At 42.4% G+C, this 59,288-nt stretch overlaps 1 protein-coding gene across 1 annotated transcript; it reads left to right on the top strand.

The window, feature by feature from the left end:
• The first annotated feature begins 5,924 nt into the window (after window positions 1-5,924).
• lmx1bb (LIM homeobox transcription factor 1, beta b) lies at window positions 5,925-49,861 on the top strand. Its single transcript, XM_030060480.1, has 8 exons — window positions 5,925-6,063; window positions 6,628-6,814; window positions 43,590-43,822; window positions 45,982-46,157; window positions 46,734-46,811; window positions 47,205-47,271; window positions 48,350-48,511; window positions 49,617-49,861. Exons 1-8 carry the CDS (start codon window positions 5,925-5,927, stop codon window positions 49,772-49,774), a joined length of 1,200 nt encoding a protein of 399 aa, XP_029916340.1. The 3' UTR covers window positions 49,775-49,861.
• The last annotated feature ends 9,427 nt before the right edge of the window (window positions 49,862-59,288 follow it).

Genomic DNA, 59,288 nt, shown 5'->3' with positions numbered 1-59,288 from the left:
TCTGTCAAAAACTCAATAAATTTGACAGTGGGGGGAAAAAAAAGACAAATCCAATAAATCAAAACATAAACAAATCTTGCCGAAGTTGACAGTGCTGTGTTATACTTCTGCTTAATCCCCAGGGAGCTGGCGTTATCCTGCCGATTTTTTTTTCCCATACTTGCAGAGGTCTCAGTAAGATAAGGAGAAGCTCGGGCGGTGCAGGTAAAAATATGAGTAAAGGGGGTGTGACTTAAATAAAGGGAGAAAAAAACTGTTTATCTGTACTGCGAGTGGATTGAAATCTATGCAGGCAAGCGCATTGGTATGTAAAAAATGGAAAAATTGAAATCTGATCGTAATAACACCATCTAGAACTGGCTGGGTGACTTTAAAATTAATTTGAAATCATGATTGGAATATGATCGGCCGATTTTAATCAGGGGCCCTTAGACCTAACGGGGGCCCTATATACACTTAGTTATTATAACAGTGCACCGCGTCTTAGGCTGCATTGTTGTCACGCAATCAATTTTAGGCTTTATTGTTAAAAGAAATTATTATTAGGCTATTATTTGAAATCATTACAGCACCGTGCTTAGCAGACAGATTAAATGACAGATGATTGGCAGCAAATTGCCGACCTTCAATATTGCTCCTCTCGGCCAGCGGCTCCCTGGAACTGACGAGAGAAACCTTGAAAACAATAATGACTTTAAAATTAGAGACTCTGCGTGGGAATCATAAGCTCAAAGAGGCATTTTAGAATTAAAAAAAGATTTTTTTTCGATAATTCGTTGAGTATCTTTAAGATCTATAGGTTAAGGAGGGTGCTACACAATCTCAATCTGATTGTAGCTTATTAAGATTTTCAAGTGCAAACAAGAGTGCTTGTTTTTTTTTTTTTTTTTTCATTCTAGCTTTTAAAGAAGCATCGTGGAGAGCTTAAGCTTTTTAGAAACACTCATTAAAAGATCAAAGTGAGTTAACTATCAAAGTCCTCAACCCCGGCAGTTTAGACTGCCATTATGTCTTTGGTTTGTCGAGTTTCTCCTTTGAGGATCTGACGGTGTTCTTTCCATTTTTCAACAAGGTACTTTGTTTTAATATCCTCCCCAGGAATTATTAGTGCGTTTTGTTTCACGAATAATTAAAATAAGCTCACAGTCTTTTACAGTCGCAGAGCTTTTGTGGAAATTGATTGTGGCGAAGATGCAGGGCTCATTACACAGTCCATTTTAATTTATTCTTATTCTGTTCTTGTATCAAATACAACTGAGATTTTTTTTTTTTTTTTTTTTTTTTTCATTTACATTTTGCAACACATTCTGTGACTGCAGAAGCCCCCAGGTTTGCACTAGGCCTGTGCATATAGCCAAGAGTTCTGTGTTGGGCCAAATTAATGTAGCGTGGCATAGCATTAACGGCATGAAATCACTGTAATTAAAGCTGAACAATAGCCCATGTTTATGCTCATATTTTAGTTTGATAAAATGTATTTTTTATGAAAAGATGGCAATAAATTCAATTTAAATTGACTTAGCTTTTATTATGCAGGCCTATTTGTTGATCAGGTATAGATTTTATGGGATGACTTTATCTTTTCTGCATATACTTTTATGCATAAGGTGTGATAAATTCATCTAAATAAGCCAAATCAGCTATTTCACTTTAGCATAGTACATAGTTTGCATTACTTTCTATTCTAATGCCTTTACTTCTAAACTTTGTGCCTTAAGTAAACGAATATCTCTGCTGAATTTCACTTAGAGTGGCTCAAATTGCACGAATACGCGCTTCTTAACCTCTTGGAAACCCCCGTTTAATATTTAAAGGCAGACTATGCAGTTTGAAATGGGAGGGCACAGCACTTAGTTTACTAATGTTGAGGATGAGGCTGAGGAAGGACAAAGCCCTCAGGTTCATGCCAAGACTAATAAGTCATAAAATTAATGGAACACTTTGAATAGCTTGTCCTCTAATGTTTTGATGCCAAAAGTCCACAAAAAGCACAAACAGTGGAGTGAAATACTCATACATTTTTGGTTATGATGGGATAAAGGAGTTGCCCTTCACTCCTGAGGCGTTTCAAAGTTATATTCTTCTGAGAATCCTTTTACCACACTATAATCTAAATCAGTTAATTTACAAATATATATATATATATATATATATATATATATATATATATATATGCCAAGACTAATATATATATATATATATATATATATATATATATATATGCCAAGACTAATATATATATATATATATATATATATATATATATATATATATATATATATATATATATATATATATCCGCTACATTTAAACAGGGGAAAATTTAATCCTATTATTTCGTTAATATTCAGAGTAATTGCACTTAGAATAAAAAGTGAGATTAGTGTTGAAGCGAAAGCAGAGCAGACGGGGCTCCAGTACGCGTTATAATGGTCTCTTACCTTCTCGTTGGATGCAACAGGACTGGTTGCTGTAAAGTAAAGTGCTTAACTTTGGGAACTATTGGTTTCTGTACAGCACACCTGCTGCAGGACTTGTTGTTTTTTCCCCCTCGCTTTATAGAAGGCGAGGGAGGGCTTGTCATGTAGAGGCTCATTAAAAACACCGCAGGCTGAAGTTGGTGGATTGATTTATTGATTGATTTGTTGATGCCCCTATCCACACAAGTGTGCCGCCCGGCAATTGGCGAATGAATAGAGAGGAGAGTGTGTGTGTGTGTGTGTGTGTGTGTGTGTGTGTGTGTGTGTGTGTGTGTGTGTGTGTGTGTGTGTGCGCGCGCGCACATGTTTTAAGGTGCCATTGATTATGTTACATTGATGCTCAGCTCATAATGCTGCGTAGAGGCAGATAATCCACTGTAGTATGACACGGAGGAAATCAATGGAGGAATAACACAAAATAATACATACAGGCTTATATAGCCTATATTTATAAAACCAGAACGAAAATAATTGGCCTGGCAGGGTTTGTGGAGTGTATCTGACCACGACTTAAAGGTACATGGTGCTGACACTTTCACAGTGCATGTTTAAGTCTGTACACACAATTGCACCCTAACAAAAAATAAAAATGGTCACTATAATATTCCTATAATAAATCTACAGAGGGTTAAAGTATGTCTGTTGTGCTCAGTAGTGAGGTTATAGTGACATTACGTTCCCTTTTCTCCTCCTGTGGTGTTACTATCAGATGGTCTGTGGTATATTTAGCTTGCAAAGGGTGCATTTTATTTGGGAAGTTATGCCGTTATATTTGGGTAATGGGTTATATATCTAAAATCTAGCCAAAATTTGATGAGAGGATTACTATTAATTTCCTTTAAAAATACTTGGTGCCTGTCTGCGTTTTATTCCCTCCTTCTCTCCTGGATAAGTCCAGCTATTCGTCGACTGAACAGCAGAGGGCAACGCCAACAAAAACAGCCTGCAGTCTATTCTCTGTTTTCCAAACTGGGCTACAGGTCATCGCCTTTCTGCTCCACAAAAGGCATCAAAACAGCATGTTGTCAGGCCTGTGGATACAAGGTAAATGCCGCACAGAAATTTTACAGGATTGTATTTTTTTTTCTTCCTTTGGAGAACACATGTAGTGAGCTAAATCATGCACTCATTTAAGAATGGCCTATGTATTTTTTAATTCACAGAATTTGTAGCAAATGTAGACTGCGGCCTGTATTGTTTTTATCATTATTACTATTATTATTATTATTGCTAATATTATTGTTGTTGTTGTTAATAAAAATACTAATACCAATACTACTACTACGACTACTACTACTACTACTGCAATAATAATAATAATAATAATAATAATAATAATAATAACGTTATTGTTGGTTGTTGTGACTGCTGTTTTTTCTCTTTTTTTTTTTTCTTTTCTTTTTTTATGCAAATGCCGGAAGCTAAGACATTGATCTCAGCGTTACAGGCATGTCTTTGGTAATCCTCCTCATTGCAGAGCATGCATTTTTTGTCAAATTCGGAAAGCCTCCAGCAGCTTTGAGTCAAAGCGCTCATCTGAAGTCTGACATGCTGCAAAATTGCCCCACTTTCTCCTCAGAACTTATCTTGCATGGGCTCCGATATTTGTAATCAAATCGACTTGCAAACTCCTGGCCTGGGCCTTTAGCTTTTCAAACAGGTTGATACTGATAACAGCCATCTGACTCCCAGCGTGAAACGGGTGACATCGCAAAATCCCATTGGCACACCTGTGATTTCAGAGAGGCCTCTGTACAGCTACAATATTCCCCACCTTTGCAAACGTCAGACATGCGAAGCTCGGCTTTGGTGGAGGACAAAACACGCTGCTGATCAACTTGAGCTGGAATCGCGGTGCTTGTTGCCCCAGACCAAAGCTTACTGAACACAAATGTCTGAAACGCCCATATCTGTTTTAAAGAAGGCAGTTTGGGTGGTGGTTATTTTTTCAATTAGCCACTCTAAGTTGTCCACATTCCGCGCAAGGGCCCATCGCACAGTGAAAGCATGAATTCATAAATTGATGTATCGTCCATATCTGGGGCAGCTGGCCTATTTTCTTACAGCTGCAATGTCCCTACTAAATTAACCTAAATAATTCAAGAGCAAAATAGGCTAAATATAAGACAGGCCTCGGGTGCAGATCCTGTATGGGCCTATACCCCCCCCACCACCACCCACCCCCCTTTTTTTATTTTTATTTTATTTTTTATTTTTTTATTTTTATTTTTTTTCTGTCGTGCCTGAATGAGACGGAACCGCATGTTTGTGCGGCTCTTATTGGCCATCTCAGTGCCGGATAGCCCGCTGTTATCACCCCTGATCGCCAGGTGCATCAGTTGAAAGGGGTTAGCAGCTTCCACCGGTCACAATACACAAAAGACTATATCAAGTAAAGCGTGTGATGCTCCAGTAGACATATAGGACCTGCCTGTGTTTTTCTCCCTTCACAGGAAAATATTACAATTCACGATAAGAGAAAAAAAAAATTCTCGCCTCATTATTTGTTTTAACGTCAAAATTCACACTATAGGATAGGAAAAAAAATGCAGAAAGAAGTAAAATTATGATAGCAACAATAATATAATGTGTCAGATAATAATGGCCAAATAACAGTGTAATAACAAGGTAAAGTATTATTATTATTATTATTATTATTATTATTATTATTATTATTATTATTATACGGTTGCTTTTATGGCATGCCATACCCACTTAGGCTCAGAATAAATTTCTATAATTTTTCTACTGACTCTTCTTTACGGTTAGCTATCCATGTGTGTTGTTATTGGACTGTGTGGAGCGCACTGTACTCTGCACCAATAGCATCCCAATGGCAGTGAATAGGCTGAAAAAAGTGTGGCCATGCATACAGTCAGGAGTGGGAGGATCCAGTCGCTTCTGTCTCGATCTCAGACTTTTCCAGCGACAGGGGCACACGCAGCCCTCTCTATACTTCCAAGAGTTACTGTCGGGACATTTTTCACTCTCATATCTTTGGATTTGTTGTCATTTCCCCCCCTCTTCTTCTTGTTCTTCCTCTCGCTCTTCTTCCTCCTCTTGATAAAGCAGTTATTTCGTGAAGGAATCCAGCTTTCTCCCGTCGGCTCGCGGAAAAGAAGATTAAGCTTCCTCAGTCCTAATAATAACAGGTGACTGTTCAGAGAGTTTTCCACCTTTATTGTTGCTTTACTGTCTCTCCACGCTGCCCTGACATATCAGGGATTTAATTAGCCTGGCTAGGCTGATTTTACGTTGACAGTATTGTGAGCATCAAAGGCGTTTTTTGTACTTCTGTTAAGTTCAAGTTTTTTTCCCTCCCAGCTGCAGCCTGTTTGATACGAAACTCACATGGTTTCAACAGGTTTTGTGGTCACCAGTGGTCTCCTTCCACGCAGTACTGTGGCCACATAGGATTTTGTAGAGAAGTCTGACCGTATTCTTATGGATATTGCAACAGGTCTGGTGTCACTGGAGCGCCTCTCCACGGGAACACAGTCCAAGGCGTGCATCATGTTGGACGGCATAAAAATTGAAGATCATCCCCTGCGATCAGGACAAGCCACCCTCGGAGTCATGCTTGGTAAGTCTCACTATACAATGAAGCCCCAGACAATCACATATAACTTGAATCAAAGCTAAAATACTAGGCTATTTTTCCTGTCTGTCTGGATGCCATTACTAGGCTATGCGTGCATGCTCGCTGCCCCTTTCTCTTTCCGTGACACGTTTCTAGCCTCCAATCTTCCTGGCAACCAACATGCAAAACTGAGGAAAAGTGAAATTTATGCGTGGCAAACAAAAACAACAGGGAGAACCAATAATAAGAAATGTAGGTTTATTCCCCGGAAATTACCAAGCCTACGCATCCTCCGTGCATATGCAATGACCCTGATATCAAATGGCCAGGCGACTGATGCAAGCTGCAGCCTCTATAGGCCTTATTCGATAGGAAATATAAGGTTAATCTTTTCAAAGCTACTTTCTTGTCTTGGTCGAATAGCTATATTATTGAGCCACGATTATTTGCTATACTAGAAGCCAGCGTAGGCCTGTGCGTTTTTGGTGGGCTTTTCTGCTGCCTGTGATTTTGTAGGCCTTTGTTTCTGTTTTCTGACGGCCCTGTGCAATTCAAATTCCATTTCAGGGACTGAATGTCATCATCCATCCGTGTGTGAAGGATGCCAGCGTCCCATTTCCGACCGCTTCTTGATGAGAGTCAACGATTCTTCATGGCATGAGGAGTGTTTGCAGTGCACTGTGTGTCAACAGCCTCTCACCACCAGCTGTTACTTCAGAGAAAGGAAACTTTACTGCAAACACGACTACCAACAGTAAGCACGTTTTGCAGGATCCCCTCTCTCTCTCACTCTTTAGATGTCTTCAGGTGTTTTGTCTGGTGTGCAGTGATTCCTAAAAAAAAAGTCACTGCAGTGGCTTGGCTGCAGTTGGCCTATATAGGCCTGCTTTATATGTCTCACTCAGTGCAAAAATAACCAAGTAACTATAGGTCTTATTTTACTTCAAGAAGCAGAAACAAACTGCAAGTAATCTCAGTTTATTGTCAGATGCATTCACTGGTTAAAACTAAGGGTTTAGAATAATTATGAGAGTAAAAATTTGGCTTTTTTGCAGTGCACTCGCACTGGCTGGAGGGTGATGGCATGTGTGGCTGTATATTACATGTCATATTTATTGCTCTGTTATTGTCACACTGGCCCACGATATTTCCACATTTATTTCGAGTACATTCATAGCAACGCCATGTTCCTAACTAGGCCCGAGAATGTGCAGGCGGTTGTCTTTCGATTTTTATTTCGCTCTCTGCCATATTTCCTGATAGAGTTATGCGGCCTTTCCCCAAGAACAGTTTCACATAGTTTCAAAACAAGTAGGAATAAATAAATAAATAAATCTGCTTGTTTATTATGCATAGTCAACACAGCCGGAAAATCAGTCCACAGCGCAGATTAGATTTACTCTCTGATCATGTCGATTCTTAATTCACTATAGGCTAAATCCAGTGTCTTTTTTATTTCACTTTACATTAAGCTTTCAATTACAATTGATGTTATTATTTTATTTTATTTTATTTTATTTTATTTTATCCTACTCGATATTATTTACTTTTCCGTTCGGCATACACGGCACGGCAACAATTAGGAGGTTTAATGAAAAACAACCTGTCCTTTATTTTTTACAGAAGCGAGCATACACGCAAGGCTTTGCACTTTGAAACAGAGTTGATAAGAAAAAAAATTAAAACTTCTCATATTCACGCACGCGCGACACAAGCATGCACGTGTGTGTGTGTGTGTGTCTCTCTCACACACACACGCACACACACTCATACATATATACACACATACACACAGCGCAAATCGGCCATAAGCTCATAAATAATTTACTTTTAAATCTGGCCTATCTGATTATTGTCACACTTATTTTTCTCTTTCATGCCGAGTTTAATTACAGTAGGAGCTAATGTGATGCATTCAGATTAGATTTGTATTTAGATTATTATCTGCCTAACTTACATTAACAACTACAGCAATAATAAAAACAGTGTAGTACCAACAACAACAATCCTAATTATAAGAATAGTAATAATAGTATTGAAAATAACAACAGTAATAACAATGCAATAATGTTGTGCTGCCTTATTGTAATTATAAGAACAATATTTTCAAAAGCTTTTTTTAAATTCCAAAGTAGATGGCAGATAGCAATTTAAATTGAATTGCAATTGCAGAAATATGCCAGCAATAAAAAAAAAAGAGAAGAGGAAAAAAAAAAAACTTTTGCATGACACTGAGAAGTCAGGCAAATTGGTAAATTGAATTAGTAAATTATCACATAAAACCAGCAATGGCAGAGATAATCAAGAAAATATTGAGGCTAAGTAAGCGAGGGCTAAACACTGAGGATTGCCGTGCAGGCGGCGAGGACCCTGGGGTGCCCTGTGTTTCTCATTGCATGAGTGCTTTTCATGCTTGTCACTACATTTTCAGCTTTTTGTGTCTGGGCTTTTTAACAATTCTACTTCGATTACTAGGACATTATGGCTCTCTGCTAGATACCTTGCAACCAACAATGAGTTACATCTATTGCCATGCGTGCCATTCATCCAGCTTTGTGACAGGAGTGTAGTCAGTTGATAACAATGGGAAATTCATAGCAGTAACTATGGGATACCGGAGTCACGGCGTCACGGCTTAGAGGTGGCTGGAAGCTGAGACAGTCCAGCGAGGAGACGGATCTCTTTTTCATGCCTGTTTTACCACAGTGGACATACTTGTTTTTTTTTTTTTTTAAGGTGTTTATTTATGTAGGGAGAGAAAGTATGCAAGAAGCAGAGAGATGGATAGAGAAAGACAATCTATCTCCAATCCCCTTCCAAATAATATTTTTTTCCAGCGCAATTTATTGTTGATATGCATTTGTGGTACCATATTTATACATTTTGAACAGATAAACCTCTGGTAGTTTGAATGCTGTGAGCTTGTGTGGCAAGTCAGAACATCCACGCCAAACACAACAACCTGCTGGGCGCCGTCCTGTTCTCACACACTATTATTCATCACACGTTCCATCTTTTAATTCTTTCGCCCTCCCTCTCTCTCTCTGTCTTTTTGCCCCTCCATCCCTCCCAGGTTCAAAGCTAGCTGCAGGGTCCCCTCATCACCTAGACAAAAGTATCACTTTTTTGTTGTTTATTTCAACTGCATTGATGGGATACTTAAAGATGTAATTGGCACCTTTTTGACTTTTATGACACCCATTTAAGATGCATTTGTCAGCCCACAAACTGCTTTGGGCGGTGAAGAGAGCTCCTAGCCTTACAGAGGTCTACGTGCCTAATTACATTCCAACAGCAACTGATTCATGCCCCGTAATCAGCTCTAGCTAGCTACAATAAATCAAGGAATTGGCAAGCAGACTTTTTTCACACCTTTGGAATAGGTTTAAGTGCAGACAGGGGAAAACAATTGTGTACTGTGCTATTAAAGCCCCCACCAACACCGTTCAACACAACCTGCTCCATATAGTGCAATTATATAGTAACAAGATTGGATTTTACAAGCCTTTATCCCATAAGTTTTCCTCTTTTTATGCTATGCAGTTGACCTGTGGTTGTTTGTTTTGTTTGATTGTTTGTTTGTTTTTAACTGTATTTCTGCTGTGCAGATATTGAAATTTTGGTGATTTGTGTGGAAGATGTTTGGTAATGTTGAGCTACATTTTCCTTTAAGATTTAATGTTAGAAAAAAAAAAAAAAAAAGCTCATACGTGGTAATAAAAGTCAATTTTACAGAAAAGGGAAGTCCTGAATCTTGAAGCAGAAATTTCATCGTGGTAGAGCTGAAATACAGCTGTATTTGTGGCCGCCTGTTGAGAGAATATTTCAGAGTGAGTTTGATTGGTAAATAGGCAGAGGTGTCAGCTGGACGGGAGCCGCAGCCGAGTGAGAAAGAACAAGCTTGAACGAGACGGGCGGTATGTAAAAAGTCGAGTGGAATTACACCACCCCGAGAGAGTTTGTTGTGCCCTGGTGTTTGGAGGTCAATTATACATCATTAGAAAGAGGGAGATCTTTTCCCTGGAGGGACCTTTTCTCTAACCAAGCAGATGGTTTGAAAGGACCCATGTAATAAGGCTATCACTTGACCAAAGTGTCGGACAACACGCCTGTAATGGACTGCCTTGTTAGAAAATGCCATGTTCAAGCAATTGGACTCCATCTACAAGCATAACATTAAGTAACTATATTATACAGTGTGTACTTTTGGGTGCTGCTGATGCATAAAACCCTGCATTCCAGGGTGGGATTGTTTTTTGCTATATAAAGTTTTACTGTCTAGCAAAATGTTATTTTAGAATGTTTTATTTGTAACAGATCCAAATACATCAATGTGCTTTTTTCCTCTTTTTTTTTTTTTTTTTTTTTTTTTTTTTGCAATTCATGTGTTGAAAGCAAAATTAAATTCAAGTTACGGTAGTATGAATAGTAGAAAAACAGAGCAGTGATGAAGCCATAAAACTGGAGCTCCCAGAGCCTGTCTCACTTCCCTTGTAATTCTCAGTGTTGGACGATCCCCCGGTGTGCTGAGAGGTGCTTTTTAGAACTGTTAGGAGTGCCCTCCTGTGATATTGTTGTTTTTTAATTAGCTGTGCTTGGGACACTGCAGCAGTATGGTGGATAGATGCTGACGGCTGGATTTCTGTGTTAGCTCACCGTGTGTTTTACTCACCCTAGGACACTCCCGAGTGGCCTGGCACTTTGCGAGCTCTCATACACACAAAAACGGATGTGCTCTGTGTTGTCAACCTAGCCCCATAGTTTTATAGTTAACTAAAGACTCGCTTATGTCCTGCCAGAGTGTTTTAGGATAAACAACCAAACAGCTCTGTTGGTGATTCATAGGTGTACATGATGTTCTGTGGAAGATTTTCTAACTTTGAGCTACTTTGTTTTCTAATTCTACCTAAAAAGGATAAAAATGGGTCTATAGCCACTTCTCTTGGGTAAATAAAAGAGGACCTCTACAGAGAGACAAATCTAATGTTAGCAACACTAAGCTGGATAATATTGCTTCAGCTTGTCGGGATTTTTAGTGCTCGGCAAGGAGCTGGCTGGAGCTGGCCCCGTTCCTCTGTAAGGAAGTATTGGGTTTTATGTCAACATGGCTCGGCCTGTCCCAGCAGCATACTAGGATGCATCATCTGTCATCTCATGGCTTGCTAACCATTCCCCCCCAATACATTTTGACCCATTAAGGACCTGTTGGAGTGGTATTTATTTGCATCACTGAGTACATCTTGTATGCAATGTTTTAGCTCTTTCCGGTTCTTGCAAAAAAAAAAAAAAAAAAAAAAAAAAATAGGCAACTTGATGGATAGGACCTAAATATTTAATTAGGCAGATCATTTTACATGAGCACCTGTACATATGAAAAGTGTGCTGCTATAAATTTTACACAAGTTAGTACACGCATACATAAAACAGCTGAATAGCCTCTAGTGTAGTTATTTTTTGGTGGGTATTTTGCATAGCCATCTCTCTTCATCTTAAGTGAAATTGGCTATGTCATTGAATTATAGCTGATTTCATCAAGGTTTATTTTTGTAAAGGCATTTCCTATGTGTGTGTTTGTGTGTGTGTGTGTGTGTGTGTTTTGGTCATGATAGTTGGGTGTGGAGTTGTGGGAGGCGGGGGTGTAGGGTGAGCAGGGCTGCAAGCGTGCGAGTGTGTGTATGTGTGTGTGTGTGTGTGTGTGTGTGTGTGCAGCAGTTGGAACACAAAACACTTTGCAGGACGCTATGGGAAGCCACAGAGGCTCAGCCACGGTAATGCCCATCACCACTTTAGAGGCCAGACTGGTGGCTAGGGATGTGGAAAGAGGTCTCTGTGGCTTTGTGTGGGGGAGCTGTAGAGCCGGGGAGGAGAAGGATCTGCAGAGGGATCTGCCTGGTGTGCTCACATTACACTGGATGATAGCAGAGGGGTGCAGAGGAACTCAAGCATGCAATTTGTTGGTAGCCACAATTTAACCTCATCTCCTAAAGCCGGCTGTTAGGCAGCCAGTGGGACATGTCAGTCAATCGGGAATGCTAATCAGTGACGGTGGAGAGAAAAGGCTTGGGCTCGGCACCAGTGATTTTCATCATTGGCTCCGAGTCCTCAGGCCTTCAGGTTTATTTTCACAGCATGACAACTCTTCATAACAAAAAGCAAGGCAACCACAAACCATTAAATGCAATTTACAAATTAGATTTTGGCTAAATCTGTGAAATACTGTATTAAGTTCAGGGCTGTTAAAGTAGCCAGCCGAGAAATGTACGCACTCAGCAAATGTTTTCAATTTCATTTTGCCAGATTTTGTTGTTTAAATGAGGGGAAGCGCAAATTTAAACTCTTTGGTTTTTGCTGGGCTGAGCCAAGTGATAAAATTATTCATTTTTTAATGTCATTGATGATGTGTTAGTGAAATTGTATAAAAATGACAAAATCATTTTTTTTTTTTTTTTTTTTTTTTTTTTTTTTTGTGCCACATTCTTAGTATTTCCAATTACATTTCAGATCTGTTTGCCTGCTTTGCCTCTGTAAAACTGGATTAGTTTGGAAATAGTCCACACTCGCTCTCGAGGCAGCCTGGTCGAACGTGCATGAGAAATTGAGACATGGCCTCTGCTGCTGGCTCACAGTATCGCTGCTGGCCCCAACTGTGTATACGTGATCCCACTCTGGAATGTTTTTCCAACACGTAGGCTTTTCACAGATACACTAGAGAGGACTGGCATCATAGTGGCAAGTGCTGCATTCAGACTGTTGTGTGCCCAAGGCTTACTCTCACACTCACGTCACACATTCTAGCCCTACATGGGAATCTGGGCAGAACAGTGTATTTATCTACACGACACCCCAGGTTTTGTGAGGGTGTGGGCGCATGTGTGCGTGTGCACTTGCATGTGTGCATAGGCAATTTCCTCCCTCTCTCTTTGTCTCATTCTTTTTCGACGCAATTTCAGATTTGCTCTCTTTTTTTTTTTTATTAAAAAGGTAAATTTCAGCAAATCGCTTCCTGTGAGGCAACCTTAATTTCTGCATGTAAAAATTGATGGGGATGAATTTATTCAATATTTGTACAGATGCAACAAAACACACTTCTTTGTCTTTTTTTTTTTTTTTTTACCCTTTTTTAATCTTCATCAAACGAGATTAGCCCTCAAACACCGGTATTTCTGCTCAAAGTGACTGACAGAGATTTGCACTTTTATCATTAAGTGTGACACTAAGCTGGTCGGAGCTTTGTCTTGAATGGAGGGTCTGACGGAAACGGGGGCTCCTAATCCTTTTATTTGTGTCAGGCCCAGAAAGAGGGAAGAATGGGGCAGGGGTGGGATGGGGCTGCAGAATGCCACGGCCCCCAGTCCCCTCCAGACCCCGGCCTCCACAGCCAAGTGAGCATGAGACTCATCTTATGTGGTCTATGCACTCCAACGGATGCATACACACACCCCCTGTGCACACATACTCACACACACACACTCACACACACACACACACACACACACACATACAAACAAGCATGGATGTATGTTTGCATAGACTCAAGCACACAAACATATACCCAGACTTATGTACAAATGAACATTCGCTTTCTCATCACACACGTACAAAGTCATATTAAAGTGTGTACCTGCCCACACCAGAGCATGTCTGTGAGCACGCAGATTGCAATAGCAGGAGGGTTGGTCTAGGATGAGATTAATAAAGTTTGCCGGTTCCCTGGTCGAGGCCCAACACTGGCTTTTGTCTGCGGCTCACATCGGGTTGTGGGGCTTCAGTTCCTTTGTGTGTGCACCCTCGTGGTAATCCATCTCCAGCGGGAGTCCCCTGGGGCACTTTATTTACTCATTCAACTGTTTGGAAGTCTGTTAGACTGCAGATCAGATGCAGTGAGACCAATGTGATTACTTTAACCAGCACTGCAGATTCCTGCCCAGCGTCGCCCCTCACCCTGAGCTGATGTGCTCTGCAGGTGGGAGGGAAGGTCCACCAGCTCATCCTTCTCTGTCTGTCCTGTTTACTGGCCTGGTTTGAAGACCTGTCCAATATTCTAACTGGCTGTTATGAAAATTCAGCGTTAAGTATTGCTATCCCCTTTCCCTCCAAACACCACCCCTCGAGGAACTGACTTGTTTTTGTTATCCTCACTTTCCTGTGTTTATTATTTTCCCTTGCGTTTCAAATGATAGACAGTCTCAGATGCAGGGGCTGTAAGAGTTAATCTTTCTAGAACTGGAGGCTGGCTGAAGTTTTTTTTTTTCTCTCTCTCTCTCTCTCTCTTTGCATTGCTCAGCCCCCTTGCTCTGTAGATCATAATTCAGTACCAAATGCGATAGCAAGTGTGGTGTCACAGTGTAAAAACTAACATCTTTGTTTTATTGCAAACCATGAGATGGATTTGGTTTTCCATCTATCAACATAAACCCAGAGCTGTGTATTTGGGGCTAACCCCTGTGCCTAACCACTGCAGGCTGTCAGGCTCTCTGAATTTACTCTCCTTCTCTCCCCCTGGTGTGGCTGGGGAATATGGTTGAAATCAGCTGCCAGGACAGCATCTAGAGCGGCGCAAGCTCACTACACTCTCTGTTTAGAGCCGCTTGTTGATTGGTGATGGCTGTCTTGGCAAGAAAAATAACCCCATATGAAAACAGTGCAGATTGGGTTTCTATGCGTCTGACTCACTCCCATCCTCTCTGACCGGGCCCCCCCACGGCAAGCCAGCATGATTTGTGCACGAGGTCCCGTGACCCATGGAAGCTTCAAAAAGCAGTGAGGGGAAATATTTGGATGATCTTGATGGGGGAGAGGAGGCGTGGGAGGGGAGGCGAAGATGATGGGGGCTTGGTAAGAGCAGGGTTAACCAGTGTGAGGCAGGGCAGATGTGGAGGATCTGCAGTGCAGTGGTGATGACAGGAGGAGTGTGTGCAGACCACAGAGAAGATGACTGCCTGTCCTGCAAACCCCCCCCCCACCCACCCTCCCCTCGTCTTGGACAGCTACGACGTAAGACGCCATCTTCTGCGCACAGCGGTGACACACAGCGAGGAGAATAGCGCGTCGGGGGATGGAAAGAGTTGCAATATAAGAGGCATTTCATCATCAGATAACCTACCATGATACTGATAGTCTGTACCCCCACCACCACCCTCCGCCCCCACCCACCCAATCCCCTCTCTTCTCCCTTTACCTTACCTCTGCCTGCTGGATATTAATATTTCCCAGAAAGCCGTAACAATATGTCTTCCTGGGAAATTCCACGACTCTTGAACGCTGCAAAATGATCCGGTGTCTTTGAAAGGGATGGATAAGGGGATAAAACAGAGAAATTTTTCAAAATAATTTTGTGTGTGTGTGCGTGCGTGTCTGTGTGTCTGTGTGTCTCTGTGACTTTGCCTTATTGATGGAGATATTTATTCGGATTTGTTTTTAAGAAAAATGTCTTGCTGCAGGTGAAAGCTGAGATGTTTTCCCCTATTCATCCATATTTTCTCCTTTTGCTTATGATATTGTTTGATTCAACCTCGTGGCCTTGTAGCAAATTATTTATGCGCAGAACTTGCTTCTGGGGGCTGGTTAAATGGAAAACCCCATTGAACACAAATAGCTGTAGTAAGCTGTGGTTGGATGCAAATCCAAACTCAGCAGTTATAAAAGCAAACCTGCGGTCTGAGGCAGTCCAATCAGTCTTTGGCCCCTGTGCTTGTCGCTGCCTCCTCCTGAGAGCGGGTGGGTGAATGGGCCCTCCAACCCCCTGGGTGTCTGTCTGCCTCATGTTGGCTCTGCAGGCCAAGCCATACAGGGGAGAGCCATCCCAGCCCCAGGCCAGCCTTGTGCTCTGAAACCCAAGCTCCAGCGATGTGTTGTGATCCCAGCTGGAGAGACAGCTCTGGCTCTTAGCGGAGCCCTCTCGCAGCGTGGAGCTGGGGTCACCAGTGGCCTCTTACCCTCCATCACTCCACTGTGCTTCTGCACAGCTCTGACTGCGACTGCATTACTTATTACCCTAAAACAAAACAGCGGTCCTAAAGCTCTGCCTGGCAGCAAATCTCAGGGAAGTGAAGTTTTGATGTGTTCACATGATCAGTTGCAAGTAGCTTGAAAGGTTAAGATTCCCCAAACTTTCACCAAAGTGGGAATATGCCGTGTCAGTAAAAATACTGTGAGACCAATGGTTCTCATGTCATTGTTTGATATTTTTCCTCAAATGTTAAAAGCCTACAAAGCAGCAGGAACAGTATGGGCATAGCATGACTGCAATCTGAGGGTTTGTGGTGCAAATGTGTTTTCATGTTTGTTAACACAGTGGTTTTCAAAGTGGGGTCTAGGACACCCAGGGGTCCTGAGGAGGCTTCCAGAGGGTCTTCAGCAAAATGTGGAATAGTTTAATTTTGCTAGCTCACCAGAAGTTGTAAACAAAGCATCTTTTTTCATATCAGTCCCTCGGACAAAATCAATTTAAATGGGGGTCCATGACTTCATGAGAGGCAACATGAAGGTCCGGAACATGAAAAAGTTTGGAAACACTTTGTGTGCATTTTTTCATGCAAGTGTGTTTCTGCATTCTGGAGTGTGTGTGATTTCATGCGCATGGTCGTGTGTGTGCGCGTGCATACCCACATGTGTTTGTGTGTGTGCCTGCTCGCATGGGTGTGTAGTGGGTCTGTCACTCCGCCAAGCATTGGACATGCTGTTGGCAGGCGACACAGTCTGTGGATTCTCCTCTTGGTTGTGCTGCTCTCGAGGCAGAAAGCGGTGCGTGCCACCCAAACCACCGGCACCCCCTTCTATCATCAACCGAGCGGCCCGCTCCCTGCTCTCCTTGCTCTCCCTTCCTGGGCCCCAGAGCCTGGGCTGTGGCCTGTGGATGAGTGCTACATCCTGGCTGTCAGCGCAGGGGTTAGCTGGGGATTGGCCTGTGGTGGAAGTGCAGTATCAGGGCCTGTCTGTCAGCTCCTCGTTCCCCTTCCTCTCACCCCGCGGTACAGGCTGCAGTCAGTGGCACAACATACGCAGCCCTGCTGGAACACAGAGCTGTGACTGACTCAGATCTCTGGGTTGAAAATGAAAGGATCACCCTCAGAATAGGCATATTCATGGCCATGCCAATGAAAAGGGGCTGTTTAAAACCCTTAAGTGCTCTGGTGTTGTGTTTTCAAACAGACCGAGAAGGCTTTGACAGATGGTTTACTATTTCGCCCAGTTTTTCATTTCAGGCACTTTTAGCTGTCGCTCTCTGACTTCCGAAGAACAACCAGTCACCCACAGCCTGTATTTGCATACAGTTACAGCTCCCTTGCAACCTCTTTTGCTGGATGAGCCCGTGCCCATTTATGGAATTGGCTCATGGTAAATGTACGGAGAATGTCACTCAAGGTAATTTAGTCTTTATAGGTAGTTTAGTCTCAGCCAAGACATAAGATTTATGAATGAGTGTATGCATAAGTAGCCATTTCTCCCTCTTTCACCTCTATCTGTCTTTCTATCTATCTATCTATCTATCTATCTATCTGTCATTCTGTCTGTCTGTCTGTCTGTCTGTCTATGTGTTTACATATCTACCTATCTTCATCTGATATACACACGTTCACACACACACACACACACACAAGCCTGGACACACATCTGTACCGCACATGGTCACAGACAGGCCTACACATGTTGGAGGATTTGCGACTCTAATCAGATTAATTGGTCCATCTTTCCTTGGAAACATAACATATACACATGAAGGCCTCTGGTAGCTTTCAGCTGCATGCTGCTTACACTAACCAGAAGCCAGGCAGCAGGCGCAAGGTCAGCAGGGTCACAGCATGCTCTCTGGCATAAGCATCTCTTATGGCTTACATGTTAGAGAAATTATCACAGCACGTACTGACTCATTCTGTCGGCCAGAGAAGGAATTTGTTTCTGCGCCTCTAGAAAAAAAATGCAGATTTTTGAAAGCCGCACTTTCCCTTCGTTTATATTTGACACCGAGAAAACCTCGTTCAGGCTTTTTTAAAGCGTAGCATGAAAGTTAGTGTTGCTTGGCAGGACCCCTGTCCTCTTCAAAGACAGTGGTGAAAACATGCTTGGCCTTGCGAAGAATATTATTAGTACATTAATCCTTATTAACATTCTCCAAACTCATGCGTGAAGGTTCAGTGCACTAGTACGCGGTGTATGTTTTTCTTACCGGCCACAAGTATGTCTTCGTGAGGGGCTATGTACACACATGCTGCCATTCATGATTTTATTGTAGGTTTTAGCCTCACCACAACTTATACATAGGAATGACTACTGCTCTCACTCTCTGTCTTGCTCTCACTCACTCACTTTCTCTGCCTGTATTATGTAGATTCTTTTCCCTTGTCAATTTGTCTAATTGTCTCACGCTAATTATCTATATTCATGTTTGCTGATGTGTTAAAGGGCAACTGCCACATCTTTGTTCTACTGGGTTAGAAATATGATCCTATATTTGCTTTATATGGGCAGGAAAAGTAACTTCTTCCTAGACATGGATCAAATGGCACTTGCAAGTGATTGCATGCATTTGTTTGAGTGACATTTACTATATCCAGGTTGGAATACCAGCGGGATGTGGTTTACCAGATCAGGAGAATTCAGATAGCATCAGGTAAGCTGTCAATTAAAACAACAACAAAAAAATACTAAATTGACTTTCAAATACTTCCTCACGATTGTCAAAACCTTCTGGCTGTCTGCATTGCCTATTGCGGTAAACCCCACACTGCTGGTGCTTAAAAAGAGCGAAACAACCCATAAAAAAGTATTTGCAAATACTATTTCACCCAGGTCTGGTTTATTCACACATTCTGGCACTAATAACCTCTGACACACCCTAAACACCCACCCTCTTAAAGAGTACATCTAGTGTGGAGCGGTGGTTTGGTGTCTAGGGGAAGCCTGTGGTTCTGGAGCCAGAGAAGGAGTCGTGCCCTGCCGTCCCACAGAGATGACAGGAAGATAAGAGAGAGAGGTGGCCTCTCCACACAAAAACATCCCACCAGGAACTAACCTAACCTGGGGGAGAGACACAGGGCTTCGGCCCTCACTGTCAAAATCTATCCCCACTGAAAAAAACAACCCAAAATCATGTATTTCCTCACTGTCCAAAATACGGACTTCATGGAGAATGTTGAGTATGCGTGCATGGAACGCTGCTAATGTGGATTTCATCAGAATCCATTGTATCCAAGTCATCAGAGATGTTCATGCGGTATCAGAGGTTTATACTATAACAGCATGCCTCTGTATGTCACAACTTTGGCTTTGTGGCATGGCTTCTCTTACCAGCAGCCACAGAAATAGGAAAAAAAACACTGAGTGCAAAGCGACAGACTCTTGGCAGAGACAGCTGCTGCAGTTATAACTTAGAAAACCGCTTATAGTTTGCAATATTTGAGAAGGCGAAGTGAAAAAGTAGCCATTTCTCCTAGACGATGCTTAATGAGGGAACCGTAGGGAAGGAGAAACAGTGAGCGGTTTCTGGAAGCGGCACTAACGCAGGGATCAGCAGCATTAAAAGAGATTTACACCCCCAGCTCTTAAACAGTTTTCGTTTGCTCAATGGTTCCTCTTTTACAGATATTTCAAGGAAGTAATAAACTGCACTGACAAGCGTTTGAGTGGCTTTGAAACATCCCTCATGGGCAGCAGAGCTCCATCACTTCTGCCACAGCGCCTCAGCTCCACAGCACTATTTCTACAGCAGTCAGTCGGTTTCTCTATCTTAACAGCATCTGGCTTCGCCTGGATAGTAGAATGAGTTTGTTGTTGTTTACATCAAAGAAATGTTGCTAAATGTTGCGCCTTACCATAAAATATCAGGCGTTACACTTCTCCAAAGGGCAACTCAGTTCAACATTTATCTCGTTGTGAGTGCTGCTTTAGCTCTGTGGTTTAGGCCTACAGACTGTTTTTCTTGATGGTTAAGTTCTTTTGAAGCTGTCTGCATGGTCCAGAATGGGGCCCTGCACAGTGTAAGATGTCATACTCCCACTGTGCTGACCAACATGCTCTGTGGGCCTTGATGTGCCCATAACATTTAATGGTACTTTGGCAAATGCTAATGGAAACTCTTACTTTGCCTAGCAATCGCATTTTGTTCCCTTCTCTCTGGTTGCATTGCTTTCTTTCTTTCCCCTTTTTTTTACCATAATTATTCATTCACGTCTTTGATATACGCAAGTATGAACTCATGGCTGAGAGGGGAAAGAATATGCATTATCTGCTAATTATTAAGATTACGGATGGGATAAATAAACCAAAACGAAAGGGAACATTTGTCTTGAGTAAGGCACGGTTTCTAGCTCGCTGTGCCCCACGGCGTGGATGTTTGTAGTCTCACCAGGATAAAGGAACATCACAGAGCGTCCCTTTGGATGTGGAGATGGGACCAGGGGTTGGCAGGGTACTGAGGAGCAGGAGGAGGAGGTGGAGGAGGAGGAGAGGGACAGGTCGTGCCGTGGCACGCTTCTCAGTGTGGGATGAGGAAACATCTTGACCTCGGACAGGTTCAAGAAAAAACAGCCTGCTTCTGATTAGTCACTCTGATCCTCAGTGATAAACAATTCCTGTGGTCTCCTGCTCATAGAAAAAATCGCCGAGGACAATTGATGTGTGTTGTATCGTGTAACATTATGTTCTAGGGTGGTTTGTGTATTTGTTTGTGTGTGTGCGTGGCTATTCACAGTATGTGTGTTCATTATTTATATAAAATCCATGAATAAAATATTTGTAGTCAGTAACCATCAAAAATATAATCTCTTAATTCTATATAAGTTGAGCTTTGTGCTTCAGAAATATTTTAACCATATTTTAGTGAGACATTCTTATGTTTGAATAGTGCAACAGATAGCAAGGCCATACAAAAATCTACAGTCTGCAGCAGTATGAGAGAATGACAGAATGGTATAAAATGTTTCACCGGGGGAGCGTGTTGTCCTCTTTGCCCTCAGTGGTGACTGGTGAGTTTATCTGTTGCTGCACTTCCGTGCAGATGCCTGGCATCAAACCTCAGGGTGATAAAAGTGTCTGTAGAAGGTAAGTGTTTATGGTGAGGATCCATAAGGTTAGCAGGATCAAAGCTCTGTTGAGAGGACATTAAGCAAAGAAACAGGAAAAATAAACAAAATGGCCTTATGTTTGCCAGTTAGTCATAGAGTCAGAATTATGACTTTGAGAAACCATGTCAGGGAGAGGCAAATTTCTGTCATGCTATTCTTTATTGCCCCTTCCCCCCAAAAAAAAGAAAAGAAAGAAAGGGAAAACAGGCCACTTATGCAAAAAGAACAATAGCAGTTAAAAAGGACGGGAGGAAAACAGTTGAAATTTCACACCACGGATATATAATCGAGGGTTTTTGGGGCACTTTTTATTGCCCTTGTAAGACTTTCTCTTCTCTTTCTAGGATTGAAATAAGATGCTGATTGGACGAAAATCATGTTTGACTTTTTCATCCTCAATGAATTTCTGGGTTTGTGGGGAAACGCGGAGCAGCCCTCTGTGTGACTAAAGCATTTTGGTGTGAGACAAGAGCCTTGTGTATGACTCAGTTCTGTTGCTCAGCTTGCTTTCTGTCTGCTGCCGCTCAACTGGGAAAGGCTGATTGAGTTGACGGCTTTAGCTCACAAATGATTTTTTTTTTTTTTTTCTTTTCTCACCCGAATCACACAAAGGGTAAAGGTAATAAATTACCCATAACTGTCGTTTCCCCTTCACACCTTAGAGAGATAGTTTGTGCATAATTTTTTTTTAAGACTGCTTTTGTGTTCATATTCAAATCAGATTTTAGGAGTTTCTGTGGTTTTTTGCACACTTGCCGCAGTGGTCAAACGTGTTTCAGCTGTGGGATTTCATCCAGTAGTTAGTAAAGCCAGTGATAGGAGTGGTTTACCACCTAGGCCTGCAATTCCTGTCCTTTCCAGTCCTCTGCTCGGGGCTACAGCTTTAAGTGGGAATTATTACTTGTGAGATAAGTATGGAGATAAGCTGGTCCTAGCCTGCAAGATATATGAGGTGTCTGGACTCTGCAAGAGGTGCACCTGACCTGGAAATGAATGGTGTGAAGATACAAGTGCAGCCCCTGAACCTCCTTTTTCACCCGTCCTCTGTTTTGTAATCATGACACCCAAGATCCTTAAACTGATAGGAGAAGGTGTAGATAATTATATATTTGTGACATTGGAATTAAAAGATTTCATCTGACATTTAGGTCAAGAAATTAGTTCTACATGTGTTGTAGTTCTAAAAAAAAAAAAAAAAGTAAGCTATTTAGATATTTGAAAATACTTTGGTGAAAAAATGTAAATGTTAGTTCTTCTATGTTAAATGTTAAGAATAAAACATTTAGTACATTTCCTCCTCCCTGACAGCAGATGGAATTCTAATCCCACATATTCTGCTTTATTTTATTGAATTGGGTTATGAACAAGTACACAGTTTGGGGATTTTTTTTTTTTTTTTTTTTTTGAAAGAGGAGTGATTAGGTTGCTCCTACTTTAGTAAGGTGTGTGGGAGAGACATTCCTGTTGCCTGGTATGTTAATTCACGGCTCCAGGGCCTGTACCAGCCTTCATCCTTTGAAGTTTCTCTTCACGTTGCCTCTCTCCCATCAGGTGAACCTCTGCCCTCTTACCATTTTTATTTATTAGACAATCCCTCACCTGTAAAAGATGATAAAGTTGACATCTTACAACTCTACAGGCAGTTGCTGCTTTTGCACATAGATTAATGAGGAGACGAGTGCTTTGTTAAGCACCTCAACAAATTTGAGCTTTAAATTTGATGACACTTACATGCCAAAGGTGTTTGCTCGTTGGACAGCTGCCAAGACATATTAAAAGAAGCCAGACCAGATCACTGTCATTTTACAAACATTGACAGTCAAGCAGTGTATATGCGCAGGGCAATTGCATGTTTACATATCCCCCATTACGTGATCAAGTTGCATTCCTGTTCCAATCTATTTGATTCATATTTTAGAGTTTGATTTATTATGCGTGCAACACATTTCTCCTTGTAAGCTACGTCGAACATTTCCTCTAATGTGCCAATATTGCCTTTTCTTCCTTTTTTTGAAGCTCTCTAATAAGAATCATTGTCAGGCAGCCAGATAATGTCCAAAAAGGTCACCCGCTGTTATGATTGAAGTGAGCACTGGTGGTTTGACTCACCACACAAAGAGTTATAGGTGGCAGGTCAGCTTGTCAGTCAGGTTGGGTGGTTTTTTAATCATTTCATCTTTGCTGGGGGGCTCTCCTGAGACCCCTGCAACGTTTAGCAGTCTGCAGCTCAGGACCCCGGGGCTCGTCTAAGCCCTGCCTGTATCCGAGCTGCCATTATTAGCTCTGCTCTCCAGAGCACGCCGCTCATCTCTCCCCTGAGAGGGCGGCTGAGAAATGAAGCGCGCTGACTGGGCGCGGCAGCGGAGGGCCAATAGCCCGACATGGAACAGTAATTACTCCATTGATATTCCTCGCACAATAATACTGTCATCTCTCATTTGCATAACCTCGCTCTGTTCGCCACAGCAGATGAATGCATATGATCTTGTCATGGGGCTACAGGAGTTTAGATAGCATATCACTGTATGTTTTTTTTTTTTCCCCCAGCTCTTTCTAGGTGTCAGTTTTGGTTAAAGCACACAGGATACACTGTTTGATTGTGATTATATTAGAACAGAGACTAGCTTCTACTGTTTTGAACAATTCAGCTGGCTAAACTGTCTTTGTGGTATTGGAATATAAACAATAGGAAAGGAGAAATGGGACTATGGTGGCTCAGGGTGGTAACGGTGTATATATGTGTGTGTTCATGTGCGAGTCTGGCTGAGCGAATGAGAGTGTGGTGAGGGGGTGGGGTGGGGTGCCAGTGGATGTCATAGGGCCCTGCCTCAGCCCTTGGTTAATGGCCATTGGTCATAGGCTGTCTCCCCTTTATTTCTTTTGCTCTCCTGCTCTATCCTCCCAGGTCTCCCACTGGAGCAGCGCCCTCAGGCACCGCATCATTTATTGCTGTCAGGAGTCGCGGGGGAGAGAGGGGGAGAGATGGGGAAGAGAGGGGGGACGCTGAAGAGGAGAGGGGGAGCTGAGGAGGAGGGGAGCCGGGGGAAGATGTGCTGCAGAGAGAAGCCAATGGAGGCGATGGGGAGAGGCAGGCATGCTAGACTGTCAAATCTCAGCCGTTGAATATTTAATGGAGCCTGGAGTGTTTATTTAGTTAGCCTGTCGATTTTTACCGCTCTGTCAATAGCAGCTCCCGTGTAGCCTGCTGATGATCTTTAGTGTCTCTTCCCCCAGGAGAGGCCAGGCACTAAATGCAATTATGGATTTTCCTCCACCGCAATGTGTTTGATATTTTTACTGATCTAATTTGCAATCTGGTAGTTTATTGTTTGGCATTTTAGTGGCGCTCAAGTGGCGAGGCAAATTTGATTTCCCCTCATAATTCTTTATAACTTCATTAATGCTGTTAGCATATTGGCACAGATCTTAAATAAAGCTAGAGAATCATCCCATGGATGAATGCATTCCTCTTTTTATTGTCTCTATGCCCCATTCTTTTTACTGATTCTGGTTCTAATTAAAAATCATCCTAGTGGTGTACTGTCTTTGTGAAATATGAAATCATAATCGGATTTGAATGGCTCCCTTCATAGAGTCGTGGATATTCAACCGAACATACGCCTAGATTCGTTGTGGGTGGAATGGAACGGAATCAAAACAACTTTCTTTCAATGGCATTCAGCCTTATGGGAGACAAATGAAAGCATTAGCAATAGAGAAACAAATGCAAGAGGCAAAATAATGTGGGTGATAGTCTGTGAGAGACAATGCGGTTCCACGTGTTTTTGTAGAGCCGTAGGATTTCTAGCTCTATGACGGATGTGTTAGTTAGAGGGCCAGCATTAGCTGTAATGCTGTTAGCATGTAGCTGTGTGAGTGATGTGCTAGTTAGATGCCCAGCAGTAGAGCTAATGGTGTTAGCGTGTTGAGCCTTCAGAGGGATGCAATCGGTTAGGCTGTGATGGATGAGTGTCGCGCCGCAGAGGCCTGCAAGCCTCCTCATTCGCCAAGCTGTCAGCTTCTTAAGTGGACGTGCACAATTAGTGCTGAAATCAGAGCCTGCGAAATCTGATGGTAGGCTCCACATACAAAAGGAAAAATAGCCCATCTCTCCGGTGGTGAGCGAGTGATGGCTGCTATAAACAGAGTCAAAGCGGTGTAAGAGAGAAGGGGCTGATACTCATCTTTCTGCCTCATTTTGAACCGCTCAGTGTTCCTGCAAATGAAAGTGGTGCATGTTACTGAAACTTTCTTGGTTTCGGAGGGGAAAGTCTGGATTGTGTGTAGCTTTAATACACGCACACACACACATACACAGCCCCTATACTACTTTTACTACTAGCTCTGCTGTTGATATATATATATACTACATATAAATTTAGAAAATGCTTGACTGATCTGTCAACACTGGCTCTTCAGCGCAGAATGCAGAATGACAGACAGGCGATGTCATGTGTCATGGAAAGCAGAAGGCAATATGCATTCCAATTCAGGGGTAATGAACAGGGCACATCACACCCTTACACACACACACACACACACACACACACACACCTATGCACACACAGGATATTTTCACGCTTCACTTTGTTTCTAAAACAAACAGAGGAAATATCAAAGTCAGAGATAGCCCTGCCTCTAAGAAGTACATTAGATCAACAAAGCCTGTTCTCACCTGGCCTGATACTATCTGCAGCCACATAGCTGTCATTACTGGCCAAATTATACGCTAGACTAAACTCCGGGGTGAAATGAGTGTTTAGGCTCAGTGAAATTATGGACTGCAAATCACATTGTCTTGTATTTATAGTTACATCATATTTATTCTGTCTTGATTTGATGCTAATTATACAAGTTGATATGAAAGAGGACGTATTTGTTGCATTTGTATCTATACTCTCTTGCCCTTTTTTAATTTTTTTAAATTTTTTGTCCTGCAGCCGCACAGCTAGATTTGTTGGTACATCTCCAGAGGTCGTGAAAATAAGTTATTGGGAATTATGTGATGGATATGGGGATGATTTATTTATTTAGTCAGTTTGAATAAGAGGGTTAAACTGCAAAATTTGGAAGTTACAGTATGCAGTCCGAGGTTTAGATAACCAACAGAAATGCAGCAAAACGATCTTGGAGAATTCTCTGATTTATTTACAGTGTGGAAGCGCTCCAGAAACTCAGGGTAGGACCCACCAAGGACCATCCTTGCACATCCAACTCCCTGCCATAATTCTCTCTCCATTAGTTATAAATTGTTAAAATATTAGAATCTTATTGTGGGCCCCTGACATTTCTGATGATTCTAGCAAAAAAAAAAAAAAAAAAGAGAGAGATCCAGCATCTCAATGTGCAGTTCTTTGTTGCATCACCACATGTACTTTTATATAAAACAGAAAACACATTGTTTTTATTTGCAGTAATCCCCACCACTGCTACTGTTGAGGCCCGGTTTGAACGTGCGCTCTTTTTTGAATCGACATTCCTGACAGCAGAGGATCCCTTCTCTAATTGAAAACTGTCGTTAAATCAGCCAGAACTTTAACCATTCCCTCATTGCATCGGTTGTGGTTTGGGAAGAAATCTCCCACATGGCGAATTCTCAGATCCTCTCAGCCAAATCTCAATGATATGACCAGAGATGAGAGATGTTTATTCTCTAGCCGAGGCTTCTTTGTGTTTTTTCCTGTGTATAAAATTCATTGCTGTTATCAGCTGAGATGAGAGGGGGAGCGAGGCTGAGGAGGATTTCTCTGGGAGAGGGAAATGTCATTTCTGTGTAATAGTTTATGATTCATCCCTGCACCTTTGACTAAATAATGAGGGATGACAATTAGAGCAGGCCATGGGAGTAGGAATCAAAGGGCTGAGATTCCACTTGGCAGAGTCAGCCCTGTCTGAGTGTGCTCCCAGCAAACTGGATCCAGATGTCGAGGTCTGCGCTGCCATACAGCCAGGCTGCTGCCACAGCCACACAACAGGGCCTTTCTGCCAGCCAGCCAGCCAGCCAGCCAATCTCTCAACCTCCATGCTGCAAACATGACAGGAGACTCTCCCGGAGAGAGCCCGGGACGGGGGCCCCGCTCCAAATAAAAGAATTCCAGCTCGCGGGCCCTCACAGAGCCAACGGCTGCAAAGTATCATTTCTTCACATGCTGTGATTTATCTAACCCTCAGTTTGTGTCTCTATCCCCTCTTTGTCTTTTCTCTTCCCTCGGTCTCTGTCTCGCTGCTCACTGTGCACGTGGGAGATTGGCGAAAAGACAGGCTGGTGGAGGCAAAGCTGTTGTGTAAATAGGCCTTCAGTCGGTGTAATAAATTTTCAGATTGGCATGAAATTGGAGACATACATGTCTGAAATATTTTAGGGCGAGCTGGCACGATATTGTAAACAAACTTGTAAGCTTGTCATTGTTATAAATTATTAAATAAATGTATCGCCATTTATTATTTGTCCTTTCACTGAGCATTTTTTTCTAATAAATTTCACACAAAAGTACATCGCATGTGCAGCGCTGTGGACTGCAAGTGATTTGATGTGCCTGTTGGTTTTATGGGCTGGTGTTGGTGCTGTTGTTGGCGGAGGGGGCCTGTTGTCACTCAGCACCGCGGCTGAATCAATGGTCCGATGTGGCAGAGAAAAGGCCAGCAGAGCGCTATTGATATGTTTAACAAATTAGCCCTGATGACGGCAGGTGTGATTGTGAGCATGGCTCTGAGGTCAGCTCGTCATATGGTGGCTAACAGACACGATATTGCTGTGCGTCCTGATCTCTCCATTCCCACACAATGGCATTAGGGGCACCCCAGGGAAATAAAGAGTCCCACTCCCCTATCCCCAGTGCTCTTCAAATTAACTCCCCAGAAGGTTAAGCTCCCTGATTCATAATTATTCAAGCCCCCCCCCACACACACCTCCTCCTCTCCACATCCACTCCCCAACCCCTCTCTCTCCCTGCCACTTCTCCTGAGTGGCACTTGGCTTTTTGTGGGAAAGCCCAGGAATTAGATTAGCTAAGCCTGACCTGTGAACGTACAGCCAGATGACGGGAGCGGGATTGGACTTGATCTCTGCCTGTCTAGCTGTCTCTCTATTCAATCTAGCTGTCTGTCTCATATTGTGTGTTATTGCTTGTGAACGTCCCTATGGATGAGACATTTTCAGCCTCACCTATATTCTGCAATTGCATGTATGGCTCTCCAAGGAGTGGCCAGTGTCACGAGTACATCTCACTTGCACGGACATCATTTGAATGATACAAGATGTTATTGGCCTTTAGTTCTTCAGCTGTGATTATTGACGGTCTCAGTGCTGGAATCTGTCCATGCTGCTCATTAAATAAATGCCAACATAAAACAAAATGACATAGTGAGTGTGTCACGGTGACAGATATTACATCTGGCTGGCAATACAGTTCATGCTCACATTTTTGTTCAGGCTCACAAGTTCTTTCTGTGAGACGTAACACACTTCCTATATTGTAGCGCTTAAAATTTTACATATGATCTTTAGAGGAATGTTTGCGGTCAACAGCAATGCACACTACCACTTTCAAAAGCAGCTGCATTTCAAAATGCCATGCACCATGATTATTCATGGTTTTTAAAAGGTTTGCTAATTCTAACCTCATGAAGATTTAGTGTTTCACCAGGGAAGAAAATATCCTCATTTTCAATGTTTAGAAAGATGATTACCTGAAATATTTGCAATGCTTCAGAATTATTCAAACACTTATGAGTGTCAATTCCAAATGCAGGTGTAAGTTCAACCCAAAAGTCAAGCAAGAAGCTGAGTGGCCCTCAGGATAAATTGTGTGTTGAGACGCACAGTAAAATACCTATTCCCAAATCACCACAAAAATGGGCTTTTAAACCTCAGCCAGTTGATTGTGACCTGGTGAAATTGCAGCAGCACTATTGACGCAGTGCAAAAGGAACCGTTAATAGTTGTCACAGTCCTCAATCAGTGTAAATCTACTGTGGATGCTTCACCTCTGCTGTGGAGGAGCTGTGTGTGCCTCTAAAGTCAATTGGGTTTCTCTGGAGGCTGCGGTAATGTAATGAGGGACCACTCTGACTGAGGGCCGGGCTCCTTTTCCACAATCACATAATTAATCTCCTGATTCTACCACTCACCGTGTCATGACAGATACGTTTGTGTTTGGTGCATAATGGTGAAGTGTGCTGTGCTGCTGCATGCCTCCGTTTTGGAAAATGGTTATAAAGCCCATTCCTTTACAACCTGCAGAGGGTTACGTACAAAACAACACTCCCTTTGGGCCCTATTAGGAGACAAAGAGAAACACACACTTCTCAACCAGGTACCCTAATAATATGTCGGCAATTTAGATAATGACTGGGAGTGAGATAAACTGAAGTGTGTATTACAGGTAATTGGATCTGCAGTGTGTTGGCTACCTAAGCATCTATGGACTGTGTATTGTGAGCTTGTTCCTCAGCTTACCAAGGGTATTACGAGATGGACTGTCAATGATAAGTATGTCTTTCTAAGGTATGCTGTAATAATAGCTGATTTGAGATATTTTAGCACCCCCGTACCCACGGACATCATCAGAGCCCAAAGCAAATCAGAGCTGGCTTCGGCTATCTAGCTGTGGATGAGGCAGACTTTATATCATTTCTTCTCAGATCCCCAGCTCTTGCAAGCATGGCCAGTTAGTCGGAGGATGACAAATACAGCACCCGGGGCTGTCAGAATGATCAAGTTGAGAGAGTTTTTTCTCCAAGGTGAAGCCTAGAAAAGTTGGAGTCATAATGAGAGTTGTCAAGCCTGTGAGGTGAAGCGCAGACAGCAGGCAGTGGGAGCCATGCTGGTGCCTTTGGGGGCCAGTGGGCTGGATCTCCTTGGCCTTTAAAGAGATTACCTTGGCAGTGTAAGGAGCAGGTCTACCCAGAGGGTTTAGGGGAGGAGAGGCCAAGCAGCCCATTACCAGTACTGCAGAAGACCCTCACAAGCTTCATTAATAATCTGATGATGAATCATTGCTTTAATTGGACCTTTATAGCTGCTGCCTAATCCCGAGTCCCATCTCCTCAACTCTGTTCTTAATGGGGCAGCAGTTTGTTTTCACACACAATAATCACAATTCATCTGAACAGATTACACTTTTTGTGACTCATTTTCACAACTACACATTGGACAAATAGTAATCATGGCTTATATGACTACTCTTTACAGACATGTCCCCTTCCTTTCAAAATGGCTAATTTGAAATCTTTGTTTAGATATATCCATATGCTTCATAGAATTGCCTATTTTAGGACTACACGCGGGGTCAAATTTCTTCCACTCTTAATTAGATGAGGGACAGCCTAATTAAATCAAATTCATTATCCTCAGCTCTAGAAATCAAGAGGCTCTATTGCAAATAAGGTTAGGCTCCCCCTCATCCATCATGGCCTAACTAACCAATTTACAGACCAGCCTTTTGCATGAGGCATTATTACCTTGTCATAAACAGTTACCTTTAAAATCGTTGAATCAAGCCATGATAGGCTAAGCTTTTATCACATTAGTTTGTGCTACTGTGTCAGCCTCTTTCTGCCTAAGATAAAGTAGGCTCCAAATAATTGTATTAGCCACATCAGGCTGAGACAGTGCAAATGACTGCTATTTAAAGCTGGCTGATAATTCCATATAATTAAGACATACTATAGTTTCTCAAATAGAAGAGGGATATAGGACTTTTCTAGGGAGAAATAATGAAATACTAAGCACATAAGGTGTTCAGGGTTTTTTTGTTTTTTTTTTATAATGAAAAAAAAAAAACAGGATGAAAACTCCCTCTAGCAACACCAAAATACACCTACACAGTCTGACATGTTTATTGGTGAAGAATTTCAAGTCAGTCTCGTCCTCTCCTTTGGCAACAAATAAGTCTTACACTATTAGCTGCACACTTGGCCACAATGTCTCATTCCTGCAGCTGCAAGTCAAGAGTCACACTGCGTCCATTGTCTAGGAAACACAAAAAGCTACCATCATGATAATTCTGGGCTCAACTCATCTATCTGAAATGATGAGTCATGCATCTTATGGCTTTTCTTTGATATTTATGATGCCCTAAAATGATTAAATTTCTGAAGCTGAAAAACCCTTGCAGCCCCGTTCCACAGTTTAGATCTTTGCATATTTATTCCGGATTATTGTGCCTGTAGCATGGGAACAGTATGCTAAGGATGTGAGAATGCTGTTGCATAAAATTTATAACAGTCCACCATAGGGCCACAAGCCTTTTAAATGCCGCTCCGTGGTAGAGCCATATTCTAAAACACATGAGGCCTGTCCTCTGATCTGTGTTGGAAAGTGAATTAGTAAGCTCCATTCTAAAGCCAGTGATAGCAATGGGCTGAGAGCGGTGATTTGTTGGCAGTGTATATTACAGCCCACGGTCAGGGAAGGGGGGATCAGAGAAGCGTGTGTGTGAGGGATAGGACAGGGGGCCTTATCACTCAGTGTTTACTCACAGTAAATTGAGTTGAAATAATAGTCTTTCTCTGAGGCCAGACAATGGAGCAGGCTGCAGGCCGAGGGCTCAGGCTGTGGCAGAGCTGGCCCAGGCCACTTCAAAATGAAAGGCTGAGCCCGGGGCCATGGGGAGGAGGCATGGGGGGCCTTTATGCGGACAGTTACACCAGTTGCGGAGCAGACACCCCTCTGACAGGCACCTGGGTAGGACAACGGGGAGAGAGCAGCGTAGGGCTGGGGGTTGAGGTCGAGGGGGTGGAGTGATGAGGCCTCGGGGCTCTGTCATTAGGTTGGTGGCGGAAAGGAAGATGACTGCCCTGAGGACAGGAGAGCGACAGGTCCCAGTGGGACGGGGACGGCAACCTCTCATTCCCCTGGGTCTGAACCAGGACTGGTGGGACATGTCAGTCTGTTAGCCCCTCCTCAACACGCTCTCATAACCTCTGGCTATATCTGAGCTCCAGGAGCCTAACCTGCAGAGGGTTTGTGTGTGTGTGTGTGTTTATGTGTGAAGAGAGAGAGGGAGGATCAGATAGACAGAGAGCATATCCATATAGCGCATGGACCCTCCTATGCCATTGTTTGTGTGTGTGTGTTTCAGCTGCACCTCAGCTCTGCCTCTTCCCCTTCATTTATCATTCTGCAACATAAAGTGCTGCCACAGCATTATAGAAACAGCTGCTTTTTTCAGACAGGGGAAGAGAATGGGCTGCTCCCCGACACACAAAGACACTCCTGGACCTAAAGAGGGTGGAAAATTGGCCGGTGAATGCGGAGCTTTTTTTCTCGCTGAGAGGGCTGACCATGGGTGTCACTGTGGCAGCAGACATTGTCATCGAATCTGGAGACAAATAAAGATCCATATCCGCCAAATCATTTGTACAATGAATGGCAGGGGCACCAGAGAGATTCTCCTTGTTCCAAGCCAAATATGCATAACTACAGCTGCTGCCACATCACGCTTTCTTGAGAATTTATTACCGAGCAGTTGAACCCGGCTTGGTATTATCAGTCATCCAAGCTGAGGCACCTGTATTTCTGTGTGCTTTCAGTGCAACACGGGTGTCAGGGCGTTGAGTCTTGAGCTGAAGTAAGGAGAAAACAAAACCCTTTCAGTGCTCTTTGAGGGGTCATAATGCAATCACTGGAGGGCCATGGTTAGACCACTGAGTTAAGTTGAGGTAAGTGCCGGAGGGCCGTGCAGATAGAATGTCAGTTCGAGGGCTGGGCTCCGGGTTGTGGAGAGACCAGACGTGCTGTGCCATGCTTTGCCGTTCCATTCTGTGCCTTAAAGGCTCCACGTGGAGAAAAGGGAATTTTGTCTAACCTGTTCTCTTCCAGCTGGAGAGATGAGATTATACACTCCGCCAACCACATGACAGAGAAATGCTTGGTGTGTGTCTGTGTGTGGGAAAGAGAAAGAACAACAGAGAGAGAGAGAGACAGAGAGAGAGAGAGAGTGAGAGAGAGAGAGGGAACAGTAAGGGCATCAGACAACTCCTTTGCCAGACCTCCTGGGGCAAAATGCATGCTTGAATACTTTAAGACATGAACAAAATAGTTTCACAGTAACATTAGCTGGTTACATGGCGAGAAAATCCCTTTCAAGATTAAACACACAAAAACACACACAACACAAGTTTCAGCAAGTAACAAAAATCCAGACAATTCTTTTATTGTTCTTTTGGGCTTATTTATACCTCTGTTGGAATTCATAGTATAGACAATGGTGAAATCATCAGCACAATGTGTATTGAGTGATGTAGATTATAACAATCAGAATTAAAAAAAAAAAAAAAGAAAGATTTTGTTTTACATGTTTCAGATACAGCAATTAGCTTATTGCATGTGAGTCTTTATGGTGATACAAATGTAAACTACACTTGGGCAAGCTATGAATAACAGGGGTTGTAACTGCAAGTATCATCTGGTGCTTAATATCAGTAATTACTTCATAAAGAGTGTATTTGCAGATGTTTCTAATTTATTCAGTGTTTGCAGTGCACTTTTGCAAGATAACTACCGCTCACCTTGTGCCAATACATTGTTGTAGATTAACTCTTAATGGCTCCCTTGACTTAAACTACATTATAATGTAAAAGGGAATAATGAGGAATAATGTAAGAGGCAAGGGCTCACATGATTTTGCCATAAAGAGGCTTAGTATATTTTCAAACATGTCTACATTGGCTATAGGTATGGTAGCTTTCCTGGTTGAACCCTTTAAAAAAAAAAAAAAAATCCTCTCCAGCTCCCTCTGATTGGGTGAGAAGTGCAAGAGTGACCCCACTAAGAGAAAATAGAGAGCCCTTGACATTTTGTTGAACACAGCATGGTTGTTCAGTGCAGTTTTACATCATGTTTTTTATATATTCTAATATAAATCTGTCACTTTTATGCTAGACTCCCTCAGTCAGCCTTTCTTAAATCAAAGCAGTTGGAAAAGCATGCATTAAACGAAAAAAAGGGATGATGCAAAATGACCCTGTCTTTCCCTCTCGACCCAGAGATCCTTGGTATTTGTAGGTGGTCTCAATAATGTAGCTGATGGTTTTTAGTGAAACAGCAGGTTTTTGGTTTGCTCTGCGGTGTGTGTGCGCCCCTCTGTCTGTTTGACACATTCCAACACTGCACCCCTCTCCAAGGCTCCTAACTACCATTCAGTCGCTATGGTTACAGCCATACATCCATGCCAGCCCTTCACACTCAAAGACATATTTGTTTGGCTAGTGTAACTACGTTCCGACAAAAAACACAGCTTTTTAGCATAACACCTGCTAATCTTGGGATTTAGCTCTTTGAAGAGGATTGCTGATCAGAAATTCAAATATATTATTTGAATGCTAATCTGAATGTTAATCCCTGGCCCTTGGGTCTTAAAGCATCCTGTCTTTCAATAACAATGTTTATTTTTCATTTGCTTTCTCTTTTTCATTTTCTCTCACTATCCCCCCCATTAGCTCTCCGGTCTATTCCCTCAAGGTTATTATAGGTGGCTTCATCTTTAAAAGTATGTGGCAGTTTGAAAGCATCTATGATTTGGATACCCCTGGAGAAAGGGATTATTATTATTGTCTGCCTTGATGAGAATTTAAGTCTGGTGTCTCACTGAACATTTTCAAAGTAAAATGCCTGCCCTTCTAAACTCATCTCAGCCATATCTAACATTAGAGCTCTGACTAAAGTGTGTCGTCACCTTTAAAATGGTCTCCAAAGTAAGATTTTGGCTGCGATACATGATAGCGATTATTATAATGTCCTTTTGTCACAGACCATGCAGTGTCATGCACTGTTATTGTTATCCTCATTTCATTTTCTTGCCTGTTTTCTCTTCTCTCATCATACTTCTCCTTGTGTATGAGGTTGTCTGCATGCCTGTGTGTTTGTGTGGGTGAATGTTAGCGGCTGAAGGAGATGAGTGGGTGGCTAGGCCTGGTTTTCTTTAAATTATATTTTCAATTGGGTAAATAAATGCTTTGAAAAAAAAAAAAAGAGACGATAATGAAAGTCAGACTAGACCAAAACATATACATCCTTATAAAAGCTTTTGTTGCTTATTGTCTGTCATTTGAGTAGTCACATAGTGTCTCATGTATATAGATAGATAGATAGATAGATAGATAGATAGATTTCTGCATTTAGTCATTCAGTTTTGTTTTCTTAAAACAAGTGAAAAAATCTGCCAGTGGGAGCAAGAGAATCCCACTTGTTTCCAATGCTAAACAACCCTTCCCCATATTTTTCTTGATACTCCTGGACTGATTTACGTTATTTTGCCTTTCAACATATTTATATTTCTTCCTAGAAAAATCTGTGAAGCTGCTTTAGAAACAAGTGAGATTATCTCATCCTGTGGACATTTTTTTTCACTTGTTGTAAGAAAAAATAGATTTTAAGACTGAATGTGAGACTAAATTACTTACATTTTTTTTTGTTTGTTTGTTTGTTTTTGATGTAAACATAGATCTACCACTGTAGATGCGATAGACTGATAATTTTAAGCTCATGGATGATACTAGTCCGAGTTAAGAGGGTTGTGTTGGTAAAGACACAGAGACAGAGAATCAAGGGGCCGGTAAAGCAGGATCACAAACACATGAATCCGGATCTTGTGAACAACTTCTAAGTCCTGGTCGCCTCGCATTCTTCCCCCCCAAACTAATTTTGGGCTTAGACTGAATCTCTGTTAAGTAAACAGAGCCTCTCATACAGCTAGCCTCCATCACAATGATCTCCAGATCATCTCTGCCCATTAAAACCTGGGCAAACACTTTACTTCACACCAATATACTAAAGATTGGAGGAAGACGAGGGGGGAAACACACAAGGGCTTTTTTTTCTTCTTTCCCAGATTGTCTCTCTTTCTCCTTCGCTACCTATTAATCCAGTATCTTTCAGCCCTGGTAAACTCCTCAAGATGGACATTGCTTGGTTCAGGGTGGAAAGGGGTCAAGCTCCATTGGCCTCTGCACGGAGCTGTGGAATTTTTCATTAGTGCACAGCTGGGTCACAAGTGGCTCCAAAGCCGTCTTAATATTGTGTAGGCCCACAGATTAGGAGCGGAGAAAAGAAGCCAAAGCGTGATGCTCTCCACCAGACCCTGTCTTTGCATATTTGCAGACTTGTGCTTTAGAACACCTCATATTACTGTTTGTTTTATTTCTTAGACCCAGAACCTCTGGGTCAATAGTAATTATAAAGCCCTCCAATCCAAATGTTGTTTTTTAACCATTTCACCACTGAATTTGAAAGATGAGTACATTTATTTTCTTACGGTAAAGTAAGTAAAGTGTCTCAGTGTTGGTTGAGACTCCTATATTTTCACAGTTGAACTTCTGTATTGGTATTATTGGACACCAGGCCATTGTTTTTATTTTTCCAGAGGTGATGTAAGCACTGTGACTTATAGTGCACACCCACCACATTCTTCAGCTGTAGTGGCCTTACAGCTACTCTCATCAAAAATATATATATTTTTAAAAACCGCTGTACCTGTGTGTGGGCAGTTATAGGCAGTCATAGCTCTATAACATGTGATAGCCATTAGACTTATTGTAGCCATCACTCTCTCTCCTTCCCCAGTTCTTGCCAAAGCAGCAATCAGCCACGGTGGCTCACTGGGCAGGCCAAGCCCTTAATGGCGAGCTCTGCTCCACCTCACCTAGATTAGCCTGGAAGGGGCAGACAAAGAGAGCCCCAGCAATAGAATTATTAAAAATATAAAATGGGTACGGAGGAATTTACAGTGGCTTTTAATGGGAGCTACCCAGGCCTCTCTGTTCCCGACTCTTTGCTTTTAGAGAGTGCGTGTTGTAAAGATGTCACATCTCCAGCAGAGATGGCCCTTACAAACAGCTTCGCTTACTGGGGTTGCGGTAGTGACAAGAGGCAGAGCAAGGCACTTTATAACAGCCTTGTAATTCACAGTCTTTTAATTTATTTGTTTAAGGATCACCTCAGCTGTTCTGACAACAGGTAAAGACATGCAGACAAAGCCTGAGGAAAACCATACAACACTAATTGTCATGATTTTCTCACTCGCGCTGCCGTGCAGAGTATGTGACCATATTGTTTGTTCTGAGCTCTAAAAATTGAGTCTAAATGTGATGTTGCATTCATTTAACATACTCAGGAACACCAGCTGTCCAAACAACATCCTGTGTGCTCGGCTGCTTACTCTTCTATTTAGATGTGTACTTAGCCTCCTCTGCTGCCCACTACACTGTCCTTTCACCACAACAGCTTTGTTCTACCTGTGTGGTTGGGGAGGTGAATTCTTTCCGTAACATGCGGGGAGCGACGCTGTTTTCCTGGATCAGTCTGTGACTCATTAGCAGGTACATGCGAACCACAAGCACTGGATCACTTGATGCTGCAAAACCAATCTCGGCATACTGCTGTTGCTTTTAGCACTTTGTACAAACACACAGGATTGTGTAAAAAAAAAAAGACTTTTGACTGACAAAGCATGATGCGGCAGAGGCACCTTGACAGCTTACATTTCTCATATCAAGGGCATGGTATCAGCACCTCCTGCCCTCTAAATAACAGAGTGGCAATATGAAACATTTAAGGTAAACTGCTCACCATGCAGGTTATACAAACAGGATTTGCATATTTAATAAGCGGTACATTGATTTATAAAGCCTCTGTTGATCTGTTAGGATTCCACACTCAACTGTATCTCACTAGTTGACTAATCGGTAAAACACACAGCCACTGGAATGAGATCATTTGAATAACGACTTGAGGGTTAGGATTTCTTTGTGCAGCTGTGCAATACAGTGTTATGTACAGATATGCCTGGGTGTCTGTCTGGCCAGGGGCTTGTCTCTGGAGCGGCACATTCCAGTGCATAGGAGCTCATGCTGCCATAGAAATAAAGTGGCCGTATTTATTTTTACAAAAGTGGACGTGTGGGATAGACGATACGGGAAACACTTCAGCTCAGACTAACTGTAACCAGTATCCCTTTACATGTACAATATAGTGCTATTCAACAACTATTACTATGTGTGCTCTCTTTGTAATGTAGGGCAGGTGCATACACTAGCACGTCTCCGCTATTATCTTGCCGTTTGCTATGCCAAGTGCAATCAGCTCGTCTCATTCCTCCCTGGTGAACTCGCAGGCAGCCGGCGCTGTGCTTCAGTGCGGGGAACAAGCAGAACCCTGTGGCCAGAGCTCTGTGATGAAGAAGGCACCTTTGGGCCATTAGTGGTGTACACATCTCCCGTTAATGTGTTTTACTTTTACCTGCTGGGAGTTTAATTAAAAAACAAAGAGCCTCAATTTAAAGGCCATTATTATGCTAATGTAGTAAGCGCGGGATGGTGATTAAGCAGCTTTAAGAGCTGACTGGAGCTGGCCCTTGGGACCAGAAGGATGGCACTTTTTATTTGGCTTCATTACTTTCCATGAATCTATGCTCCAAAGAGAAATGCTGATACTATGAAACCAGGTCAGTTACTGAGATCATTTATGCATACAGAATTATCAGTATCACTTTTTATATTGTACTATTAATGCACTCCATGTCTGACTCTTTAGGAAAGTTTGTTTTAATCTCTCTCTCATATTGACACAATATCAAAAAAGATTTTTTAAATGAATCAGGTTGATTGCTCATGCGTACATCCACTGTGTAAAGCAATACCTTTTTGTGCATGTTATTGAATCTACTTTTACTTCTGCCCCTCTGCAAGCAATTTAGACACTTGTATCAGCTAATTTCAGGTTGCTATTTTTAGAGCAGTGTGGCCAACACGCTGTGCCTGCTTTATCTAGAGGACAACAGGACCGTACATAACAAAGTAATTTCATAAAGCTGAGATGAAGTTGAAAAGGTTCGCCTTCATTCATCTGTGTGTAGTGAAACATCTGGGCATCAAATGTTTCCCTATTTAACTTGCATCCACACTCCCTGATGCTATTGATACCATTGCTTAGAGCCCATTTCACATAAGGTGTGTCTCATAGAAGTGGCTGTGAAACAGCTGAGGACCTCTGCTGCCTCTGTGGTTTCCAGAGAACAAACATCTTGGATTGATATGGTCCTGCTTCACATTTTGGACAAAAAATGACTTATTTATGCAGTTTAAAAAGTTGTATATGCAGGTATTAAATTTCTGAAAATGTTTTGTTGCATCTGTAAAAATGTCTTTGTGGTATGGGAAAAAGTTTGGACTCTGGCTGAGAGACAGCTAGCTTTAGAGGAAAGGCAGATCGGAGACGTAGCCAGTAAATCAGGAAGTATCAAGCATGCACAGTTGAGCGATTGCTCCCCATGCCCTTCGTTCTGCCCCGAGGCCTTTGTCTGACCTGCCTCATAGGCCTCATCTCTCACCTCAGCATGATTGGCATGGCCACAGGTTTCCTGCCTGAACACGAGAGCCCATCTTCAAAGTAATAGCTTACAGCTGCTCCCTGGATAATCCTCATCCCCTCTGTCTTTGAAGGGATGCGGTGACATAATAGCCCAGGCTATTCTTCACTAAATTGTTATGGTATTTCTCTGAGTGTTGTTCAATAGCAAAGGGGAGTAGGTGAGACTGTTGCACGTGTTGCTAAATGTAGCATGATTATCAAGCACCATAAGCAACTCCGCCCCCCTTCCTCCCCCCTCTCTCATTCTTCTGGGTTTCTCTTTTATCCCACCCAGTCTTCCTGATCCTTATCACTGCCGCAGAAGCATTAAATGTAATGTCTGTAGAGGGGAAATCATTGGCAACATGTGGTGAGAGCTTAAGATGTTGTCACACTTTAAGTTGCCTATAATCTGTTCAAAGGGAAAGTGCATACTTCTCCAAAGTGCCTTGAAAATGGGGAAGAGAGCAGAAGAACAGGGGAGAGACCGAAGTCTCAGAGCTGCACTTGGCTCGGCTAAAGTGTTCATCAGACAAAATGACACTAGGCTAATAGCTTTGTCTTCTTGATAATGTTGTTTTTTTGTTCTTGTTGTCTACTCTTATTTTTTTGACAATACTAAAAACCCAGTAGTTTGTATCCTCACAAGCCAAACAGTATGATATGATGTGTCAAGGAAATGGGAGCAGAGATAATGCAGGAGGGCAGGACAAGGGATTATGTGGACATAGGATTAAAAAGAAAGACATAATGATTCCTTTGGGAGATGGTATGTGCTGAGTTGGGCTCTTTTTTTTTCATTTATGAGTCTGGTTCAGGGGAGGCCTGGGTAAATATTGACACTTCCCTGCTTGAGATGCGGTCATTGATCCACACAGGAGGGTCTCATCACTTGATCTGTGCGCTCAGGTGTGGGAGGAGAAAAGCGAGAGCTAGGACACGACTTTCATGCTGGTGGTCCTCTTTGTGCTGTTCTCTCTCTCTATCCCTGTCCTTTATAAACAGACACGCGAAGGCGCTGGTCACCCCGGTGTTGACCTGCTCCTGCGTCAGTCGGAGTCGTATTACCCAAGTGGTTGAATCATTCAGTAGCTGGAAAGTGGATTTTAAGTTGGTACAAGCTTTCGTGTGATGGGTCACTGAGATCAAGCAGGAAAACAGAGGCAGAAGCTGGTATATGATCAGCTAAATCACATTAAGTCAGATTCCAGTCACAACTCCAGCTCCTTCATCTCGTCTTTAATATCCCAACAGATCTTTAGAGAGAGCTTACACAATAGGCTTGTCTTCTTTTCGGCTAATTTTATCCCTGGACACAGAAGAGCCTCTGTTGTTGATATGTTTATTAGTGTGTGTTATTTATATATATACATTTATATATATATATATATATATATATATATGTGTGTGTGTGTGTGTGTGTGTGTGTGTGTGTGTGTGTATATATATATATATATATATATATGTAATCATCATTTACACCTTCTCCCCTGTCTGTTGTTGGCATGCTGGCTCAATGGCCTGGGCCTCAATCCACTAATCAGGTAATGTTGGGGAGGTTGAATGGCGTGCCTCCCCCTGGTCAGCCTTCACTGCTCACACAGTGGTGTTGTTTTAAAGAGCATTCTTTAGCAGCTGAACTTGGAAAGGTATTAAAGTGGGATTAGGCTCCTCCACAATCCACTGCTTGTGTCATTCAGGGAGTTGTGTTCTCCTCTCCCCACTGCCACCTCCCCACTCCTCCTCTGTTTGATTGTGGCTAGCCGCGGGAGTGGGACTGACTGTGCCTTTCAAAGGAGAGGGGTAGGGTTAAATCCCTAGTCCACTGCTCCCTGCTAATTCTCCTTGTTCCTTAGAGAAGGATTTACTTCTGGTGCCAGCTTCTCAAAGGCCCTCTCTGCCCATCCGAAAAGTCGCCGTTGCCTTCCTGTGGAGGTGTGGTTGCCATAGAAGGGGCGTCATGCATGGCTATTCCATCTGAACCCCACTGAGAATGGGGACCAGGGACTGAAAACAGGCAGAAAGTCCGGATTAGACCAGAGGACAAAGCAGGACAGGAAGATTCCAGAAGGGACGAATGGGAATTACAGCAGCAAAAATAATGCAAAGTGACAGAGAGGGGAAATAGAAAAATAATGGCTTACAAGATTAGACTCGGCAAGGAAAAGGAAGAAAGGAAAGAGGGCTGAATAAGAATGTTTTCATCTGGATGAGAAGATTTGAGAGAGCGGTTGTAGGTGAATGCGGAATCCTGGACATATCAAAACCATGCTAACAAGTCATTTCCTCAGCTTTTTTGTCTCTTTCTTCAGCTAAGCCGCCAATCATTAGCTAAACATTAGAGTTCGAGCTGGGAACTAGTCTTGACAGATTCATCACCCCTTTTTCCCAGTCCCAGCGTGTAACATGCTAATCCTTTTGATAATTGGAAACAATTGTGGTCCTTGAATCTTCCCTTTATCTTTGGAGGTATGAGTCGATGTACGATTTTTTTTCCCTCCTGAATATTTTTAGTAGTGTTGCTCTTGCCTATTGTTTCTCAGTGACCAAAGTTGGTGAATTGTTTAGAAGATAAATCCAGGTTGGCAGGTCACTTAAACAAGAACCCTGCTTGTTTGAGAAACATGCCAAAATTTCTTTTTCAAGGGATTATCCTTGAGGTTTTTCCATAGTTGAATAATAATCTTCTTAACTTATTGTAATAAATGAAAGATTAAAGGATTTTATGAACCCAGCGAGTGCCAATTTTGATATCTCTGTTGATTTGCTGTTGCGTGATAGTTAAAAAGAAAATGAGATACTAGAGCTGCTGTTTGCAGTGTCACTTACCAGTTGCATTTGTGATTGTACGGATGAATACTATCCAGAGATGAGTAAAATAACCTGTCAATTGTTGTGATGTAATTAAGATAGCATGTGAAATTCAACATTGAAATTGGACTCATACCAATGCTTTGCTGATAAAGGTCTGATGGGCAGAGGCAGAGCAATTATTTTAGAAAACTATATGGGCAGCAACAAAAACCGCACTATCTTGTTTCTGTCATGCATACAGCTGCCATACTGAGCTTTGTGCCATATACTCATGCACATGCACGTGTGAACACACACACACACACCCACGCCATATCAGTACTCAATCAGCACCTACGACGGTATTACCATAACAAAACCATCCTTTGGTTTCCCCTCCACTCATATTTACACATTATATTCATCACTATCGCTCATCCCTGTCCCAAACCAGCAGATGATGTCAATTGCTGCTCTCTCTGCCTCCCTGCCTTGCACAATGAAATAGATGTTCACCACAAATAGATAGGCGGTTGCCAGCTGTCTTCCAGACCAGGGCAAACAAAGAGGCCACTAATAAATCCAGCTTTACGGCTGGACAAGATCAACCACACTCCCTGCCTTCTTGCTCCATTTAATGTGGCTTCTTCTGAACAACAGAGAACGAATTAAATGCCTCTCAGCCACCAATAAAACAATGCAAACATCTTCCTGAAAGGATATAAAAGAAGATGGAGGTGTTGTCTGGGAAATGGTGATAGAGGCGGTGTTGCACTGTAGAGTAGACGGAGGCATAATATTAGACTGTAAGATGAGATATGAACAGACCACAAGGCAGCCCAGTAGTAAGCAATGAATCATCATCAGCACTCACAGATACGATATCTGATGGGTGTAGAATATTGTGAATATGAAAGAATTGTGCGCATGGTAGGCAAAGGGCTTGATGGGGTGATCAGGGCTTGGCCAAATTACTACGTGTTCACTGCACTAGAACAAAATGATCCAGCCTCTTTTTCAGGCTTGTGAGAGAGTCTGGGTGCCCATGACTGCGCTCTGTTGGAATGATGCGGGGCTCGGTCCACCCTAGACATTTTAACAGATGAGCTACTGTCAAAAGAATCACCTCCTTGGCTGCCCAGCGGATCAGCCGGCCAACTTGACTCTTAATCAAAACCCCTCGACGGGCAAGCAAGCGAGGCCACGGGATGAAACAAAGCCACACACCTAGCCAAAGAAGCACACTGCAGCCTGCGTATGACCGGAATAATTTAAGCGCTGCGGCTTTTGCTACTTTCTCAACTTGCTTTTTCCTCGCCCTGCAGGTTGTTCGCGACCAAATGCAGTGGATGCATGGAGAAGATCGCCCCCACGGAGTTTGTCATGCGCGCTCTGGAGTGTGTCTACCACCTGAACTGCTTTTGCTGCTGCGTGTGTGACCGCCAGCTGAGGAAAGGGGATGAGTTTGTCCTGAAGGAGGGTCAGCTGCTGTGTAAGATCGACTACGAGAGGGAGAAGGATCTGCTCAGCTCAGTCAGCCCGGATGACTCAGACTCAGGTGAGCCCTCTGCACCCTCTCACACGGGAATGAGATACAACACCGTGGTGCTGATGGCACCACTGTGTTGTATTCTGTACGCTGTATGACTGTTACACTGCTCCCTACCATAGACGTCCTCCATATTTGATGTATACTGAATAGATTTGCTATTTGAACTATTTTGATGACTGATTATATGGGGAAAGGCATATTGCGACTTTATATACATTTGTATGCCATTCATTCATAGTTGCCAGATCATTCCTTGAGTCTGATGAGAATTTTTTCCGAGAATTTTCCTGAACGCAGAGCAATAATTTGGGAGCAGCCCACTCTTGCATGCAGTGCAGACTGTAAAAAGCGGGACTTCTAAGATGACTACATCTGTAACTTTTTGGTGGCTGATTTTGTAGTATTCTAATTTGGGCAAAGCGCGTAGTTTTATGATATACAGTAGGAAGTGGAAACAGGACGAAGCCAAGCCACCCTGTATTAATGACTATCCATGCGTGGGCAGGATCTGGTGCTGGAAAGAATTAAATCACTGTATCATGGTGAGTGACAGAGGGATTTGGGGCCTTTCTGCAGAAAGCCAAGCTGCGCCTCCACTCTTATCAGCTCTAGTGTTCCTCGCCTATAGCCTCCACACACAATGAGGCATCTCGCCAAGCCCCACTGTTCACTACCATCTGGCTCACATTTAAACATGCACAAAAGCAGGGAATTTGTCAAATACATCTGTGCCTGTGTCAACTTTTGTCAACTCATGGGAATATTTGCTTTGCTTCCTCGTTTGGTTGTGTCCCAGTGTATCACAGAGGCATGTCTTTGTGCATGGCTCCAAAATTCAAGATGGAGAAAATGTTGACATGAACAGAGGTTAACCTCGGCATGTGGCAGATGAAATGTAGGTTTTCAGTGGAGAAATGTAGAGACATATCAGAACCAGATGACACGAGACACTGAGCCATCACGTAAGCCTTGCCTCACAGTCACTAGACCGCCACATCATTAGGCTTCATTAGCAGTGTTGCTGGTTCTGATTTGGGAAAGCTTGTTTTCCGTCTCGCAGACCTCACACTGACAGATAAGAGCTGATTTTTATGGATGTATTTATTTATTTATTTTTAATGTGATGTTTAGATGGCTCTTTGGCCTTAGAGGAAGTCTTACAACCAAGTGAAACGGAAATACATGGTTTGCTACAAAATTTAGCCGTCACCAATATTAAATTACAGACAGATTTCTTAACTGCTTGTCAAATAAATCACCTTCAACAAGTTTCTAACAGTTTGAATGAGGGTGAAGAAATAACCAACTCTATAAGTCATTTGTTTTGTAATAGTGGCTAAATTCTGGCATTTGTTTGCTATAATCAGAAAACCAGCAGCATAAATTGTTTTTATTCTGCTCAAGCTACAAAAAATTCAGTCACATAAAATATGAGAATGATTCTTTAAGTAAAGAATTGCTCAGGGACAGTAGTGAATATTCAGCTGTTTTTTTTTTTTGTGATAGCAGCAAACACATTGTTATTTTAAAAAATAAACTAACAGGAATTCCTCTTTATCTCAGAAACTGAATAGAGCCAAGTTATTATTTAGCTTTAATAGCGCATCGTAAGAATGAGACATAAAAATTAAACAGCTTTTACTACCCAAAACTCTAATATCCTGCTGCTGACAGTACAAAACTAAGCAATCCATATAGAAGTTGTCGCTATTTTGAGGTCTGGGATGGAGTAAAAATCACATTATCTTTCAGTGTCGTAGGGGATGCGTTTCCCATATGCACTTGTGTTGCCTTTTCATGTTGTGCTAGTTGTAGTGCTCTTATCAAAGATTGATTTAGTGTAAATCAGCCAAAGCTGAACGCAATAAATTATAAGTGACACAATGTCCAGTTCAGTGACAAATGTGCATATTTCATTGTATTCTCCTCGCAAACGCTACAGACTTCTGTAAGGCTAATCGTGCATATGGCCTATTCTTTTTGTAACAAATTGATAACAAAGTATTAAAAACACATGTGTCTCCTTTGATTATGCACTTGTGGTGTCTGAATCTCTTGGAATAGGGAAGAACAAAAATATATTTATCAGCAGACTGTCACTGACTAAAGGGGTGTAGTCAGTTCAAACCCATGCTGATGGTGTAGAAAAATGACTCTTTCCGCAGAGAAAAGTGACGATGAGGAGTTGGACATCAAGCCAGAAAAAGGCGTAGGAGGCCAGGGGAAAGGGGATGATGGGAAGGATCCCAGGAGGCCCAAAAGACCACGCACCATCCTGACCACTCAGCAGAGACGGGCCTTCAAAGCCTCCTTTGAGGTGTCCTCCAAACCCTGCAGAAAGGTAGGACTAACCTTTGATATTGTGCTATATCAGAGCCTGGACTGATTCAGAGCACAGGCAACAACGCATTTTAACTCTAAAACACAAATGATTTTTACACTGAATTTTATGATATCCCCTGGTCTGTATTGCACGTAATGGAAACATGGAGATTTAAATGCGCACCACGAGCCCTACAGTAGTTTCACAAATAAAATTCTCGAATTTGAAAAAACTCCCCCACCTCATGCTTGTGCTTTGAAGTGGCAAGCAGCATTCTGGTCTGTGTTAACTGAGGTAGTGCTGTAACGCAGCCCGCCTGCACCAAATGACATACTGAGAGAGGAGCTCTGCCTCCATAGCCTAGGCCCTAAAAACATGCGCTGCACACGGTCCAAGGCTTTGAAGAGGCAATAACCAAGATCTCCAAAAAGACCACTGCATTAATTCAGCATTCGCAGAAATCAAAGCAAATGAAAGAGGCAAAGTGCCCATTTGGAAGTGTGCCAGTTATATAAAGGACACAAACTATCTCAAAGCACTGTGATGTGTTTTCTTGTGTGATAACGGAAGCCTTTTTTGTGTGGCTGGTTCCAGGTGAGGGAGACGCTGGCTGCAGAGACAGGACTCAGTGTTCGGGTGGTTCAGGTGTGGTTCCAGAACCAGAGAGCCAAGGTGAGGGCCAGTTAACACAAGACTTATGACCTACTTCTGTTTGTGTTTGTGTCGGGACGCGACAGCCCGGTTCCATCTCAGATTTGCGAGAATGAGTCCGGCTAATAAATCAGCACAACTATGTGTGTTAAACTTATCACTGCATTCCTTTCACAAAAGTAAAGTTAAAGTGCAAGGGGTTGCAAATCTACCTCAGTCTTATGTTAAACGTCTACACCCTCCTCTTTTCCGATTATTATCTTTGAAAACCTTTGATATTTGACAATGAAGGGCGCTCAGATACAATTTTATGCAGTTCACTCAAGGGTGAACAACGAGGAGCATCCTTTTTAAATTAAAGAGAGTGCATGTTAGTTTTGGGAGTTCCTCACAACTTTGACTCCTTCTTTTCAGATGAAGAAGTTGGCAAGAAGACAGCAGCAACAACAAGAACAACAGAATTCTCAAAGACTTGGCCAAGGTATGATACATACACTGCCATGAAAAGACAATAGTGGACCACTGTGTCAAATTGGTTCTCAGGGCAATTATTTTAGTGGCTGCATCTACTTTTCCCACACATTTTTCTTTTTCACATCTTCTACAGTGTAAGTGTACAATATCTGGTCACAGTAATATGTTAGATGTACCTCAGTGTGAAATGTCTGCTTCAGGCCAATCATGTGATGTAAATGATTAGTTTTGTTTGACCACTGCATAGTATTAATGGAATATCATGGAAAACATCAAAAAAGTCATAAGAGCTTCTCCTCATGTGGGTTTTTCTTCATTGTCATCAGCTCGTTTTTAGTTTGTCCGGGCAAGAGACTGACCGGGTGTTAGCACATTCACTGTATATCCTGAATAGATTAGAAGTACATCTCTGTGTAAATAAGAACACTGCACATCAAAAGTTATGAGCTGGAAAATGTTTTGGAAGCCAAACGGAATGAATGGCAGACATCGTTTCACAAGGCCTCACCACTGCAAAGGAAAGTGCAGGGGGTTGGGCTCCAGTGACGAAGCCACAAGGATCTGTGTGTCCCGCTCCCCTCTCAGTGAGTCAAGAGCTGTGTTTTTGAAGGGAATTGTGGGAGAGTCACTCTAAGCTGCAGAAAAGAGGAGGTCGCCATGGAAATACTAATAGACTCACATGGGCTCTCAAGGTACTGGGAGGATATAGCGAACTCCCAAACACCGGTCTCCCTTTTGCCCTCTTAGCAGAAAGTTGTTCATTCGTGGCAGCTTGCAGTCTGGCAGCAGCTTAGATGGCCAAAAAATGTAAAAGTCAACATGGCTAATATGATCACAGTCTAAGAAAAATGCAAACTAGAAATTCAGACTGCAATTACCTGCTTAGAGCTGGAATCTACAAACAAGGGACATGTCTGTACCCTGCTATCTTGATCTTGTCATTATGGTTCAGCCCCGTCTTTCTGTGTGCATCCATTGTGCTTTGCTGCATTACCATTCTGCAGACTCATCCCACCAGCCCGACGCCGAATAACACAAGATTTCTGTAACGGTTTTTCGCATTTGTTTTCTGTTGTCTTTGGCAGAGGTGATGTCCAATCGGATGGAGGGGATGATGAACTCCTTCACGCCACTGGCTCCGCCACAGCAGCAGCTGGTCGCCATGGATCAGAATGGTTACAGCACAGACCCGTTCCAACAGGGGCTTACCCCCCCACAGATGCCCGGGGACCACATGAACCCATATGGTGAGCATCCAACCCCTCCACCGCCGCCCCCCCAAGCTCTAAAAACACACACATGCCTGTCCCTTGATCAACCTCATAGCTCCCCAGTGTGGGACATGTGTTCTGGCCACAGCCTCCTGATTTAAGCCGCTCGCTGAGAGTACGAGCAGCTTCTCCTCCCACATGAGATAACACAAGCGTGCTTGTAAGCCTTTGGTTTTTTGAAGTTCATTTTCAAATCAATTTAGTATGGTTTTAACTCCTCACCCCCACATCTGAGACACCCACTGTTATTTTACATGAGGGGTTTTTAATGGTGGTAAAAGCATGTGGTCAGTGTGGACGGTTTGCTGATAAAGTGTGATCAAAACAATGGTCAGGAGCTGTGTGAAATGATGTATCACGATGGGAAAGGAATCTTTGAGTTCTACGTGATACAGCAAGCTATTTCGATACAAACAAGCCTCAAAAGATAAGTCAATCAAGTATTAGTCTACAGGATGTAACTGGAATAACACATTTCTGAGTGGTGTCCTCAACAAGTCCCAGAGGGACCATTTCCTGAAGTTCATAACTTCCTTATAATTTGCCTCCGTTTAGTTCTTCTCGATGGTAAGAACCCAAATCCCCAGTCTCATCACTCTCCTTTGGTTTGGGGAAAAGAACAATATTGGCAAGGCATTAAAAGATATGTCTCATCACACTGTCCCCATTTTGTGCAACACTATCATTAAGATCCAGAGTGTAATAAAGTTAACTATTCCCTCCAGAGAAATAACATGTTGGGGTTTTATGAAAGGCGTAAACAGTTGCTATTAACCAGATCTTTTAGGAGGATGCCCCTTGTTTACATGCTCCCTCATAGACCGCAATTGTCCCAGCGAGGGCAGCAAAAAGTGAGCTTTGATGATATCCAACAAAACAGTTTTCACAATTGTGATGACACACAATAGCAGTTTCTCAAAGTGACTATTAGTAATTGTAATTTCACAAGGCGGTCATAAATCTTGAATACAAGATTGCATTGATTTTATAGCCAGTGATATCCAGTGTGGCGTTCTTGTGGGTTTGAATGAGGCTTGTATGCCAAAACATGATGACCTATTTCCTAATGATCTCTCCACAGGTAATGATTCTGTATTCCATGACATAGACAGCGACACGTCTTTAACCAGCCTCAGTGACTGCTTCATGGCGTCGTCGGAAGTCAACTCCATGCAAGCTCGTGTGGGAAACCCCATTGACCGGCTCTACTCCATGCAGAACTCTTACTTTGCATCATGAAAGAGTTCGAGCATCAGCACGGAAATAAACTACCCATCTCAACTTAATGACTGACAGCCAGGAGTTTCTACACTAATATGGACATGACAGAAGAAACAACTTTTTTTTTCTTTTCTTTTCTTTTTTTTTTTTTTTTTTGTTGCAGTAGCTCCTGGTTATGTGCAAAAGCTTACTCAAAGATAGTAAAAACACTGTTGTAGAACAGTGAAGATTCCTGGGGAAAAGACTTAAATATTGTTAGAGATTATTTGGTAGGATTGCTTATCTGTCACAGGAGATATTACTCCTTTCTTTGTTCACGTAAAGAAAACGAGTAGATATTGAAGCCACTGATTACAGTCTCAAACCAAATAACACAGTGAGTTTATACAGTGCATGATCAATTGTAAACTAAAACCTTTTGTAAGCCCCTGGTTAAAATGTGTTGTTTGGACTGTTTCTTCTTTACACTACATGGATTTCCATGTTCAGCGTTAGCATTTTGATCACTTTCAATAGGTTTAGATATTGTGTTAATAGTAAATAGGTGCAGCATGTCTGCAAGAGTGACTGTAAATTTGTGTATGTATGAGAGTTTGTGTGTGAGAAAGAATTGTTTAGAGAAAAACGTGGAGAATTTGGTGGACAAGTAGGATCAGTGAAGTGTAAATACTTTCCCCAGGCAAATTGGATGTGCATGTTAAAAATGGAAAACATTCTATTTATTTAACTATAACAGGCTCTTGAAGGTACATATTAAAACTGAAAAGCTTTATTTAAAAAGGAGAACATTTTTTTGTTGAGCAATTAGTGAGTACATGAGTATCACAACTCATCTGTATGCCTTTTTAATATGAAGATTAACCCTTTTGTTTTTGTTTTTTGTTTTGTTTTTGTTTGTTTTTTTCCAGCCAAGCTGTAAATTAGCAATGTGCTATTTATTTCGTACAGACCAGAAACCTTCCATTGTCATTGTCATATGTGCATTCTCAAAATGTTAAAGTTGCTAAATGACCAAAGTTGACTGGTTTGATGAATAAACAATGTCTTTCTCCTGATAACGTTCAAATAAATGCCATTCAGTGATCATTCACATGTCAACATGTCAAATCTCACGACCGGTTCCTCATGTGAGCTGCTGTGGTGTGGTCCCCTGAACATTTAAGACTCAAGTTTTTCATTTTCTGCAAAATAGTCGCCCTATACCATTCAGTTCCCTGTCTAAGTCGGCCTAATACCCGTCCTTCTGACAGAATGAGCAGTCTGTGGCAGAAACCGGCATGTGTAGCAAGACGAAAGTAGGAGAAAAGTTCAAATGACATACCAATATATTTGCATGATTGGAGGTTATGGCCCCGCCCATAACCTCAGGGCTTGTTGGGCGGCTTCTTGGATGTACCATCTGGGTGCTTCTTCATCTCCTTGACAGCTCCTCAATGTGGCTAGGCAAGATTACCCCCCCCCTCCACTCCCCAGCACACACACCACACACGCAGCACCTACACCAGCACTACTCCACTCTCCAAAGAAGGGTGTTTCCGTAACCGTACCACACATGACGCTACGCCGTTTGAAATGCTGCCAGCTGGGCGTTACAATAATTTGCTAGTGACAATAGTGTAATGACAAATTTATGACACTCAGTGTTACAATTAGTATATTTCTATTTCATACTCTGGCAGGCATTATTAGTATTTATTGCTATAACCTGGGCAGAGAGAGCATGTGAAACTGGCAGGTATGGGAGAGTTTAGCACTGAGCTGCTCAGCTGGAGTGGTAGTGGTGTATATATCTTTACTATCAAGTCTAGGATCTGACAGCCAGGTGTTGGAGGGAAGGCAAGACGACCATTTTTCTTCACTTGTCACGCTGATAATATCCTCATCCCCACCCCTAAGGAAGCTTCGAGTGACATCACCACAGTCCCGTACAGTATTGAATGGCCTATTTGTGTATGCAAATTTGAGAAAAATTGCTTACCCCAAACCAAACATGACTCAGTGCTTGTAACTCAACTGTGTTGGTTTCATTTCCTCGTTACACACTGCATCTGCATTTGCATCTGCGTATGCGCTGCTACATTTGTATTAAAGACTATATTAGAAAAATATGTCTAAGCCAGTTTCAAGAGTCGTGTCTGTGAATAAGGCTGATGACAACAGTGAGCAGGTTCAGGTGATGGGACTAGTGTGTGTGTGGATTACAGCGTGAAAGACTCAGTAAACAGACGTGACAATGACTATCATTTACAGTAAACATGAATGGAGCTGCGGTGCACGCATTGTGTTTGCACTGGAGATAGATAGCACGACTGGTTCGAACCTCAGGTCAGGCCAGGTGAGCCCACAGAGAGGTGTTTAGGTGTACAAAAGACAGAAAGACCTTTCATGAAACCTCCATAAACACTTTGAGAAATCCAGTCTATTCGTATCTCCTGCATGGCAAGGCGTCTTAGTGCTTATACACTGTTCCGATTGTTAGCGCCTGCTATCGCCATTGATATCATCGGCAGCGATGTGGAGTCTGGTTTCACAAGTCGGAGCGTAGCTAATTTTGTCCAAACTATCCAAACGTTTACCTCGCTCCACCCTGGCTCTGGGTACTCTGCGTTAATGGGGGTAGGCAGAGTAAATTAAATAAAAAGAAAAAATATCCAGGATGGTCTTTGTTGACCATTTGCACCTCCACGCTTCACATCCTTGTATCCTTCCTTTGTTTTTCTCTTGATTCCTCTGCCTGCTTTCCGTGGTTTTAAATCCAGACCAGTTTGACAAACAGAAGAGGCAATGAGTGAATGTAGCCTATGTCGCTGCTTGTTCACCAGCACTGCGACGTGAATCAGCCAAAGAAGACTCTTAGAGGCTGAGGTAGTGTGGCCTGGATATGAAAACAGCCCTGCTGAAACCTGAGCTGGAGACACACACACTCGCATAAACTCAAGGAAAGTTAAGAGTTGGCCCTCAGTAAACTGTTCACACATTTTCTCTTCTGCCGTTCTGGCACCACATAGGAAATGAGCACTAGTGACAATATTTTCATTAGATAACCAAAATCCTGAAATTTTCCACCTTAGACACAATTGGAGGTTTGTGAATCATTTTCTTCCTTAAATGTTTGCTTCGCCGGTGAAAAAACACGCTCAGCCCCATTTGTTATTCAGAAGAGTGAGTTACACACTGCTGCAGGAACTTTAAGAACAATTGTCGCCAAGAACGCGGCAAGATCAAAGACAGTAGCTTAATAATAAGCAGTACAACCCAACTCTTCCTCATTGAGTGACACATTCAAACCACACAATGCATTCAGTTTGACACGACCATTGTTTTGTATTTATTTTACGCCTCATTTATATGCCAGTGACAGCTCTTAATGTGCATCCCTAATTGCCGTTTCTCAACGTTACATTTTCAACAGACCAATGTCACATTTTTTTGGGACAAACCAAATCCAATTAATTATAGCATGGGCCGGGCCAAAAGGCAAGTCAGACATTTGCGGGTTCAATACAGTCTAGATCTCGTCTCATGATTTCACAGGAGTTCACAGGAGTTCACAGCTAGTCCAAGTGGGAGCAGGGGGAGATTTTGGGTGTTTTTGCTGGGCATTTTCCATGGCGTGTGGTTAATTGTTAGGGGAGACTTTTAACCAGTGTCTGACACATATTCTTTGAGCCTTGAGGGCTTGTGCGTAATCAGATGACAGAGTATGCTGCGGTTTTGACCAGAAAGAGGGGTCACAGCCAGCCATCCAAGCATGTCCTCATAGCGAAGTGTTGCTTTATTGTGTCTGTCAGAAACACACAATGGCCCTCCCACTGCATGAGACATTGTTTGCATGTTACAGGTCGAACAGTTGGAGTAATAGTGTTTTTTATTGATCACACAGTGGGAAATCTTTTTTATTTCTGAAATACCACAAGTGATACAGTTCAGAACAAAGAACAATCAGGATACTGCTCATAGGGGACAGTACATGCAGGATCATACAGCAAATAGAAATCAATGCCTACAGTACAGGGAAGCCACACTAAAAGGAATGGTCAGATGTAATCTATTGTATTTATTGGTCTAGGAACAAATAATCATTTGAACCTCTCTGTGGCTATTTCTCCTACATGTAAACATATTGCTGCAGCTCCTTTTTCTCCACCTCCTCCTCTGCTGAGAAAGAGATGGTGCTGGATTCACCTCTCTGTGCCCAGGGGTGTAGATATAGCCCTGGATAGGGCTCAGTAATCCCCCAGCACTATTGGAGCCCATCTGTTTTGGTTTTCATTTTTCTGCATTATTAGTGCTTATTGGTACATGGTCTAGGAATGTAGCCAGGGTGTTTGAAGTCGAGGAGGAAGGTGATGCCAGGGGCATTGGTTGAAGGAATGATGACCTTAAGGTCTAACACAAGCCAGGACTCCTAACCTCCAGGAGCCGATCCCTTGATGTTGGAATCCAAGCCCTGCACACTTTCCTACATCAGACGCCCTGCACTTTGAAATTTGCCGTTTTATTTGGTAATTTAGCAATTTTATATTCCTAAGACATCATGACATGGAGAGTCAGGTACTTCTAGGTACCTCTATTCTCCTAACTATGAGTGCACTAACTATGAGTGCTCTTAGTCTAATCTTTCAAGGGAAATGCCATTGATTATTCAGCTTTAAACTATGTGATACCTATGTGGTAGGACAGTTTGATCCGTATTAGTGAACATTATCTGCTGTCTCCTGAGGCCGCAAACAAAGAGAGCAGATTGTCCTGCCAACCAATCTATGATATCATAGCGATTTACAGGTCCAAAGAGAATAAAATGAAAAATATGGAAAACACAACAGTAGCCAGGGAGATTTTTGAGGATCAGGATAAATTTTATGGCCAAGAGCTGATAGCATTATAGTAATATTAAAGACGATAAGGTTCTCTTGGATATTAAGGTTCAGACAAACATTCTAATTGTCCACAAGGAAAAATTATCTTGTATTATCAGTGTATCAGATCCAGGCTGTCCATTGGTATATGATGCAGATTAGAATCACCACTCAATCATTTTTTTTTTTTTTATTTGTTAGAAAGTAGCTCATTCTCAGTAATCTGACCAGATTGTCCTAGATCAATTTCATATAAATTTACAAAATAAAAGACAAAAACATTAAGTGATGATAAAGTCCAACAATTTCAGTTTTACTTTGCATGAACACTAAACTGAATCAGTACTGATATGCTACTCTGGCTCGCAAAGTTAACCGATACCTGCGTGTGTTTAGCATTACTCTTTGACTTGAACTCTTGAAGCAAAAGCAGACGACACCAGCTTCGACAGAGCAAACTTCTGACAAAGGAGTGCTCATCACTGTGTTGTATCGATGTGCATTTGTCAAGATGAAATGGAGAATTAAATCTGTTACTGAGGGAGATAAACTCCGCAATCATATTAACCGCAAGGGTTGGAGAGGAGTGTGCATGAAGTTCAGGTTACTGAGGCAATTTAAAAATCTTGTCAATAAAGATTCCTTTTTATGTGTGTTACTCCTCCTCCTGAAACATGTTTGCATATAAAAGCGTAACTTTATCGGTTTAATCCGAACGCTTGTTAAAGTTTGAGCACTGGCTCTCGGTGCACGATAATTCTTCTCCTCTTGTCAGGCTGAAACTGAAGGAGGAGAGGAGGCAGCCTCCTCTGATTTGCGCGGGACGGGGGAAGAGCCGCTGTTCACAGAAGGTCTTACAAACATTACCTCTGGACGGGGGATGTGGTGCAGGACAAGGTGAGCCCTCAGCTGTATATTTAAGCTCTGGATGTTTCGACAGAACTCACCTGTGAGGCTGATAAATCACAGGCAGTGTACGCTCAGAGTTGACCGTGGACAGTAAATCTGAAAGTCAACAGCCAATAAGGGCTAAACCAAACTGTAAGGAATTCTGTTTTTGGCACACTTCCTGTCATGTACTCCCTATTTATTACATACCCTTAATAACTCCAATGAGAGGCCTTTTGCTTGGCATGCTGGAGGCCATCACTGACTTGTAAGACATACATTTGCTCTGAAAATAAGGTTTGACCTCTGTCCTTTGGGTGGAAAGTCATAAAAGCAGTCTGTTGTGTGCCTTTGTGTTTGTTTATATAAATTAGATCCAATTTAAGTAATTCCCAAAGATATTTATAAAACTGTAAATCAGCGAGTGCCACACTGGCTACTGATGCCGTACTTAGAGCGCTGCTATTGCACAGAGATCGCCTAATGACCGGTGGGTAACATCTGACCTCTGCAATGACCTGCTCTAACTTGATAATGAGTATTGTTAGAGGACAGGGGTCAGTGTTACCGTGCTCTGCTGTGCCCTTTGCTTGCTGCGGTGAGACCCAGCATCATTATCAGTTCATCGCTGCAATTATAATCCATAATGTTAGATATGAATATCATTTGTCAGAAGTGTCTCCGTTGTCCCCCTCCCCCTGGAGACGGAGGTCCCCTAATAGAGCTTTGATTTGGACGGCATTGATTAGCCTCACGCTCTCCTCCAGCTAGCAGCAGACAATCATCCTTTGTGTGCTGGCCGGCCTTTTGCCTGTTTTTTGACAGTTTTATTATAAGGACTAAAACAGCCCAAATAAACTGCAGATGAACAGCCTCCTCCGACTAGCTTTTCAAAAGGTTAGTAAATTTCAGCATATGGATTTTTTGGTGTCTCTCCCAAATGTCATGGTTTAATTATTAACTGTGGGGCCATTTTAGAGAGAGATTTGCACTTTTACAATATTGTCGTGCCTGGTGAGGTTAAGTGTTGAAAGTGCAAGGGAGGCCATTGTCCTTCCTCTGTGTTTAATGAAGATGGATTTAGAGATGAAGTGTTGGGTGTAATAAAGACGGGGCGACCTTTAAGGCCTCACCGCCAAGGCTACACAACTTTGATGGGCTAAAGAACAGACAGATCATCTACTTCAAAAAGTAGAAAAAATAGAAAATTCGTGGATCACATTTTATGCAACACTTTATTAATCATCTATTGAATGTTTTTGTTTTGACTTGACTCGAGCCACAGTACATTTCAATAGAAAAAGAAGTTAGTTCTATGTTCCTTTTGTATTGTATAATCACTGAGCGCTCAACTGTCTGGTGAGTAGGGCTGAACAACTAATCGAAATCTTATCAAAATCACAATATGGCCAAGAGCAATATCCAAATCACAGGAGCTGCAATTTTTTCTGGTAAAAGTAAAATGTGTAACAAAATAAATAAAATATTGTTGATAGATGCCTAGACTGACAAATCATATTCTCCAGACATTTTTTAAGGTAAATTAAAATTTGGATGCAAGAATGATCATTCCCACTAAAACGGTGAATCACATCGTAATTACAATATCTGTCAAAGTAAATGTAACATGATTTTTTTTACCGTGTTGTTCAGCCCTACTGGTTGGAGTCATTGTTTTTCCTGGTCAATATACTGCGTGTGGATCTATGAGCTCTAACTCAAGATTATAAGCAATCACAAACACCGGGGGTCATGACCTCCCACAGTGGCCCTTATGAGTAGATATTGATTACACTACGGTCATTCAGCTAAGTGGAGCTACCAGAGCAGAACACAGTCATGTACTGTAATGTTTTTGAAGAGAGCAATATCTGGCCTAATCCCAGCCCCAACCCTGCCCTTGCCCTAGCCTCTGCATTTCTTTCTGCTGTGCATAGCATGTGTGAGCCTGCGCCGGGCTTCGGTTTCTCAGAACCCCTGCCTGGCGCAGTCAGACCTTCACCGCGGTGCATCTGGGTTTGCTCCTGAAACCCAAAGTCCTTGTGCTCGGGCTTCTCTGGGGCACCGACTGGCTGATTCCCAAGCTGGTATGGCCGTACACAAGTTCACATGGTGCTCTCCCCCGCCTTCATATATGTCATCAGACTCGCCGTGCCCTCCTGACTGAAAGCTCTCTGTTGACTTCCTCTGCTGACAAGGGAGGCCTGACCAGCTCCATGGAGTCGAGTGCTAACCACTGAGCAGGGCCTTGAAACAGAATAAGTACAACTCTGTTATGAAATTCTTAACCTTGCCAAATTTTATGTTCTATACTGCATTCTGTATGAAGTGGGCCCTTTTCAGAGCGAAGGGTGATGTTCGACATGTTATACTACAGAGATCCCCTGTATGATTTAATGAGCTTGTTTTAAATTATTATCTTGAGTACCAAGGATTACAAAATTTATCCAGCATATATGATGATGAAAAAAGTGATGACGGTTTGATTGATTTGTAAATCATGTCGCACTGTGGGAGCTTTGACACAGATTGACGGAATGGTCTGATTTTCCTCTTCAGGTGTCTCGGAGCGGGCGGCTCAAGAGGAGGCAGCAAGCCCTGACAGAGAGCTGCCATTGCGCACAGCAGAAACCTACCCACAAACCCTTGCCTGTGGCTGGCCCTTTGAAGGTGCATGTCATTTCTTGTCAACTTGCCTTAGGAACACTGGATTCCATCTCCTTTGTCCTACGTTTGTGTTCAAACTGTCTGGGATGATGCAAACGATAAACCACTTCAATGTCATGCGAGGCAGGAACAAGTCATTAATCCTCAGAGTCAAGATTAACCATCTCCAAAAAAAAACATCTCTGCCCGACTTGCCCAGATACTGGTTTGGCTCTTCAAAGCCAGTTTCAGTATGATGCAACATGTTTAAGATTACCGGGGAAAATATGGAATGATACGATGCAAAGTGCAAGGGGGGAAAAAAACATTATTTTAATATTATTCCTGTCTTTGTCTTAGTTTGTAGAGCAACATGGTATCCTTCTACATTCCCACTGCCATTCCAGTCTACTGCATGCCTCAGCAAATAGACACACCGGGGTTGATGGGGGAACATGGCATATTTGTGTCACCCCAGCAATTGGAACGGAGCAACATTAATAGACCATGCAGGTTGTAATACAATTAAAACGCAAATATGCGAAGTACTGATGGTGTCGCCGCTGTGCACTATCAACAGAGACAGGTGCCAGCCATCTTTAGTGTCTACGGCAAAGATCCCCCCCAGTAAATGATATCACACTGATCAAACTGGATTAATAAGTGATGTCTGGGAGCTGGAATTCCAGCACGACTTCAGCCTAAAACAATCTAAAACTGTAAGTGATCTCAGCAGGAGGAGCCCTGGTTTAAAACAATAAACTAATCTGAGGAGGATATGTGGAAACAACTCACGTTCCAGGGACAGCAACCACCCTGTAGGCTGCCAGTGTTGAGCGATGCCGTAATGAGCACAAGAGTTCCCACTTTCTGCATGCTCACATGTATCCTCCCTCTTACTTCTCACAAACCAAATGACTTAATGATTATTTTCTGTTCCCTGATACATTTCTTTGATTTGAAGAAGAGGTGTCTAAATCCCTCTTGCGTGTCTGAACAGGTTATTTTATTCGCTCCGGGGCAGCTGCAATAGTGAGCCGGCGTGTCCCAGATAGTGGAGGCTGACACAGTCCTGTCTCTTGAACTGAATCTGGCCTACTGACATGTTCTGTCTTCTTGCAAGTGGATTTATTCTCTCT

The sequence above is a fragment of the Myripristis murdjan genome, chromosome 9, assembly GCF_902150065.1.
Source record: "Myripristis murdjan chromosome 9, fMyrMur1.1, whole genome shotgun sequence".
Lineage (NCBI taxonomy): Eukaryota > Metazoa > Chordata > Actinopteri > Holocentriformes > Holocentridae > Myripristis > Myripristis murdjan.
Note: the sequence above shows the minus strand (reverse complement) of the source record. Positions and strands in the feature narration are given on the sequence as shown.

Excerpts from the sequence above, each read along its gene's own strand:
- lmx1bb (XM_030060480.1), top strand. The coding sequence starts at position 5,925 with ATGGATATTGCAACAGGTCTGGTGTCACTGGAGCGCCTCTCCACGGGA. Across the intron at positions 6,064-6,627 it reads CACCCTCGGAGTCATGCTTG|GGACTGAATGTCATCATCCA; the intron begins GTAAGTCTCACT and ends ATTCCATTTCAG. Across the intron at positions 48,512-49,616 it reads GGACCACATGAACCCATATG|GTAATGATTCTGTATTCCAT; the intron begins GTGAGCATCCAA and ends ATCTCTCCACAG.